Source organism: Diadema antillarum, unplaced genomic scaffold (genome assembly GCF_040938485.1).
Source record: "Diadema antillarum isolate AM-2024a unplaced genomic scaffold, OU_Dant_1.0 seq00000413_RagTag, whole genome shotgun sequence".
NCBI lineage: Eukaryota > Metazoa > Echinodermata > Echinoidea > Diadematoida > Diadematidae > Diadema > Diadema antillarum.
Genome location: NW_027271399.1, coordinates 1,117,923 through 1,190,011, shown reverse-complemented (window position 1 = coordinate 1,190,011; position 72,089 = coordinate 1,117,923). Strand labels below are relative to the sequence as shown.

At 37.2% G+C, this 72,089-nt stretch overlaps 2 protein-coding genes across 2 annotated transcripts in view; one reads left to right on the top strand and one right to left on the bottom strand.

Annotated features, from left to right (window-relative positions):
• LOC139732310 (CUB and zona pellucida-like domain-containing protein 1) overlaps positions 1–10,451 on the top strand; it is an 11,270-nt gene extending 819 nt beyond the window's left edge. The window contains exons 2-7 of the mRNA XM_071643179.1: positions 1,404–1,418; positions 3,686–3,906; positions 4,419–4,819; positions 6,689–6,785; positions 8,629–8,842; positions 10,261–10,451. Coding sequence (XP_071499280.1) covers positions 1,404–1,418; positions 3,686–3,906; positions 4,419–4,819; positions 6,689–6,785; positions 8,629–8,842; positions 10,261–10,451 — 1,139 coding nt within the window. The remainder of the gene's footprint in view (positions 1–1,403; positions 1,419–3,685; positions 3,907–4,418; positions 4,820–6,688; positions 6,786–8,628; positions 8,843–10,260) is intronic.
• Positions 10,452–32,370: 21,919 nt separating this feature from the next.
• LOC139732309 (ZP domain-containing protein-like) lies at positions 32,371–50,144 on the bottom strand. The gene is made up of 5 exons (XM_071643178.1): positions 49,825–50,144; positions 49,077–49,194; positions 47,005–47,215; positions 46,394–46,559; positions 32,371–32,536 (listed from the first exon to the last, which is right to left on the bottom strand). Exons 1-5 carry the CDS (start codon positions 50,142–50,144, stop codon positions 32,371–32,373), a joined length of 981 nt encoding a protein of 326 aa, XP_071499279.1.
• Positions 50,145–72,089: the final 21,945 nt, after the last annotated feature.

Here is a 72,089-nt window from a genome sequence, read left to right as displayed (position 1 = left end):
GCATTATGTGTGCTTATGTGTGCGATCACGGATTACTGCAGAACTACTGATTACGAAAACGTAACTTTTGTTTACACTCTCTTATTTCTTACTTCTGAAGGCTTTTTTTTTAGATTCCCCTTCTTGAACCTCTTACAGTTTTTTTATCACTTTGTCTGTTTTGTTGTCTGATGCTGTGAATCACTTATGTTATGGAGAAATTACGAAGAGCTTAAACCCATTCATTATTATAATTATTACCATTTTTACGATTACTGAAATATCTTTAGAACTGATATCTCTACGTCATCTGTTGTGCTTGTTAAAGTCTAGAAAGTTTATATCTCATCTGGCATTCTATGCAATTAGCACCGCTATTAGGGTACAAGTAGTGGAATAGTTTTGGTTGAGATTGGGCTTCAGGTTGCCAACCTTTTTCATACGCAATGAGAAACATCTTACGAAACACTAAAGAACGTACAATACCTATCTATTTTTATGTAAATTGGATTTAAAATGGCTGAGATCTCCAAGAACAAAGACGTTTTGACATTTCTTTTTTATGTTTTTTTTTATTTTCAGCCATTTCAAAACTGATTTTTCTACAAATAAACCGTGTACTCCTTTTATAACTGTCGATTATTTTAGGAGCGGTTTCTAATTATTTCACAGAAAGTTAGAATTTGAATCCCATCTCATCCAAAGCTATACCCTCCCTTTGAATGTTTCTGTTTTTAACCTTCTTTCTACCTTTTTTAACAACTTCCATCTATGTCTCTCTGACCTGCTTATGAATTATTTCGAAAGTACAAAAAAAAAAGGAATCAGAGCTTAAGAATTTAACCATCACTTTGCACAATATGTCGGGTTCGCGCTCAGCAATGGTATCGGCATTTTTGAATATCATTGCTATTTTTTAATCATCATTCTAAGCTCATTGCACATTTAACAATAGTTTCCGTTATTATTCCTTATCTTTTCTTATACCAGCTTTCCAAGATTTATTGAGTTCACGGGGCATTTGAGGCAGAATCATTGTCTGTTTTACTGCTTTTACTACTTCAAGGTTGACTGCCGCCCTCGTGTCCCTATATGTTTTTTACTTGAATTTGTGAAGTAGATATTAACGACGAATAGTCACAACGATCTTATTTGTAATAAAAAAAAAAACAGCTTACGGATGGTGGATTCTAATGTTGTGTATTGTGTCATTTCATCATCTGATTTCCATTCCATACATTTTGTGTGTGTGTTTTTTGTAGTAAAAGTAAGACTACAGTAACACCATTGCCAAGTTCATTGTGACTAATCCTGCAAAGCTCTATATCTATTTGCGTCTACGCTAACCCTTGTTTGTATGAATGCATGATGCATTTCTTGATTACCTCGTTCTCTCTCTCTCTCTCTCTCTTGTTTCAAAACAGGTGTGCAATCACAAGGTATGTTTAGAGCATTTATCAATTTTATCATTGATACTAAACTACGCTCTTTAAGTGTACTTTAATTATTCTACTTCATCTGAATCAATACAGTATGTCCTTGTAAGTAAGCAAGTATGTGTGTATGTGCGTATAAAGATAGATGTATATATAGATATATATGTGTGTGTGTGTGTGTGTGTGTGTGTGTGTGTAATATATTTGTTTTTGCAGTTAGTTCCTTTTTCCCATATTTCAGTCACAATTTTACAATTAAAAGTTTCAACATGAATACTTAATCCAATCAACACGAAAGAAATCCCGTATTACCCGTACTTTTACTTTAATTGCATTTGTGAAAACACAAACCATCTCTCTTTCATTTGCTTTCAGGAACAACTGAGGAACCTGGTAGGTTGATGATTTTTGTGGTATGTATCAAAATTTTAACAACCATGGAAGGAGATAACACAGCAATGAGAATAAACTGTTGAGTTTTCAATTATCACCTGTCACAGGAGTGGTGGCAAAGAGCAAAGTTTGAATGGAGGCATGGGAATGGTAAGTAAGCGCAATGATAGCAGATGCAGCTACTTAGTCATGGTTGTCAGATGGTGTTACGGCCATCATTGTTGGGGAAATACCACTCGTCAACACTAATAGTGGTGTGGAAAAAGTAGTAGAATGGTTGATCATGTTGTTAGAGGTGAGAGGGGCTTCAGCTCCAAGACTATTGGCATTAGTTGTGCAATCAGCATTAGTCTTAACAGCCGGTTGAATTTATTGCAACAAGATTGATAGCAGGAATGCCAGATGTTGTGGTAGCTTTAGTTTAGTAATGTGTAGAACGAGGAGGAGGCGTGATGGGAAATAGTGAGAAGAAAAGGGATGTAAGTTACGCCTCATCGGAACGACGGACTGGATAAACATGGCTATTGACCGATTCGGGTTCGTTGAGGGCAGCAGACATTTTACGGCACAGGGCGCAGCCATAGTGGGTGTATCAGCCGACCCCCCTGCTCTCCCCCACCCCGGGGCAACATGTTTATCGCGCACTTGTAACAAAGGTTCGCGCAGTAAGCAAGCATTCGCGCACTCAGTACGAGACGCCTATTGGCTTAAGCAGTTTTTCATTCTGCGCGCGTGCTAATGTAGGGAGAGGGATGGGGAGTGCGGAGGGGGGGGGGGGTCGGCTGATACACCCACTATGGCTGCGCCCATGCCAAAAATACACATAGCGCGTCACAGAATCGGTCAATAGGTTCACTGGCGAGACATTAATTCTTCTGGGGTCAGCTTTGATTGTAAGTTTCAAAGCGGGGCTTGGAGGAGAAGAATGAGACACCGTAGACTGTACCATCAATATCCTCTAATTGCATCATGCCATAATACTCTCAATCTCCTACTCTCCTACTAAAATATGGATACTTTATGCCATTAAAAAAAACAGTTAAAGGGATCGTACAGTTTTGGTTGAGACCTAATTTCAGGTTTCTAACATATTTTGGTCAGATAATGAGAAACCTCTTATGAAATATGAAAGAGCATGTAATTCTATGAGGAATTCAACGTTTATTTGATGAAAATTGGTTTTGAAATGGCTGAGATATCCAAAAAAGAGCGATTCTAATAAAGTGTGGGACCCACACTTTACTACGATCGCTTTGTTTTACTTTGTTTTTGGATGTTTCATTCATTCCAAACCCGATACTCATCGAATAAACTTTGAATTCCTCTTAAAATGGTATACTCTGTACTATATCACAAGTGTTTTCTTGGTATCTCGTAAAAAGTTAAAAGCCCAATTCTCATCTCCACCAATACTGTGCTATCCCTTTAATGCTATTTTAACATTGATCAACTTCACGGCGCGTTAATGTCACACTAATCATACAGGAAAATTGCGAACGTGTTTCTAATTATCAAAGCAATAACGTTACAGCTCTTTCATCTCGCACTAATCGCATAGGAGACAGTTATGATTCGCAAGTGTAAACACCGATGAAAACCGACGTTAAACGCCATACCTAACAATGCTATTTAGTTATAGTGAACGAAGAATGCTCTCGTTTTTTAACAATACACGGAATGTCATATCCATAAATATAACATGACATCATTTCCCCTTCTCCACTTCCAGGAACGTGACAACGTTGTAATGTTGAATGTATTATACTAGCTATAAAGAATACAAAATAAATTTCAGTTAACTGTCAAAAGTGTCAGTGCAGTTTGAAATGACATCCAATTAATGTATGTTTTCTGTTCGTTTTATCTCACCGCCACAGAGCTCGATACCACGGGCATCGTTCTTACGTGCACAGAGAGCCAAATGATTGTCGAGATTCCGAAGACCCTGCTTACTGGTGAAATGGCGGGTGACAATGTCCGCTTCGAGAACGCCGAAGCTTCAGATGAATCTTGCTGGGGCTACGATGACACTAATGATGAGAGCGAGGATATCATTGAACTCACAACCAACCTTACAGCCTGTGGCACTAATAGAACGGTACGTTACATGTCAGGCCCATGCTTCCCTCCAATTCACTACATCTTCATTGAGCAGTCCTGTAGGCTTTCACCGATTCAGACAAGAATCTTCAAATTTGTGTAGCTTTAACATCAGGACAGTTGTGTGTGTATGTTTGTCTGTTTGTTTATATGTGTTTGAATGTTTGTATGTGTATGAAACTGCACAGAAAAGAACAAACAAAACCGAACAAGGATGGGACATAATTATACACTATCTCCAAGTACGTCACAAGTGAGGGTAAAATCTCACCAGCAAACAGCCTATTATAATAACATCACTGTTTTGAGATGCTCCCAGCACCACAAAATACGTCGTGTATGTGATTTGTGACGCTGTTTCATTATTGCGTTCGCTATCAAACGCTGCCATTGCTCTTGATACATATGGCCAAACACTTTAATGATTATTGTTCGTTTGTTTTCCAATATCACCGATAGTAAAAAGACAGTCCTTTTAAAAAAAATGACAACATTGCTTTCTCATAACAGGAAAACGCTGAAGAAGAGATTTACACAAATCGCGTCATCAGTCGCTATGAGAGCGACGATGTTATCAGTCGCCAATATGCGATCGACATCCCGCTTTCTTGTTCCTACAACCGAAGCAAGCGTGTGAGTGGCGGTGTCAGTTATCAGCTCACAGACTACACCATCGACAAGACCTTGGAAGAGGAGGGAGCTTATACTTTCTCTTTCGACATCTACGAAGATGAGACCTACCAGACAGCTGTCTCAGACTATCCATACAGCATTGGTCTCAACGAAGCGCTCCATTTCGCCGCCTCCGTCCTATCTCTGGAGAGTACTCTCGCGCTCTCCATTCGATCCTGCCGAGCCACACCCACCTCAAACTACGACAACTCGATCTTCTATGATTTTATCCTGGATGGGTAAGACAACTTTCTTATTCCCATCAATTCACGTTAGAAAATTATGACCTCCATGGTCCGATACATGATGTCACGATATCATTTAATGTCTGATTAAATCAGCTTAAACAGTCTGGTCCTTTCACGTTATCTGTCCAATGTGTATATTATTATATATTTTTATTGACAACAAGTGGAGAGGGTTTTTATCATTATTTAGGACTTACCTCCTCTTCAGAAAACTCGAAATCATTGATTAAAAAGAAAATATCAAGATAATTTTTTTTTTTTGGTATTTTCAAAGAGTTTCTAGATAAAAAAAAATGTGTGCTTTGCAATTACAATGTTGTCGGAATGCGCAGGTTTCTCTCTCTCTCTCTCTCTCTCTCTCTCTCTCATTAAATTTCCTTACCACATTGGATTTCGGTTTTTTTTTCTAGATTTGAATGTTTGTGTGTGTGTGTGTATGTGTGTGTGTGTGTGTGTGTGTGTGTGTGTGTGTGTGTGTACTTGTGTGTCTTGTTGTGTGCTACTTTACTTTTCTTGGTCTTTCCAAGGAGGTTTAAGAGACGGAGTTGCAACTGGCTGTAGTTACATATATCCAAACAGTTCTCAGTTTTCTATTGATGTACAAAGGAGTTCCACGAGGTCGTGTGCATTTTGTGCCTTTGATGATTGGGGTTTGATGCCACCGTCTTGCTGAGCAGTGTGAAGATTTATTTTGGATGTTAACATAATGTTGGCTATAGTTTACGTGTTTATCTATTGTATAAAATGAAGTCTCACTTTATAATAAAGGCTATAAAAATCGAAGCTGTATCATGTGAAAGTGTTTAAAACTGTACCCTCCTGGAAATCCTGTGTTATCACTTTTCCACTTAATTCCGACAAATAAAAATGGTATGGAATAATTTTTAATTATATGTAATCCTGTTCATTAAAAGATAAGTCAGATTAGTGCCCGGGCATGCCCAGTTGGGTAATTTTCGTCTTTATTTCATCATTTTTGCCCAGTTTCTATAAGCGCATCCCCGTGTTTTACCATCATAAATGACCTATATTTTAAAAGTAGGGATGGCGAAAAGTAATTACCATCACGAAGATATATCTTCCCTAGAAAGTGGCCGGTTTCTGCAATGGAAATGAGTCAATTTTCTTCCTGTCTGCGTGGCAGATCCAGTTTGGCACACGCTTCAAATATTTTCTAGCGGTGGCATCGAACATGCATGGGTTCAAAGGAAATAAGATAGTTGTGACTCCATCCTCTTGAACCTCCTTGGTCTTTTGATTTGCTGTTGGCAACTCGATAGATGCAGTTCTAAGTTGGAAAGTATAGGATGTCTATGACAAAACAGTACTGCTTTCGGCTAAGAAGCACCTGATTGATTGGTATTATACCAATTATACACGACACAGAAATCGTCGTCACTCCAGTCTGTTTGAGAAAAAACGAGTTGCTTGAATCGACTATTTAATGAAGAATTGTACCTGCGAATGGTGAATGCTGTTCCGCATGCATCCATTTGTCTCCTGAATTTGATTTGGTTTTTTAAATATATTTGGTTTGATTTGATTTGATTTGGAATGCTGTTTGTCCCGAATATTGTTTCTGGTAAGATAAAGTAGGAAAGAGTAATCAAGACGATGCCACAATCAATCTCGAGAAAATAAACACTGCAATAACTATATTAGCCAGGAACTGATTGCTATTAACTAATCGTGTTTTGTCATTTTTTAGTTCTTATTTTCCAAACAAAATATACGTGAAAATTAAAACAATCCAATTATTATTGGTATGGTTTCTCCTCTTCAGCCAGCTGATATTGCATTTTAGATTAGGATAAGCTTAAGGTTCTCTATTTTATTCCATGGTGTTTTGTGTTGTTGCAGATTCTCGGAAGATGATCTCACCAGCATCACTCTACTGACGGATTCTCGGATCGGCGTTGAAATGAACACTTTGAGGTTCATCGAGCAGGGAGAGTTTGTAAGTTGTTTGGGTCGTTGTTGAAATCCATGTGTAAAGAACGTTACGGCCCCGTCACACTATACAGCGAATGCCCAACGAATGCCAAGCGAAAGCCCATCGAATTCGAAAATGTGAAGACAGTTTGCATGTCTCACGTTCTTTGAATTCAGTAGCTATTCTTAGGGATTCGCAGAGATACACTGGAGATTTTGGACACGGTTTAAAAACTAAAATCGGCTCCAGCGTATCTCTGCGAATCCCGACGAATAGCTAATGAATACAAAGAACGCCAAGCATGTTACGAACTATTCTAGTATTACCAATGGATGTTAACATAATCCAGATCTTCAAATTTTCAAATTTATTGGACATACGTTGGGCATTCGTTGGGCATTCGCTGTAGTGTGACGGGGCCTTTATGGTCATCACCGGCACTATGTATTATTCAGGGTGGCCCAGAAAGGAAGGAACACCTAAGGTCTTTAATCTCAGCAATATTATTGCAAATATGTCATTGATATTTACAATGCATTCATATTATTCACAGGATAACAAACAATGACAATTACACCTTCCGCCCCACATTTCACACATTGTGAACGCTACTGGCTCTATGGCAAGCCGAATTATCGCTGATTTCGGTGTCTCTGAGAGTGCAAAACGATCACATTTTGAAAATTGCAAGGGTTGACAAAAATGGTCCTAAAATCATAACACATTAACCAAAATCAAAGAACGTGGTGTTATTCTATTGAAAAAAAAAGCCTTTCCAACAGTGTGCAAAATAATGACATATTTGCAACAATATTGCTGAAATTAAAGATCTTGGGTGTTCCGTTCTTTCTGGGCCACACTGTATAGCATGAGTATGTGTATATCGATCCCTGAAAACAATCTTGAAGATGGATAATGAACTAAAGATTTATCATAATAATTCAAGATCTTTGTCGTTTGTGCCAATGCTGTGTGCCAAAGGTCAATAACATTTTGATAATATTATTGGTCCCAAGAGGGATTCAGAGCAAGAATAATGAGTAGAATCAAGAGGAAGTATATGATATCAGCTATACTTGTTTAACGGGGATAATTTGCATTGTTTTTGGGTGTTTTGTTTTGCTTTTGTAGTGTTTTTATGCGATCATGACTGACAGCATTTTTCCTGTCAAATTGGTAAAACAGTACTTAAGAAGTTTACATTTTGATTATAATTAGCATTGGACCGACTGAGATAAATTTGAATCGAAGGAATTTATATTCGACTTAAACATTCAAAAGACTACCTATATTAACGAAATAGGCACTACCAAGAAACTCGTGTGGCTGACTCGATTTGTCAGGAGAATGTGTTGTTTTGGAGTATTACGGGATCAAAAGTGCAATAAGTTTGATCAGAATTCCCGACCTTCATTCCTAAAGCGCCTTCCCTGATCATTAGTAGGTAGAACATGATCTGATTGTCGCGCATATATATATATATATATATATATATATATATATATACATATATGCAGTTGCCTATCTTGTGTGAAATACCGATCATCGTAAATCAATACATTTTTATTACTTGAAGAGAAAGGACATGATCATGATAAAATTCTCTCTCGTGAAACAGAGATCATTTCTTTCTCAAGATTAATTTATGTTATTATCGTTTATTTGATAGCAAACATGAAATAAAAAAACAAAGTATTTCTGACTAAGTTATCTATAATTTCCATTTATATATGACTATCCAAAATTCAAAATTATGACTTGTTGAGAAAATATATTTTATATGTATAGCTCTCATAGCACTATGCGAGAAAATATGAGTAATTGACAAGGGTCAAAACTATATCTCCAACTTCCTTCATCGTACCAGGTGTACATCCATTGCAATCTTCTGGTGTGCGACGCAGAAAACGGCAATTCTCTGTGTAGTGGTGATGCAGCTAGGACCCCAGGAATTGCTCGTAGGAGACGTGACGTCGGCAGCACGTCTAACACGAAGCGCTTTACGCGCGGACCTTTGCGCGTGGTGCGATCTGCCCAGAATCAGCAGAACAGCATCTCTCGCCTCGAGACCAGCGACAACGGTAAAAGTCATTACCGTTTTTGTGTTGTACTGTTTTCAGTCAAGGTATCTTATTCTCCCTGTAGACGAGGACTTTTCTTTGCCAAAGGATATGAATAAGGTACTGAAATCGATTTGGTTACGTCAACATGATAAACTAGAGAACCACTCTGAGAGCGCACACCTCCGCCAAGCAGCTACTTTTCACCAATGATCTTGTTCTTCATAGAGGAGAGTGATTTCCTCCTGTATATTATGCATGCTGAAAATCGCACGATTTACCAATATAGAAGTCTTTTTTTTTACATCGTCAACCCTAAGTTACGCGGCGCGCCTAGCCGTAGCAGAAATAACAGAGAATTCATACGCACGGATTTTGTAAATAATCAAAAGCAAATAAATTTTCTAATCAAGCAAATGTGCCGCGTGAATGGAAGGGGTGATTTGAAACTTAATTACAATTAATTTTCCAATTAAGTTCGTAATTAAGCAACGCGGTACGTGTGAGAAGGCCCTTGGAGTACGCAATAAATAGTGCGTGTATGAAAACCTCACAAATGCGCAGCTTGACCTCCCAAGTTCATTGACACCGCCTGCCAAAATATCGAAAATCCTTCATAAAATCCATTAAAATTTCCGGATCACTACCAAAATATTATCATCTATTTCTTGTGTCATTTTCAACCTTTCCTGCAAGTTTCATTTAAATCCGTTTTCATTTTTTTAGTTATTTTGCATACGGACAAACAAACAAATAAACCAACGGTAATGAAAACATAACCTCTTCCCTTGGCGCGGATGTAACAATAGTCTTAGATATCTTCCTTTAGGAGGAATTTGCATAATAAGATATCTCCGCCCATTATACATTGCGTGCTACAGATCACGGAGGTTCAAAGTTGAATGAAATATTAATCAAATTTTAACTTGTGCTCTCTTCTTAATTCGAACATATCGATCGCATTGATCACAAAACGAAAAGAACATCGAAAGAATGTGATATTGTATTGTCGTTCAAATGGCCTTTGGAACCAAAACTGAACACATGCCAAAACTGAACACATGCCAAGTTTTTGATATCACTTGGCAATTTACCTTTGAAGCCACTTCTTAATTTCGTAATGATAAGAAGACGATTGATTATTGTGATAAGAAAAATTATCCTTGTATGCTCAAATTTCAATATACAAGAATAAATGACGATGAAATATAACATACCTTATTGTTTTACGAATAGGGTGGCGTAATGATGTTTAACGTTAGCTTTGCTTGTCCCTCTATTTACAAGGATATTTACGTAATGCCACTTTTGATTTGGATCAAAATGTAACTCATTGCACACTCATTCGTGCAATGTAGGACATAATGGATTTGCCTGCATACGTTCTTTTCCTGACATTCTGCTCTTATACTTCCTTTCAATACCTTGCTTCAATAAAGGTGTAACTCAAGAGGAAGTGACGAGTGCATTCAACCCCTGGATGGTCGCTATGGCTGCCATGGCAACCGTTGTCATGGCGCTGGCTGCTATGATGGTTGTAGTGATGCGCAAGTTGAACAAGATCTCCTCTCCTCGACAGCGGCAGAGTCTGGAAGAGGCGGTTCACCTCCTGGATGACCATGAGAGCTAAAGACCAGAACCTGACGCTGAACCGGAACCCGATAATGACAGCTTCTTCAATACCCTCCACCTAAATCTGATGCTACTAAAAAAAAGGCCATAATATTCAAAATCATGACACTGACACAACATCCTCACACTAACCAACAAAATTCTGACGCCATTCCTCTGATTCTATACCAAGACCTGCTTAAAGAAAATACTCGCAGTAGATAGTTATGGTCCGTTCTCATGATGGTGAAGGCAATTGTTGTTGCTGCTGTCCTTTTCTTTCATGTTGTAATAAATAAGTCTCTTGATCCTATATTCAAATCATAATTACACCCATCTCCCCCCCTAAGTAACAGTAACATCGTACAGTGTGAATATGCAAGAACACGCATTAATTCCCAGACTTTGGTTTCATACCACGTCACTAAGGACCGACTATGTTACGTTTGATAGTACCAACTGCTCTGGATATGTCTTATTCAGATCAAATATTTTAACAATTCGCCAGAAACGAATATCCTTGTGAAACATTTAGAATGCAATTATTACGTTACATTATCACAAGTATCGCTAAGTTTTCGCTTTATGCAGATATGCAGTATCTTACATAAAGACAGTGATGTGAGCTCCATGCACATTATGGAAACTGCAATATATTATCTTCTGTTCCATAGATGCATTCATTTCTATTTCAACGTTTCAGCATGAAAATAGATGATGTCACCAAATGAGGCGGATCTGATTGATTCTTTTGCTGTATATTTATACTGTAAATCCTATGATGTACGCAGATTCGAAATGAAATAGTGTTGTGTGTATCTCGCGACTCTACATACCGTTTTTAACCACATTTATGCTCCAGCTTACAGAAACATACTTAGGAACTGATAACAAAATCGACATGATCTTGTAGTGATGTAAGTATGAGTAACATATTAAGCCTTAGAAGTGATAATGTTCTATTTGAATAAAGTCATCATCTTCTATTATTTATTTGAATTATATTTCTGTTTTACTGCAATCTGACACATTGTTGCATGTTTTTACATACAGTATAGTTATTCCGAATACAAACCAAGTCACACGTCTAATCATAATGTATAGCTTGTTGCATCACTGTAATATGGACTGACCCTAACCTTGCACGGGTAAAAAGGCAAATCACATCTGGAAAGTAGGAAAATAATTCAAGAAGCTTGTGCTTTCACAGAAAGGATATCATATAAAGTCTATTTCTCTCTTTTTCTCTCTTCTGTCTTTCTCCATCCTCTTTATTCTCATTCTTAATCATTACGCCTTACTGCTAGTGTTTGTTCTGGCTTTCTATAGTAAATACCATTTTTCTGTCGCGTGGTTGAAACAATTGTTATGGAGGAGAGAAGAAAAACTCAAACAATAAAGCAAGCGTACGCGTTGTGACAAGGAAAGGAAAAGAAGTGAGTTCTTAGTATTATGGTGTCATGTCCACTGATGCTACTGTACATGAAGGTTCCTCTGTATGAAAAATTGCGTCATATTTTTGTTGGATTGATTGAACTTAACAATTCCTATATAATAGACCATAATGTTGGTAAAGAATAACAAACAATCTCAAGGGCATTTTCATGTAACTTTATAGGAGGAGAAAGTTTACTGTCTAGAAAATTTGCAAAGAAAACTAATAGGCCGAGAGAGATCATCCCTATGCGATGTTTTCATTTAATATCTATATCTATATCTATATCTTTATATATGTATACATATAAATATATATATAGGTACATATGTATATATGTAAATATATATATATCTATATATCTATATATATATATATATATATATATATATATATATAGGTATATATATGTATATATATATATATATATATATATATATATATATATATATATAAGATAGGGATAGATAATAGATGCGTATATTGCATATGATACTTTGAAACAGGTTTTGATCAACATCTGCGTCTTTCGTTTACCTTTTTTTTTGGTTTTTTTTTTAGTTTTTTTTTTTTTTGGTAGAACAAACAACAAAATGTAACGAATCCAGAACAGGGGGAAAACGAGGCAGATGGCGAGATCGCGTTAAGGCATAATGATGCCTCCAAGAATGACCCAAATTGAGGGGACAGGCTGTGAGACTGTTGGATCGGAAGATAAATTTTAAGCAACGATTGCATTTATTTGGGGTTAAGGGGAGCATTTAAGGTTTTTTTCTTTGTCTCGTGTTGATACGAAAACAGTTCCGTGAGAGATTATATCGGGCCGCTGATAAATTTAGCAAACAGACAACAATCTAATCAGGCATTAACAAGAACACTTTAACCTCAAATGCCTATCATCCCGGATTCTTTGCCATAGGTGAACCTGGACGCTTTGTCCTAGCTTACTGCTCGTGAATGACTGATGATTGAATCATTCGCGTTTTAGGAGAATAGATAAGACCCTCTGCACGTCTCTCACAAGATTAAGCAGTGATTCAGCTCTTCTTATGATGTATTTGGTTATAAGTGCGGTTATCATGTCGTATTACAGATTTCCCTCTTTCGTTAGTGCTATTATACCAAGCCATATAACAGCAATGATTGTTCAGATTACGACTGTCGCCTTCATAGTAGTTCACTATACACGCGACAGTGGATATCTTGACAATCATAATCGTCATCAAACAAAGGGAGGTGAAATGTATATGTTTTGTCGAAAAATGAAATAAACTTTGAATTGAAAAAAAAAATTGAAATTGAAACGATGTCCACACTTCAATCTAGTTTGTTTGTGAGGAGATGTATAGTTGCAGTACATGCAAAACGATTACACTATCCCAAGCATGAATACATCATTAACTTATTATAAAACAATGACATGCATGAGTATAGCTACCATATAATTAACAAGAGGAATTTCTCAAAAAAGAATAAAAATTGATGCTTAAGACAAGAAAGATGTCGGTGAGAAAATCTAATCCCTCATAAATCGTTCCAACACTTCCCCTGTAATTTTGATTGCAGTCGTAATGAATAGTTCATGTCGCAATCACATTATTACACCTCTGTCAGTACTGCTATCATAGCAACTGGTATTGTGTGCAGCATGTGGTTATTGTTCTCCTTTAATTGCATTTGAGAAGAATCTTCCGTGCCCTGCCTATTATATCATTGTTTTTCCTTGGTTTGATCTTAATTCGTGGTTTTTATTCTGTTTTTTTACACTTCCTTCTGTTGGGTCCTACGTTTTACAAGCTTCCTTTTAAATAAGTAGGTTCCGTCGTATTTTCTTTTGATCGATCAAACTGAAACATCGACCGCCATATTCTATGTCAGTATTTTCTTCTGGCATATCCAAGCTGGACATTGTGTATCATTATACTTTGCTATACTTCATGTATTTTCCTTTCAGGAAAAAGAAAGAAAACAAAATAGAAATAGAAATAAATATTGAATTGAATTAAACATATCGTACGGTCGTAGAATTTAGAAGCCTCTTTTAATGGAAGATGATTGGATTAAGGCATTGTATGAAAACTTATATATCAGACTAAGAATAAAGCGACACATCTGATGATGATGGTTATCACCAACAAAATGACGATAAAATGACAAAAACGCCTTGGTTTACTGACTGAGTGATGGCATGATGACCTGCAATGAATAACCGACAAACCACTGGACCATTAATTATGACCTAAGGGTTTATAATAATAATAATAATAGCTGGTTTTTTATATAGCGCATTTCACACACTTTAGGGTTTCAATGCGCTTTTACAGACTATTATTACCCCGGTCACTGGATACATTATTTCCAACCAGCACTAACAGTGCTCATTCTCCACTCCCTGGGGAGGTGTCGTGGCTGAGTGGATAAGAGCGCTCGTCTGTGAACGACATGAGCGTGGTATGGTTCGTGGGTTCGAGCCCATGCCAAGCCCGACACGTTTGCCCTTCAGCAAGGCACTTTATCCACATTGCTGCTCTCCACCCAGGAGTATAAATGGGTACCCGGTAGGATGAGAAAGCTTATGTTGGTTGATCAGCATGTGCGCGCCTGTAAAATGGCTGCGACTGGTTTCACTTCATTGAATTCCATCATTCAATAGAGCCAGCGTGAGAGAGAAGCAAATAAACATAATGAGAAAAGCAAAACGATGCAAACATGACACCGAATAATTATATTATAAAAATCAGTCAAAATGCAGGCAGCTAACAATAAAATAATAAGAAATGGAATGTGCATAATGAATGAATTGAGTAGGTCCTACATGAATCCACTGATACCATTATTTTGATTCAAGTTAAATGCAGAAGCGGAAGCTATAAGTAAAGGCACACCTCATAAATTGCAAGCACAGTCATTCACTGTAAAACATAACAGCATCAGCAACAATATAAATAAAGAGTTTTCTAGACACATCCAAAAGTTGTAACTTTTGAATGTGTTTAACTAGAGAACTCTTAATCTACAATATGTATATTCATCAACCAATCCTTATGAACTTATTTCGCAATCAGCAACAATATATAGATAGTAACTTGATTTGTTTGACATTGAATTTGATCTAGCTTGAAGTTTTGTTTTTAATGTTTAACCCTTACTCCTTTAGATAAACAATTGTGACTGATAATGTGTGTTGTATAAGAAGTTAATGAGTAATAAAAGTCAACTAATGTATACTGGCATTAAATTGCTTCCCCCTCCTTCCAAACTTTCTTCCGACGCCGAAATACTCAAGTATTACCCTTTGATACCAAACATAACTTGGGTACACTTACACGTCTATGACTTTTGATCTACTTAATCAAACGTCAGTAAGGTTCGATGATTCTCCTGCAGGTAAAGGCGGACTCACACTGTGCGATTTTTAAGGCGATATGTGCCTCCTTGTCTTCATTCAAAGCAAATCTAAAGAAGCATATTTTATTACAGTATACTTCAAATACGAATTAAGCACGTCGAAATGACTCATGTTGGTCTCCCGATAGTAGCAACATCGTAAGTCATTCCCTCTTCCAGCAAACCAATTTTATTATTCTAAATTTCAGCCTATCTGCCTCTGTGCACTTTCGAGCACTTGCACGCACATTCACCACCATCACACATCAGAGTTTATTTTCCCCTGCTATCTTCACAGCATAATTTGTATTGTTACCAATTTACCTAACTACCTTTTCCTCGGGCCAGCCATCTTTTCAAGCAATGCTTACAATGGCGGCCCTCTGCATTATCGCTTCTTAAATATGATATTGTTATTGTAATCCCAGCTGCATAGACATGCATACTGTAATATCATTAATTTTCTTTTATATCGTTGTTTATGCAAGTCAAACGACTCTGTTTCAAATATACTTTGTATGTTTCCCATGTTCATGATTATGCAATTTATGTAGGCCTATATATATTGATTTGCAGAAAATAAAGTATCTACCAAACAAACACGACACTAAGCGATATCGCGTCCTGTTGCCCTCTGTCGCAGGTGCTGCGATGCATACTCGCACACTATGCGATGTGGTGGTGCGACATCGCAAAGTGTGAATCGCCTAAATAATTGCACAGTGTGAGTCGGCCTTAATAAGACACTGATTTGCTCAGATGGATCTCCGAGTAAGTAAAGATATCCGATGTTTACCGATCAGTGCATGTTACGATAGTATGAACGAGCAAAAGAACAATTGGAAAATGAATGATCTGGTAAAATTGTGTATTTTATGAGAATTTATAATGTGTGTATGTAGCTACGTGCCTGCTCCCGATTAATGCCAGCTTGCCCTTTCTTTCCATGTGTATGCATCCAGTTCTGCACGCATGTGTGCACGTGTCTACTGACAGTAATTTGAAAGTACAAAATTATTTATAGAATTCAGCTAACTTGTAACTTGTAAGTTGTTGAAAGTAGGCTCTTATTACAGTTATTCATTGGACTGTATGACTTGGTATTATGTCAAATCGGTCATGTAATGCCGCAACTTAACGCACAGATTCATTAATTATTTATGTCCTTATCCAAAATCACATGAGAACACTAACATAGTATAAAGTTTCCGTTAAAATCATATCCAAGCTTGCTCCAACTCACATCTTTTCTTTTTCGTTTCTTTCCTTTTTCTTTTACGGATGGGGGTATTCGAGAACGAGGACTTTGAATCGTGTGAATACACCCCAACGACAAACAAAGATAACGATGAATACTTATGAAACATTAATCGCTTTGCTGAGTTGAAGATATTGATATCTCATGCATGATGTCAATACAAACCGATACATTACGCATACACACTTCCTCATTAACTTCCTATAGAAACTTATTCATCCTACATTCCCACGTAATCGTTACAATAAATCATTGTGCTTATGACGGAGCGGACAGACGCCATATGAAGAGTTTGTTCGCAAAAACCGATAAGTCCATATTTGCCAAATAAAGATATATGCGATTTAAGGTCAAGAAAAATAAAGAGAATAATAAGAAAATCTTTGCTTCTTTTGACCATAAAATCAAAAAATATACCTTAATATCTAGTGACCAATATATCATTTAAAAGGTATTTTTTGTACTTTATGACAGAGACCGTACTTCAAAATCTTCAAAAATGGACTTATCGGTTTTTGCGAACAAACTCTTCATATATATCCATTTCCATTCTAACACATGGCTTGCTCTTACAAGATATTACGTTTGTTTTGACCGAGTAATGTTTTCCAATCCAATCAGATGGTGAATTTATTCCAATTATCATTCGATGTTTAACCTATGGGAAATGATTCTAAAGAAAGGCATACGATATTCTTTGTCCATGGTAGCCTCCTCATTGTTGCCGCTGCTCTCCCAGTGGTCCCTGCCGTTGTAAAAACCCTAGCTCACATGCCATGAGCACAAAGCTAGAAGTAACGAAGTGTTAGTTCGAAGAGTTCATTTCTGTCAAAGTCTATAGTGCAATCGAGAGTCACCTCTAAATTAGCGAGTAAACACATAATCTAAGAAATTGAGTACATTTCAATTACTCTGCAAACTCATTTATATTTCAATATTTGCCTCCAGTTTTCGGGTTTTTTTTTCAAAACATGTATAAAACATTCATTAGCCATCTCACTCAAGTATAGTTCAGTGATTGATTTGGATGTTTGGTAGAAAGTAGTAATAATAACAAAAAAGTGTTTCTGTTTGTATTTTGTAATTTGTATTCATTTTATTCTACTACTTTATCACACTAGTTCGATAGCACATCACCAACTGTATTTCAGCGCTACCACTGTGAGGTTTAGACGTTGAAATGGGAAGGTCACATCTGAAACAAAACTAACATTGTGACAACATACATAGAAGTACTGATCTTTGTAAAACTTAATTTGTTTTCCCTGTATGCTCATGTCTACTCATATCTACAACGATGAATTTACAGCAATCATGGGAAGAACTTGCGTACCACATAATTTCTTTACACCTTATCAAAAGGTGGTTCAACATCGCGGGAAAAGAAATGTTCTCACATGTAATGAGAAATACCGTGTCATTAAATTCAACGTTTCCTTCATCATGAAAAAAAAAAAAAAAAAACTTCATTACTTCGAACTTCTGAATCTGCTGGCATTGGCTTAGCTTTAATACGCCACGATATCAAAACAATCAAATATGTTTCTTCTTCATGTATTTTTGATGATATGATGCATAATGTCTTTAATATGTAGGCCTATCTATATTATAATCATCGAATGCTGAATGGAAACTATACCCTTTTGCATTCATGCTTCGAACGTGTTAAGTAAATTGAGCTATTTACATTGGTGAATTGTTGGTTTTTTTTTTAATTACTTTAAATTAATTTTGTCTTTATACCAAAGAGAGATCACGAAAATCGGGACATTTGCTTTTCACATTTGTTCATATTTACCATCATCTCTGAAAGGCAAATAAAACAAAAAATAGGAGGAGGAGGAGAGGAGCTAGAGCATAGACTGATTTCATTCTTTTTATTTCTTCTGATTTTCAATTCAATTCAATTCAACTCAACTTTTGTTGATTTGAAAACAGTTATAAAGCATTTTGCCGAATGTCACTTGTGATGGTTGCTGATCGAGGACGATTCATATTGATTTGTCTGGTAAGTCATTTGTTGTTGTTGTTGTTGTTGTTGTTGTTTTTCGTCACATAAACAAAGAAGAATGACTGTCTAGGTGGTTATCGCACTTAAGCATCTTCATTCAAAATCTGTAAATCAGGTGTCAAACATGAACACTTGTCCTTATAATGATTAAAACTACACAAGCGCGCGCACACACACACACACACACACACACATTCACTCAAAAACACATACATACACCTGTTAATGAATGCAAAAAATAAGCTTTACATACACATAATATTAATCATAATCATGATTATTCAATCATGTTTGTATGCACACTTTGATATAAATATATATAATACATATACATACATATATATATATATATATATATATATATATATATACAGTACATATTATAATATATATATACATATATATATATATATATATATATATATATATATATATATATACATACATAGGCAGGTGATAGGAGAGTAGATCGTATCACCGGACGCTTTTTTTTCGGGGCTATGAATTTCGTACAGTGGATGAAATTTCGGCTAAAAATAACACCACTTATTCAAAGACTCCTGGAAATTACGAATTCAGCCAACTTATGTCAATTTATTGTTCGCTCCAGTTTTTAGAAAATATGCTTCAGACATACTCATCTAAAAACGTTGTCTTTTTGCGCGGTGCAAAATCGCATTGCAATTCCGGACACGATTTTCGTAATGGAATAATCGAGGCCTTTCGCACCTTGTCCTTGCACCAGAATCACAATTATTTCCACGAATCACCGTACACATTCTTACCGAGCGGACGATAAAGAAAAAAATCGGCAAATGACGCTCAAATTTCGTATTTTACAGTAAAATGTCTATCTTGAACAATTCGAACAGTTCATGCAATAAAACCTTGTGAGAAATCGACAACTTCTATTTCACGTGCTTTGTCTATGGGAGCTGCATGCGCGGGTGACGAGTTGCGGACCCCTTCCTTAGCGCACAACTATTCCGCATCGTTCGCGTTTGAGGACGATAGCTGCAAATTTCCGATATTGATAAGTGAACTTGTGGTTCTATTGGAATCTTCAGCATTTTTCCAGTATGTGAGTGGGATTTCATAGAATTTCAGTCACGAAATGTGATTCAAACATGCATAGATATTAACTATGACGAGGTGCGGGTCACTCAACTATAACTTTGAGGTAAAATGTGAATATCTTCGTGTTTTTACATTTTTATGTCGCGTTTTTTGCGATTTCGGTCCACACAAAGTTCTGCGAGGCTAATCTACGAAGTCTCGCGCGTACAGAATGTCATTGATGTGCGTGTCCGGAATTACCATGCTGTCCGGTAATACCATACCTTACACATATTGGGAGTCCGTCATGTCTGTATTTATAGTATACACCTTGTTTTATTTTAATGTCTTACTTTTTGATAGAACTATGAAACTAGCATTCAAAAAGTATAAATATTATTCCCTCTTTATGCAGTACGTGAATGCAAAATGAATGTTAACACACCATCACTCTCAATCTTGAATAATTATGTCAGAGGGATTACACACGTCATTATGAGCTTGCATCAGTTTAGCGAGCAAAGCGCATTTATTCATTTGATAATGTTGACATTGACTGCAATTCACTCTGCTAGGGTTTTCGAATGTGAAAAGTTTTTTTTTTTTTGGTTCAATTGCGAAATGAGTGCTTACTTAATAATAGACATCACGTGTAAATTGAACCAAAAAAATGTGGATCCTCAAACTTATGTTGACAGCTTTCATTTCATACAGAAAAACAAAGTGCTATAGAAAAGTTAACATAATGCCATTCAGTTTAATTTTAGCTACAATACTCGCCAGAAGGAAAACGTATCCGGTCTCATTGTGATAAAGATGTTTAGTTGTTTGAGCAACATGATTTGTGTACTGACGTTCCAATGAGAGCTAAAAACAAACATGCTGGAAAACACGGATTTTTTTATAGTCACTATTAGGGCTGGCAGGCAAGCGTATGAGCGTATTACGACAATAATGTATAATTCTAGAGGCCACGTGTATTGCGTTATAATTGGTCAGCAAATGCTCAAGGAAAGATGTTGCAAACTTGTGCATTTAAAAACTTTTTTAAGACTTTATATCAAATATCTAGTGAACACACTGAGATGAATAGACTCATAATACTGAGAACTGGAAGGCATTTCTCTCACAACAAGTATCCTGTTTATGTGTTAAAGCATCTGAGTACTATACAACAAATATAAACATCAATGAAGAATAGTTTGTTACAATCTTTCTACATAGCACTACATAGCCAAACCGTTTAATTTCATGTTTGCGACACAATTAAACCTAAAGGGAAGCATAATTCCGCTTATAAATAGATTTTATTCATATTGAATTATAATGAGGGAGAAAAATTCGCCACTTAGGCACCATGATCAAAGCTTGTGCATATCAGAACTATCAGCACGATCTTGTGACATAATTACAAATAGACAATATTTAGCTTTGCGAAAGACAGTTCCTATCTCATTACCTCATGTGAGCCAAAGAGAAAGTCTCAATAAATTACATGTTTTGGATATCACTTACATTCTTATCTCTGGTGGCTGTTAGAGTTTAAGAGTAAAAGAAATGACTGGCAGATACATAAAAATCCTTCCACGCAACAAAGTAGATGGATAGATTTTGAATTGTATAACGGATATATTTTGAATTGTATAAGTCATAAAAAAAACATACGTGTCAGCGCCAGTGTGGACAAATATTTCAAAGACACGCCAATGGTCAGCTCTGACGTAACAGACAAAGTAATGTTGTCACTGGATGATCTCCTAGAGAGAAGCAAATTTTCATTGAGGGGAAGCAAAAACAAACTAGCAAACAAACAAATAAAAGCAAACAAAAAAAAACTATCCTGTGGCAGCAATGTTGCTAGGCTGTGTGCTGGCTTGTGCCATGCACCAGACCGAACGCATTGAAGGGGTTTATTTTCCCATCAACCCCACAGTTTCCTCTTCGTCTGTCTTCCCGCCGCCACGGCTGCTGATATTTCCAAGTTTCCTCAAAGTCACGACCAAGGCTGCGAGAAGGACGATGACAACGGAACCCATGGCCAACATGGCGAATCCCCACAGAGGTGATGCCGAGGGCTTAATATCACCTGTCGACACACATGAGAGAAATATTAGACGAAAACGGTAAAAATAACACAAATATGAATAATGGTTTGAGTGAATTGTAAACTTTCTTGTTATGGCGAAAGCATACTTACATACAGCAGAGATACTGAGGCATGCAGTATACAATTGTGTAATTTTGAGTAGGTGATATCCACTTTAGTTCAGGTTAACCTCGCTCTCAATTTTAATTAATGAATCACAGTATAATAATGAAACACCTGTAAGAGATGATTGACATTAACTGACATGAATACCGTACTAACTGCGTATTTCTATAAAATCATTCCCATGTCGATGAACGTTTAAGTAAACATCTTCAAAACTTTCTTGAAGATCGGCAAAACTTTCTTGAAGATACTATGCCGGTCGGAGACACATACCATGATATTCAGATTCGATGTGGGAGCTTTGGGTATCCCGTACAATGCGTATGGGGCCGCGAGTCACCCGCTGTACGGGCAGAGGTGGCGGAGCGTAATCCGCAGCACGCCTGCGTCTATCTGGCGTGTCTTGCTGACTGGAGTAGGCTGGATCTTCACACGCTTCCTTGCACCTTGAATCATTCTTGTTTATATCGCAGACGAACAGATCACAGTGGATGTATATCTGCGTATGAATCGATAAAAACGTAAGGGAAATATCTTTACATCCTGTTTTGAAGGTTTCATTTGGCAATGAACTGTAGATTAACACCTCACTTCTGCCACGGGATTTCATTCTTCACCATGTTGTACAAAGTGCCGTATCCGTATCAATGTTATGTAAGGGCTAATTAAATGTTTGATGCATCTAACAATCTGTATTCTCTCATGGTATGGTCTGTTTTGCAGGAAAATGCTCGGTGACGTTTAGTCCTAGTTTTTCGTGATATCGCATGTCAAATAGGCCTACCTTCACAACAAAATCTCACAAGAAAATGCAGCTTATGTTTAAACAGCAACTTTAACAGTTCACAAAGGTGAGAAAATGGAGCATTAACTTACTAATCAAAGGTGTGTTGAGGCATTAGCAGTGATTGATATTACACTTAACATACTCGATACATGAATTTATGATGGGACTGGACTGATTACTATCAAATGCTACATATTCATATTTCTTGTTTTGATATCAATGAAAACAAGATTATCTTAGATTGTGTCGAACAACGTCGGTACAATATTGAAGAATGCCTTGCATATATGATGCTCTCTCTCCCTCCCTCTCCCCCTCCCCCTCTCTCTCTCTCTCTCTCTCTCTCTCTCTCTTCAGTACTATGATTGAAGATAGGCAAAGGGGATGAGTCACCCACAACATTTCAATTTTCAGGTCTCTGTCAAACAGTCACTGTGGCTGTCCGTTTGCATTGCGCATTGAAACACATTCGTACGATTATATGAAACATAACTATGTATGGATGTATATATATATATATATATATATATATATATATATGATATCGTATCATATATATTATGTATAAATGGAAAGTGCTGTGGCACTTTGATGGCTGGGTCTTGACATCCCCTTGATGTTTGTTTGTTTGTTTGTTTGTTCGTTGTATTATTTGTTTGTCTATCTAAAAATGGAAGAGAAAACAAAACAAAACAAAACCCGACTCTGTCGTACTTCTTGATCAGCCTCGCCTGCCAGGAAGCGAAAGGCTCGGGTCTGGACTTTCAGAGCGTCAATAGGAGGGGACGTGTCTTGGCAAGTCACGGACGTTATTTCTCCTTCATCGTCTGATACCGCCCTGAGAGGATGAAAAGACGGAAGAGAAGCACGTATCAATCTGACAGTGTAAGCAGACAATAAATCATCTCCAAGACTACTCTGATGATGACTAATGACTTTTTTTCTTTTTGGCTGTCCTTAAGTCTCGTATAGTTATAACGAAAAGCCACCCCTTGGGAATATCGATTACATGTACATCAAACGGTAAAATCATACAAGCCGAAATTTTTGTCTGAAATTAGACACATTACTATTTGGGAAAAAAACAAATATGGAAGTATACAGTTTCTTTTATTTTCATGACGAAGGAATATCAATCGTAACGAATTATGCACATCAGAGAAAAGATGACGTCATCAATCCACAACATTCCCCTTTACATGTATACACAAGTATAATTTCTTGTAAAGTTTCTGATACCTAACTTTATAGCTTCAATAACTTTTCTTTCTTTAGTGTCACAATTGCTAGGAATTAAATATTTGCAATCATTTAAGATAATTGATAAGATTTATCGAGTATTTCTCCATCTTAACTAACAATAAACATTACAAATTTGTACTGACGGAATGGAAACTTAGAACGTAAAGACATAATCACCCCAAGCGATATGATGCAGATGTTTCATTAACATGCGAGCAGCTTTAAGATTCCACAAACTTCTTACTTCATCGTACTTATTATTGCTCATTATGGACCCTCATGCAAGGATGGAACGTGCAATTGTATGTCATTCTTAAAACTTTTATCTATCTTATTTGTTATGTTTTGTATTTTAGAGCAGTAGAACAAATTTCAACGTCTTCAATAAATACTTCACCATGTATTTCACACGTCTTCCCTATCACACAGACATTCCTATTTTTACGCACATACTGTTTATAATTTCCTGTCGAAGCTAAGTAGAATTATACTAAGAAATATTAACAAAATAATGTGAGACATGATCTTTTACTTTTGCGTAAAATTTAATGTGCACTCAATTGATTTAAAAAAAGAATCAAACACTGAAGCGTTAATCCCATCATAACAACCAAAAGTGAATGGAAGAAAGCCATTGCATTGTGAATTTTCAATGCTATGCTTTTGACTGAGCAACCAATATACATAATTATGTGCGTTATCATTCTGAAATTATGAAACTCCCGGTTTACCATTCCGTAATGAAATCAAAGGAATTATCCTGGACGTATGTTTCGCCGAGTGTTGCTCTGCACGACTTAATTGATAGATCCAAGTGACTGTACTCTGAAGACGCCTGGAAGTAGAGCTCCTCATTCAGGTGGACATCCATAGGAAACCCTCTGACAGGGTTGTCATATTGGTCATCATCGAAAAATTCGAGGTCCAGCTTGTATTCTCCTTTTTCTTGCAGATCGGTGTCGAGAATGTAGTCCTCTAATTTGTACCATGTTCCATTTACCCGGGCCGTGCGGTTGTAGGTGCATTTAATGGGAATGTCTACTTCGTACTGTCGACTAATTGGTCCTGAGAGATCGGCCCTATTTGTAATTTTGTTGGTGTACACATGTGTCTTATCATTCTCCTGTGAGGCAACATTGTAAAATCAAAATGAGTGTATGTTATGCACTTTTCTTTGAATTAATTGCATACGTACATTGTGAACATTCACGCAGGAGCAAAAGAAAGGAAAATGTCACATGGATTTATTAGGGAGTTTGGAGTTTGCAGTGAAAATTATAGGAAGAGTCTATCTACAATGCGTACGTTCTCTTACCATGCACATACATATGTCGACACACTATTTCACACAGTCCAAAACGTTATCCCCATCTTTCTCTCCCTCTCTCTCTCTCTCTCTCTCTCTCTATCTCCCTTCTTCTCACGTTATCTTTCTCTCTCTTTCACTCTCACGAACATTATGTCATAAACATACACGCACACGGGTAATGAACGCCACGGGACGGCGTTAACTCCGACACCATCATCAGTAAACTTCTTTATAATAATGTCATCAATAGAACTGTCAGATTTTGGTCTTGACAGTGTTCATGGGTGACGAAATGCCTCAGCAAGTTTGCATTTTTTTCCGAAATCAAGTTACTATAATTATCTACTTCTCGTAGGTTATTCCTTAAATGTCGGAATTCCCCAAAAGCTAAAGGTGTTTATGATGTAAAGGATCAGTACTGTTTGGTATGAATCAAGATGTTTCTCATCTACGAAGTCCACACGTAAATAACAACACATCATGCATATAGCCTACATAATTGGGTATTTTTGGGTATGTCACGCGAATTCACATGGGATGTTTCAAACACGTCTAAAAGAAGCTCTACCTCGATAATACTATTTTGCTCCAAGTGAAACAATAAACGAATGCAAATAATAATCAAAAAAGATACCAGAAAAGTACTTGGAAACGAGATCGGTAAACGCACCTCAAAGTCTGTTCCGCAGTCCGTGAGAGAAGTGTTGAAGACTGCGACATACTCGTCAGGGGTTTGCAGAGAGTTCTCCTTTCTGCCTCCACATTCTTGATCTGCGAACACGAGATCCTCGTAATCATCTTCAGCTACGAGCAGCTTGAGCGGAATCTCTACGAGGATGTAGTCCACAGCGCACAGCAGCCAGATACCTTCAGTGGCTGGATATGTCAGGAGGGATGGAGAGAAAGAGAAATTAAAGAAACGGGAAAGAAATCAAGAAGAAAGAAAAAAATGCAATTTGTGCTACTTACATTATAGAATGTCTCTGTATCTAGTTTTTTTCTATTCTTTTTTTACCATATCAATAAAGATCAAAACAAATTTGTGAGATCATGAGGACCTTACCAAAGAATGCCTCCTTGCGTCAAATGAAGCATTTGAATTTTGTATAGACGAGAGCTGGAAAGGATTTCGGACCGGACTTTGTTAATGAAAACACACGTTGTCAACCAATTTGACTCTCACAAACCCAAACAACATTCCACCTAATGGTATTATGACTCTCTGTGATGAAAGGTTAATCAATCATATCAAGTGTTACCGTAATTTGATTCCGTAAGTCATATTCCCCGGTGCTATCATCCTATGCAATTTCAGACGTGGAGACAATTATTTTCTTCTTTTTTTAACCCGCAAAGAAATACACCACATTATCACTTTTCATTAAGTAAACATCGAATTTGTTCGTAGTGATCTGTGGGGAATACAAGATAATTACCCATTCAGCATGTTCAGAAGAAATGCACAAGTATTATGTGCGTGTTTTTTTCAAACACTTTTGCTCGTGTGCTTCGTCCACTATTTCCATTATACAACTACTTTTGATGATAGGCAAAGGATGTAGACCCACCGACAGGACAGAAACACTAGACTTTTTTATGTTTTAGGAATATGGAAGGAATCTAGATAACTAAAATTTTGCGCACGCACCTGGAAAATACAAACAAGCAACAACAATCTGACTGCCAATATAATGAATGAATTAAGAGAAAAAACGGAGGAAAGTTGGATTGATGAAAAGAAATGCAACACGTTCAAGTCTTAATGGGACTCACGAAGCTGCGTCGGTTGAGGTGTAGCCGGCACATTCGTTTTACTCGGAGCATCTGTCGTCAGTGGAGGATCTGTCTGTTTGCTTGTCGTCACTGCAGGATCGTTCACTTCTTCTGTAGTGATCGGAGGATCAGTCACTATAGTTGTGGCTTGTGGAGGATCAGTCGTTTTAACTGTCGCTCCTGGAGAACCTGTTGTGACCTGAGGGTCTACAGCTGTGGTTAGCAAAGGATCGGTTGTTTTACTTGTCGTCACTGGAGGATCGGTCCCTGCAGCTGTCGTGACCTGAGGGTCTATCGCTACGGCTGTGGTTAGCAGAGGATCGGTCGTTTCACTTGTCGACACTGGAGGATCGGTCCCTGCAGCTGTCGTGACCTGAGGGTCTACGGCTGTGGTTAGCGGAGGATCGGTAGTTATACTTGTCGTTACTGGAGGATCAGTAGCTGTTGTGATCGGAACATCGGTTGTTTCAGCCGTAGTTTCTGGAGAATCGGTTACAACCGTCGTAACTGAAGAATCAGTGGTTATCTGCGTCGCTGCCGAGGCTATGCAAGCTGTAGGAGTGTTTAAGTTTGGTAAATGTGAGTACAAAGAGTTGTTCGTTTTAAGGATAACTCTGTTGGCCCCATAGAATGATAGTGCAGGATTTTATATGCGGTTGTGGTAAGATAATAATGATAATGATAATAGTGAGACTCTTATAAAGCGCTCATTTCTACTTAAAAAAGATACTCAAGGCGCCATAGAACACATTATTGTGTCACGTTACAACAGTATCACAGAAAACAATAAGACAATAAACCAACAAATAATAGGCCTATATACATACACATACTATACATACAGGTATACAATATTGTCAATTTAAATTGAAAATATAGGTTTTGAGATTCTTTTTGAAACCATCAATGGACGATGCTTCTCTACGTTCTTTAAGATGAGCAGTGTAAAATATGATGTCTATTTTGGCACATTCAGTACTTTGTATAATAAGTAAAAAGAAATGCCATTTATATCTTATCATCATTGTTAACTACACGTATATTGAGTATGATATAGCTGAGTTGAAAACTGTTGAGTAATTCAGATAAAAAGTTATCATTGTCCGTAACAGTAGTTGTCGTAAAGAGTAGGGCATTAACTATATTCTATATAATTATGACACAACAATGCCACTGTTGAAAGTATGAATACGTAGTTGTAACCGCAGACGGAACGAAAAAATCTATGCAAGTTTTTAATGAGAGTGGTTCACCAAACTCTGTTCGGGCGTGGTTGCTCTTACTCCTATCGGGTCATTCATCCAAAGTATGCCAGTGATGAATAAATACAAACAGACTGCCATATAGATACATCTGAACTGAACGCGATAGCCAATGGTTTATGAAGAATTAATCATAGTTGCATCGCGCGACAGAAAAAACCTGTCTAGCACATAATCATACAAGAAGATACATACAGGCATACCAAATATGTTCCTATTTACAATAATAAAAGACACATTAAATATGGATATAATCATTGCAAAATTACCGGAAAGAAGAAGAACCACTTTCCAATATTTCCCATCACGGACAGGCGGTGCCATCTTTGTTTGTTTGGGTTTCTTTTTTCCTTGGAGCCTAGCAGTCCTTGTTATTCCTTGCAGTCAATAAAAAGCAAATCGCTATCCAAGTTGAGTTCCTCACTGACGAGTGGCCAAAGAGAAGCTCTACTTCTCGTGGTGAGTGTAACGCTTGATTTATAGAACAATCAGAAGAGGGGTATCACTTGCCCCCCCCCCCCCAACTTGGTTCAATATGCGAGAACCTATCCAAGCTGTCGATTCTTTGCGCATGCGTGCAAAATATTTCAACCTGGTTGACGTGCCAAGGCGTCCATGATTAAGCAGTCTAAGTAAGTAATTCCACGAGATTCTTAAAGGATGAGTTATCGCTAACAGGTAAACATTATGTACTCTAGTATAATGTTATCTTTTATTACTTCAAGCTTTTTATTTTCTTAATAATCGATATGTCTCTTCTTGAATGTTTCCTTAAATGATACGATCATACCCACTTGAAAAGAATAGAATCTTGCTTTGTGTGTTATATTTTGTATTTGCTTTGTCTTTTTCATTGTCATTTTTTTCTTGTTCTACTTTTAAAGGAGAAAACGGTAACCAACAGGAGTTGTAGTGATGTAATTGAGCTGAATTTAGGTTCAAGATAGTTTTAGTTTATTCTTGTTTAGTTTGATATGCTTTTTTTTTTCTTGCCTGAAGAATCAGTTGCAACTGTCATTATGCCACGTCTTCTATGATAACAAAGATCAAAATAATGAAGTTTGGCTTGGCTTGGTGTGTGGTTTATTTCTGCATTTTCTTTCTCCAAATACAATAACAAATGAAAACAAAGTGATACAGAGTATGCGAAAAAAAAGGAGAGTTTAACGCAATTATCAATCAAATATCATAGCAACATCAGTCTGTAATGACATATGAATTGAAAAAAACATATTAAGGCATACTAGAACAAAGGAGAAATCAATACAGGGGACCGTCATCATATTAAAGCAGAGCTTGACGTGGGTGAGGCCCTATCCATATAATATATAAGTTATCTTTCTTGTGTTGGGATGACAGTCCAAACTGGTTAGCAAAAATGTCAACTTTTGGTAGCTTGTAGGACAACTTCAAAATTTCACTAACATGTGACTGCGGGACCATCACCAAGTAATTTTCTACCTCAGTATACTCTCATGCTATACGTCTATACCTAACCACTGCTCCATCATCCCAGTCACCGGTTTATACCAGTGAATTTGTGCAATAATCAGAATAATAATGATAATAATGATAATAATAATGACATGGATAATAATGATTATCATTTTTGTTGTTATCATTATAATCATTATCATTACTATAACTATTATAAGTAGTAGCAGGAATATTATTATTCTTAGTAGTAGTAGAAGTAGTAGCAGTAGTAGTATCATGGTAACATAATGATAGGATGGCAAGCTCAGTATGAGCGTGTCTACCAAGGGAAGCCTTTTCATTGTTACCACTGTGTTACCGCGAGGGCCCTATATCCTATCCATTACCATGGCATTACCAGGTGTCCTAACTAATACACATGGGTCAAGAGGGACATCTTGGGCAAACCATCTTGTCAAAGGATGAACACACACTGGGGGCAGGATTTGAACTTAAACCTCTTGTTTACACACCCAGAGCCTTATCCGCAACGGAGGGGTGCTTACCACAATCAGTTGATATCGCTATTACCCAATTATTCACGAACGCACGTTCATCCTGGTACCATGGTTTAAGGTGTCTGGTTAGACAACAGCAACAACAAAGAAAAGAGTGTGCTAATGAAGTATTGTTTGACTTTAACCATCGATACGTGCACCCGGTCCAGCTATTCTTAAACGTTGCAATTCTTCCGAGAATAATAATGAAAGATAACGTAACTCCGCGAGCACGGGAAAGATGGAAAACTTAAATCGGGAAGAGAGGAGGGGTTTTCCCTATTAAAGATCCTGTAGCGTTGGGAAATATGATGGCCTGACAAAATCAATCTCCATTCGCTGCCCACCAGGGTACATTCGAAAAGCACGAATAACGCCTGAAAGCCATAAGTCAGCGAAAAAAGAAATGTTCATCGAAATGTACTCTCATGGGAGAAGGTCAACTCCAATCAAGATTTTTCGACTCTGTGTGTACTTTACATGGAGAAACGTGATAAAACGGTGCACAATTCGTTACAGTGACTCTTGAATACATCCGGGACAGGCAAGCCTTCTAACTTATGTCATCTATCTACTAACCCTTTGCACCAATACAAAATTAGGTCAAATCGTAAGCTGGCTCTTTCAACTGGTTCAGCCTTTAGAGATGAATGTAATTCTCCAAGTACATTATATGGATTTTGGATCATTAATATCAACATGGTAATCAAAAGAAAACTAGCGATGGACGATATAAAAATGTGCTGATAATGAATATGATCTTCACCATTGTAAAAATGATGGCGACAATACATTATAATGGTGATTGAACAATTTAGTACACATACTCAAAATATGGTGCTCTCAGTCTTATCATCTAATAAGCGTTGTCAGGTGGCGTATACTCCTCTGTCAAGAGGCATGATTATAGTGACTTAAAGACCCGGGTATATGGCCATGGTCACAACTCAGAGCGGCGACCGACCAATTTGCACCCTGCCCGGTTGCGGCTGGAATTTTGGCACTGCCCAGCGATTTTTGGAGATGTCGAGCGGACTGTAAAACCACAGCGATGCCCGACCGATGCCCTGTCGATTTCCCGTCGGTCGGCGGTCGATTTTAGGTAAAAATTTGGGGAAATGATCTTCTCCGCGCAGAGTCCGAGCAGTCATGATGCCCGACAGGCAACTGGAAGATCTCCCACCGGCCACTGGCCGATTTGTCCGAAATCGCTCGGCGACCGGCCGGTAATCGACGGATCATCTGCCGGTATCCCACGGATCATCCGCCGGTATCCCGCAGGCTTAACGGTGGCGGTCCGCCGGTTTCTGCCGGAAATTTTTAACGAGCTACTATAGGTACACGTGGCTGGGACAACAACAACAACGGTTTTGCTTTCCATCTAACAGGGCAATGAGGTCTACGATGCTCCTAATTCTACCTCACCGACCGCGACAGCGAAGTTCACAAGCAGGGTCATTTTATGAAAACAGGAATACATGAAAATCTGTATGGAAAGTAACACATAACTTCCCTACCACCCTATCCTTCTCAAAATAGAGTTTAATTCGCAATCAAGATTTAGAAGTTAATGCCAAAAGCTTAACGTATATTAAACCCTTACAGTTACTGTTGTGTGTTGTATGATTAGAATTATTGTGTTGATATTTTGAATGTTATAGTTTTCAAAATATGCTTTAGTTATAGTATTGTAAAATGGTAAGAGATGATCACTGCAAAGCGCACAGGGAACATTTGTTTGTTATATTATGATCCATAAAGAAGCTTGGTTATTAATTAATAAAGATGAAACTCGAAGTAAAAGCTGTAAGAATTGAAATATAAACTTTCAACCTGAGCTATGTAAAACCAGCAATAAAACAGGTAGAGCTGAAAGGAGGAAAACCCAAGATGGAAAAAATAAACTGTGATCACTCGTATATTATGTTCCCAAACATCTTTGCTTGCTACTGTATTTCTTATTTTTACATTCATTTTCTATTCGTATTCATTTCCATGTTTTCATTCATCTTTTTTTTTTTGTTCATTCATTACTTTTTCATGCAATTAGCATAAACCGAAGACTTGGTCCCCAGTGCCCGGGCGGTTGCTGCTCGGACATGTCGGACACCTAGCGTATTTTGGGCAGCGAGTGAAAACTGGTCGGTCGCCCCTGCATTTTCAACTCCGCGTTAAAACTTCAGCGGCGACCGACCGCTGCGCCCGCCCCCCCCCCCCCCGAAAAAAAAAAAAGTCAGTGGTGCCCGGTCGGTCGCTGGTTGGTCACCGGTCGGTGCCCGACCGACATGGCTAAAAACTCGCCGACCGGCCGCCGAGCAGACTGATTTGGGAGGTCACGGAGGTTGTGACCATGGGGCGACATGGGCAGTCCGAATGAATCGATCTCCATTTGCTGCTCACTGGGGTACATTCGAATACCACGAAATATTGCCCGTCAGCGAATAGCTGCATTGACGCGTGACTCAAGTCGAGATTCTTCGACTGTGTGTGTATAGTTACATAGTTCAAAGTTTAAAGTTCAAATCCATTTCGATGTAAAACAGCTTTTAGCTGATCGTTTTTATCCTGTATAAATATGTTTCAATAAATAAATGAATAAATAATAGACAGAGAAAATTATATACAATGCATAGGCAGAACAAATTTCTAACAATTGAAGGGGTCGGTGCAATATAGTGCTAACCCACACTTTTGTCAAAATTGAGTTACATGCATTTTCATGATCCTTATCCTTCACTCTAACCTCCGTGAAAACATCATATTTGAATTCAACCAATAAGATTGTAAAAGATGCACGCATTCATGTTTTATTAATGTACAATGTATGGACTTTCCAAACATTCAGCAGCGATTATCCATTGTGTGGGTTAGCGCTATATTGCACCGACCCCTTCAATTGTATTTTTAACAATATGAATTGAAAAATACATATGATAATGAGTAACAAAATGAAGAAAACATAGGGCCTTATTGTATTCTTTTATATAAATTTTATGCAAAGTAAATAAGGATGGGAAAGAAAATGGAGAGTCCCACTAAAAGACGAAGCTTGTATGATATGGACCCTAAGAAGATCTTATGTCAGAAGATGAAGAGATCCGTGACAAGGCTGTTGGAAAAAAGAAGCAATCATAATGGGGATTGTAGAATAAATATCCGAACCGGATCGGCCTTCCTACTTCGGAGAAATCCCAGACTAGTAGATCTTGAAAGAGGTGATTAAACATCTTGTTCATGAATACGAACAGGCGATATACCCATAATACGGGAGAAGACTCACCAAACATGAGGGATTCAGCTAAGGTCGGAAAGATTGATAAAGAAAACCAATCTTGTCGACAATCTGCGGAAAGGTAGGCGATCAGTTCAAAAGTTACGAATGCTCGCAGTTTTCCTCTACAACTATAAAAGATCGCTTACGTGAATAGTGGGAAGCAAATATAGATGAATTTCACGAAAAAAGAATGTTCAATGTTTCTAAAGCCACATTCTGTTGACCAGTTTTGTTAATGGGATATGATAAGCAATTGGTATTCCCCATAGCTGCTGGAGGAGCTTGATTAACGGTCTTCCTGTGCCCTATAAAATTGAATACTTAATTTCTGTAGAAGCAAAGCATATTCTTTTTTTTACCTACTTACGTATCAATTAGAGCAGGATTTTTTTCAGATGTCATATTTTGAGAATGCTGCACATGGAATTACCAAACATGATACTTTTCGAATGGATAACTGCATAACTCATTGTATTTATTAACAACCTGACTTCATTCGTGGGATTGACTCATGTCTGAGTATTCCTGTTCACCACTCCCACGGTGAGTTCATAGCACTATCTAACTTAACACAGCGCCCCACCTGTCTGCCTTTACTCGCTGGTTATGGAAACGGTAATGATAATGCATGTAAATGAGTATATATAATAATCTTGAATTACCTTATTCGCAGCTGGTAATACACATTCATGGCAAATATCAGCGTAACCTGTATAGTAGCTCGTAAACTTTGTTTCAGTCATGTGGCAAAATGAAAACATGATATTTTTATATTTTTACTGTGTATTTGGGCAAAGACAGCATTTAAAAGAATAGATAAACATGGCAATTTGTCAATGGATTTTGTTTATTTTATAAGATGCCATTTTTTTATCATTGATGTGTTTGATGTAAGAAGATGTAAATTCATATCATTAACATCACTTGTGCGAACTGAAGATAGCATAGCAATGCCACGATAAAGACACTGTTCATTTTTAAGCGCTGATGGCGGGCAGACATGTTTTGTTACGTGCCGAGATGGATAGTTTCTCAAAAATAAAGAGAGAGAGAGGGAGAGGGAGGAGATCACTGATTTACAAAATAAAACTAATAAGAATCAATCAATCTTCAGCTAAGAATCAGAAGGGTGCTGTAACGTTCTAAAATTTTGAGCATTAATAAGAATGAAACGATTAATTTTCATGTAAAAAGTTTTGATCGAAAGTGTGTGCGTTTATAACATTATAATATAAGGATTTTTGCAATTAAACGGTAAAATAGTGATTTTAATTTTCAATATTCTACTAAGAATGAAGATAATACAAAACTAACACCACAATAAGTATACAAATATATAGGCCTACATTATATATATATATATATATATATATATATATATATATATATATATATATAATTATATATATACATAATGGGCATCGAGCTCTACAATGTGATACCTATAGCTCGGTCTATGCGAAAAAGCCTAGACTTTGGTTGTCAGCCACCGCAATGTATTTCTATCGCACCCCCTGCTGTAGGTGAGTTCAAGGAGCATTCCTCTCACTCTCTCACACACACCCTCTCCCTCTCCCTCATTTTCTCTCCCTCTCTGTCTGTCTGTCAGTCTGTCCCTGTCTGTTTGTCTGTCTCTTTCTCCCTCTCTATTCGGGGATTTTTAGCTAAAAACAGTAGTATACAGCACAGCTGTATGATAATTATGTACTAGATAGCTTTGATACATCTGTTTGCTAAAAGCTATAAAGATGTAATAAGAAATACTCGTATCTGATCAAGAGCGATCACACACATTTGGAACTGTTCTCAGATTTGTGGATGCAGTGGTGGCAAAACAATGATATAGCATGTCATCACATCACTCGCAAGGAGCTGGAATAGCTGAGGTTAGAGGGCGCTATTTCCTTCACTCGTCAGGAACGTATTACTTGACATAATACCTTGCCAATAGCTAGGAAAAAAAAAACATTCAAAATCTTCCTACGCATTTATTCACCATCACCTTTAAATTTCATGTCACCACTAATGGTAATGTTAAACACATTCTATGACTATATTATGAATGCCAACATTAAAGTATTGAGAAAGCAAAGTATATAGTCACATGAACAGAGAAGTGATTTGAAGTCTGTCTAATATAAAAAGAAATACAAAAACAATGACCGTGTGCCACGGTGTAAACCCCTATGTGCTATTTGTTTCTGGGATGATCACTTTTGGAAAACATTCAGCTTTTCAAAGATATAATTATGTACAACATCAAGGTTATGTTATACAAATATGTATGTTAGGTATGCAGGATGCAAATTTGCAGAGAAAATTCTGAGTTGTCCTATCATGTAAATGTCATAATAAAGTTATGATTATTATTCTTAACTCTGTAAATGACCAACATATCTTTCTTTGAAAGGCATTACTTTTGCACATATGTCCATAATGCATATCTGAGTTGGAATTCGTTTTAAAAATTTTCTGGAACACGGCTTTTCAACCACTACGCAGCGCAACCCAGATGAGGAATGCAGTCCAAAGTGAAGCCTAAATCATCGTACTGTGGTATTTTGGCGATCTTTTGATCGGTTTGTGCTGGTTTGTGCGTCTGAGGCACATTAATCTTAGGGTAATTGTTAGTTCATTGTGTTATGTTTATGTGTTCAAAACGTTCATTGTAACAAGAATCCCTCTCCTTTTCCTTCTCTATTCTTCCCTGCTCCTCTTTCCTCGTTCTTCGTTGTCCAGTATCTGTCTAAGTGCATTTCCTCAAGTTCTGTTATTTCTGTGTTTTGTGTTGTTATTGTTGTTGTTGTCGTTATGGGATTTTTTTTGTGGCCGATTGCATATCTTCTTTTCCGTTCAATTTTACTGGCATACCTGGCCCTATAGTGTCTGTGCCATAAATGTGATATGTTATATAGTTTATATGTTTGCATTCTAAAATCCTACTACGTATTGTCCATAGTATCAGCATCATATATCAATGAGTAAATGTACAATATAGAAGAATTCAAATGCATGGAATGTTTTATTGGTATAACAAATTGGTGCTGTTGTGGTCTTGTTCAAGTGTTCCACGTTTTACAAGCTTGGCTTCTTTAGTGGAACACTGTTTTCCATCGTTGTTATTATTTACTAATTTTTTTTTTTGCCATGGCAAACTGCATTGTTTCTTTTTTATGACGTCACTCGTGCATATGCTTTATATTGTATTTGAACAAAAAAAATTCTCTATCAGACGAATGTAAGACAAAATGAAAAAAATTGTACCACTTTGGACACTGGCGTAGCCAGGGGGGGGGGGGCGATGGGGGCGGTCGCCCCCCCCCCCCCCCCCCCTAAGATTTGGACCGGGGATTTGGGAGGCGGAAAAAAAAATGCGTGTATACTGTATGCATGCACATACATTTCACTCAAAGTGTGCACCAGATCGTTGAATTTCAATTCAAAATATGCAAAATCTCTCGTGCTTGGGAGGGGGTATCCCCCCTCCCAAACCCTCCCCCTCTGTGCCTCTTTCCCTAGCTAAGTACACTTTTTAGATTTACAAAAAATTCTGAATAATTCTGAGTGCACAAGACGTATCACTTATATTCCGAAAACTGAAGGTTCCCTCATGTATAAGGGGAATTTCCCCTTTTAATCGACCCTTTCCTCCCTCAGCCCCCCCCCCCCATCAAGTTTTTTTTTTTTTTTTTTTGGTGATTTCCCAAATGTTGATTCCATCAAATATGCGTATACGAGATATCTCAATTTCAACCTTAAAAAGATAAAAGCTCCATGGGAAGGGAAGGGTGGAGATAACACTCGCCCATGCCTTCTCCCTGCTCGCCCCCTGCCATGCAAAGAAGTAGACTGTGGCTATACCCAGATCGCTTTATTTCAATTCTAAAAACGAAAAAGCTCCGCGAGCGGGAGGGGAAATCCCCCTTCCCCTAAGCTCTACCTCACTAGACTTTATACATACGCACAGATGGTGCACATTCGGAATAAGAGCTAAATTCCGTGATTTTAACACTTCGATGAAAAAGTATCGCACCAAAAATTTGCACCAGATCGCGGAATTTCAGGTCTGAAAACGCAAAATCACCTTCGTGTGGGAGGGGATATGCCCCTATCTACACCCTCGTGTGCACGCTTTTTCTGTTTGATTGCTGAACAGACAGCGTTCATGATATTCAGTGTAAGAATTAATACAAGAAGACTAGTGTATTCATATTATACCATTTCATAGGCAAATTGTTCAATAATAATCTACACTAAAATATACTGCAACCTTAAACAAGTGGGACTGTTTCAACTCGTTAAAACACGCAAAAACATGCATCAAATTGCACCATTTGCAACATCAAAACGCAAAAAGTTCTCACCGTGGGAGGGGGACACCCCCTCCCACACCCTCCCCTACCCCCTCGCTCGCTCCGCTCGCTCGGGTTCAGTCGCGTTCATGATATTCAATGAAAAGAATTGATACAAGAAGTGTATTTGAATTATACCATTTTAGAGGCAAATTGTAGCATTAAAGAGTTCTCCACTGTACATTAAACAGTTCTGCTAATTTATCCAATCAGTTGTTAAATCCGTTTGTACTAATAACATGGTATAGTTCATTACATCGGCAATGATTTCTTTGCCATGCCTTTTTTAACCAATCATTATCATACTGTAATAGTGCTGTAATTTGTCACATGACTTTACAAATTTAATGTAAGTGTTTTTCTTTTTCTTTTTTCACATATTCATGGATCAGGCAGGCGTGAGCTCTACGAATGATTACTATGATAAGATTCAAAGATATATTTCTTATTTCTGGTTTTCCATGTGTAGCATTTGCTATTTGAAGAAATACACCCGTATGCGCCTAATGTTTTTTTTTTTTTTATATCTCACTTCTTTTAATATGAATTCTGGTTCTCTGGAAGGTGCTGGAACCCTCGTTTACAACATCCAAATATCCTGGAATGTTTGAAATGATTTCATTTGTAACGTTATTTTGTAATATTTTGGTGTTTCTACACAATCTCCATTTTCACTTGTGCAACGTATCCCTTGACTTGTTTGCATATCTGTTTTTATTGCTCGTCCCCCCCCCCACCCCCATGAATATGAAAAGGAGAGTGTAATCAAATTGTTGTGTGCGATCTTTCCAGTACTTTATGTCTCGTAAACTATTCATTTATTTAGAAAATACTTGTATAATGTTCGCCGTCAATTATACCAGCAGACATATAATTTATGTCAAACATAATCATAAGTGCAATAACAACCCAATCTATGGTTGAACTATGCCATTTGGTGAATTGGGTTTCTTTAAACCTTGCAAGCTATCTGAAAACCACTTCATTTAAGCTTTCATGCTCAATGTGTATTTTCTTTTAATTTTCTTTTCAAGTTGATGAGTCCACCGTCGAGATCATGCAAATGAGCTTTAAAAATGAAGCCTTCTGCACGCTTGTTTGTTTGTTTGTTTTTCAGTTTGTAATCATATGAATCTCTCCACTTTGTTGAGATTATGGAACGATATCTATTTTATATATTGGGTTTTACCTTTAACCATTCCTATTTCTATCCTACATCACATCAGGCATGCAATCATTCTTGTTTGTTTGGAAAATGGGCAGCTCTAAACAAAACCTGATTTATCGTATCTAGGATCATACACGTTAAAGTCGTAAAAGTTGAAACACGGGGAATGGGAACTCCGCCCTCACATAGTTTTGGTAACAGTCCTTGGCGCTGAGCCTATGAGCTGGTGGCGAGCTGGTGCGAGCTGGTGCGAGCTGTATGGGGCGCCAAGTGTCGCATGGCCTAATTCTTTCTGAAATCAGTTATTTCGTAACGAAATGTTATCATTAATGAAATGAAATGAAATCACAACGAAATGGAAATCCCGACGACGAAACGACCATTTCGTTTACATAATGTGAAAAGATTATTTCGTTACGAAATGATTGAAATGATCGAACGATCGAAAGAGGCCATGCGACACTTGGCGCCCATACAGCTCGCACCAGGTCGCACAGTTGGCATTGGGCTTTTAGAGGGATAGACAGCAAGAAAGAAGAGGAGAGTTATCACGATTTCAGCTATTTTGACTAAGATAACATGATAATTCAACTACCATGTTTTCTGTCAATTTTCACCACCAATAGTTGTATAATTATTGTACAAATATTGTATATTGTATCGTATCGTATATAATATGTGTATACAATTGATTAGGGTACAAACTTAGAGAAAAAGTAAATCGCTCGAAAATTGTGCGCCAAAATAATTTGTTGGTAATGACAACATGAAGTTGGTTTCTGTTTTATATATGTTGATAAGGTAGTCCACGTGTTGGCAAGATAAAAAGATAAGTAACAAAACTGCAACAAAGTTCATGCTGTATTCACCAACGGTTTATTTCTTCACACGGTTTATTTCTTCACGGTTTATTTCTTCAGTGTGAAGAAATGAACCGTTGGTGAATACAGCATGAACTTTGTTGCAGTTTTGTTACTTATACATACATATATATATATATATATATATATATATAGAGAGAGAGAGAGAGAGAGAGAGAGAGAGAGAGAGAGAGTACAATATATAGTAGGATGGGAGGCGTTGCTTAATTAGTGACTTAGCTGGACAGTCTGTTTCGGCCGAAGCTTCGTCAGCAACCAAATCAGTTTCTTGTTATTTAAGTACAGTGTATTACAAGACATACGGCTCTGGTGCACCCAAGCAAGCAAACAAAAGATACAAAAGATACATGCACGTGGCTACTTTAATAACAGCACAATAAAGTTGATAATGACACTGGTACTGGGCTTTAACGTAAGGCGGGGGTAATATGGCTTAAATTGTTACATGTGGATGCGGGGGGGGGGGGGGGGGGGGGGATAACCAAGCTCTGCGAGGGAAAACTTTTTTCTTATGTTTACATGTTGAAATGAGTTCTGTTCTTGAGTTCAGACTTGAGTTCTTTTGTTTGCTTATGCAGAGCCGTATGTCTTACACTGTACTTTAACAAGTTTAATTTGGTTGCTGACGAGGCTTCGGCCGAAACAGACTGTCCAGCCAAGTCACTAATAAAGCAACGCCTTCCATCCTACTATATTATATTGTACTACATGGGCTCCTATATTATTAGTTGAGCACTGTCAGCCATATTGCAGTTCACACTCTACTTACGTGTATATATATATATATATATGTAGATATATATATATATATATATATATATATATATATATATATGATATTAAAGATAACATTCAAGCACCGACCCAAGGTTCTCTTGGCTCGCTTACCTATGTGCTATTATGAAGAGAGATTGTCATTTTTTATTAAATTCATGGTATAAGATTTAAGCTTAGAAATGAAATTGAACTTCAGAAATATTAGCGTAATTCACTTTCTTCATACATCGTCACTAAAAAAAAATACATGACATAATAGGTAGAACACAAAAATCATCGTCAGCAGCGATTTTAGCAAGCAAAGCAATTTTATTGCATTCAAGGCAGATCTCAAGTCTTCTCCACAGCTGCATGATTACGCGCTTATAAGTTTTTGGTTTTTTCTTCTTTTTTTTAATCCGAGTATGTTGTAAAATCCAGTAGTTTCTTTATGCCAATCGTTACAAGTTTTACGTTCGGTTTCACACCTTAGCATTGATAAGAAATATTTTTGATAAAATGAAAATTAAAAGTTCTTTTGAGATAACTCTTCAGCTATGTTCCCATATTGCAGTATGAATGGTAAGCGCAATACTGTAAAATATCTGTGAAAACATGATGAAATAACGAAAGCCATAATTATACACTATAGTTTCAGGCTCACTGCACACTAATGGGAGATCATATTGAGGTGGCTAACCTCATTGGCAGAAACAGAAACAAAGACAAAAAGAATTACGCTGTCAATGTGTGACAGGATCTGAGTAATCTAATAATTAATAATTGTAGAGAAATGCTTTTGATTAAGAACTATTGTTTCTACATAGTGACTCCGTTCCGTCTTCTTCCACTACTTTATTCAGATCTACGATCCAATGCTCACAAGTTCAACATCTTTTGATTATATTAATAATCATAATATCATACTGTATCACCACAAATAACAAAAAAGTTTACAATGCACTCTCAGCTTGTTCATGTCAATGGCGGCTTAATAACTTGCATTTGCAGACAACAATCTGTGTAACAAGCAAAGGAACTACAAGTCTATCACATAGTGATCCATGAGGCAGTCTGAATATACGTGATAATAATGCATGGTCTCACTTCAGGGGTTTTTTTTTTCCCTGTCTATAATATGCCGAGTCTGACAGCACGAGTAGCACGTACTTGACGTATATAGACTTTTGCTAAACAGACTCAAAGTAAATAATGCATGGTTATCAACATCCACACAATTGACAGAATTAAGTTTGGGTGACAATATCGATACTGGCGGATGATGAAGTCATGGTTTAAACGCTATTTAAACGTTATACTATTGGAAGAATAAAGTGGAGCGATAATATATTTTTGTAGAGACAAAGCAAAAAAAAAAACCCAACAGCGTAAAAATCAAAAGTAACTGTATATGATTGAGGAGACAAAAAACGCAAAGGATTATTGTAAGTATAATTCGACGAGCAAACAAGATTTGTCACATTACTAATTTTACACCCCCCCCCCCACCATTCAGTTACTTTTTGCAGATTGATGGGTTTCCAGTGTTCACATTGTACTTCTTTGATGGCCATGAGTTGTTGTTTTGTTTGTTTGTTTGTTTGTTTTTGTTGTTATTGTTTCCTGATTCAAGGCCTGTCCTTTCTTGCTCTTTAGGCCTATCAAGGGATGCACATATTCAATCAATAGTGGATAGGGTCTACACAAGTCTACATTGATAGATTTTAGTTTAACCAAAGAAAAAATACAACACGTCATAATTATTCTCCCATTCAATCCTGAATGTCAAACATATCTTCATGAAATTGAGTTACAAAAGTGTACAAAGCCACATCATTGCAGATAATGAATTTTAACGGAACGAAACATGATCTCAAAGTGTGTCGAAATACATCTGTTTCTGAGTATCTGCATACATTCCAAATATGTGTAATGGCGTACATGAAAACAAACCAAAGTAGAAAAGCAACTTGTTAGACATCCGCCAAGCAGCTACAATCATCCCGCCAATATTGTGATTTGCACCCTATTTTATAGTCCTGTACACTCGATTATTATTAGAATTGAACACCTATACATAGGCTATACTGGGTACATACTTTCAGAATTTATAGTGTTTGGGATGAAGAATAAGAATGTTTTCAAAATTGATCACAGCTCACATTGAATGAGGATGACGACAGAGAAAATTTACAAAAGAATGCATTATTGGGTGCTCAAAGAAGCAAAGCAAATGGAGAAAGCATGCAGGAATTCAAAACAGGTGGACATGTTGAGCAAGTGGTATTGTCTTGGAATTGGTTCGTGGCATTTGCTCCTGCGAGAATTGCTCCCATAAGATATCTATATTCTACCCACAAACATAATCCTATAACTCTAATCCTAATCCTTACATCAAACTAAATCTGAAATCCTATCACCACCCTAACCCTAACCCTAAGCCCTTGGAAAAAAAATAAGACCCGAGTAATAATTATTGTCTCTGAAGCAGCGATGCGGAATCGAAAGTACGAAAAGGGTGATTAAAAAGGATGTATATAGGATAAACATGAATTTCACTGATCACCATTTTGAATTGTAAGCTTACGTGTTATTTCCAATCTAGTGATTGTGTAATCATTACTGTTCTACACTAGCATTTCAAGCGACTTGTAGTATACTCAATAGGCGTTTTCACATTAGCCCGATGTTTCGAAATAGCGCGCTATTCTTCTGACTTGGTACATTAAAAAATATCTCGAGCTTGGATTTTTATCGGGCTGATGTGAAAACGCCTTATGTCAACTTAGCTCTATTCTGCGCGCTCGGAAGTGCAAAAGTAAAAACTGCTGTAATAATGATTTGAAGTGCAAAATACTCACAGATCATGGTTTAACAGGAAAAGAGTTCTATTTTAGCTAGATTATGTCAAAATCGTGTACTCTTTCTAACAAATAGTGAAAAATAACTCAATTATAACGGGTGCCCAAGAAATAAAGAAGGGAAAATCATTCAAATACGAAATCGTATCAAAATAATGCTAGAGCATTCAAGACACATCTTCACTTCCATGCATTAGAATAGGAGCTAAACTATATGTAATTGGTGTATAGTAATGTTATCACCATTTCACCGTCTTCCCTCCCCCTCCCCCACCCCATTCTTTCCAGGTTCTGAGAAGACGCCTCCTCTGGGGTTGGACCGTGGAAAGAACTGTCGCGCGCATGTGCATAATAACTTTTTTCTCTCTCTCCCTCCCTCCCTCTCTCTCTCTCTCTCTCTCTCTCTCTCTCTCTCTTAGGCCTAATAGCATCGTCATTTCAGCGTTCACGTCGTTCGCTATTGTACAGTATTTCCCCCCCCCCCAAAAAAAAAAAATACAATCAGATTTTTGCATTGAAAACTTCATATATGATTGACTGTCTAAATGCTACTTAAGAGTCTTCAAATAAAACATCTGAGCTATATATTGCAGAAAACCTCATTCAATTTGTCACAGAGTTGTCGCAGAGAAATGTGGATCTTTGGAAAGCATATCATGGGTCTGATTCTTCCAAAATTAGCCCTCATGGATGCCCTTGGTTGTTGGTAGTGCATAATGTCGTGTGTACACGATGGACAGAACTTGGAGGGAAGGGATTCCTGACATGCTCTACGAAATTCCTCATTTCTCTTTGAAAACTGTAGCAAATCGGATGGGGTTTACAGCAAGATGTGGATAAGAAGTTATAGTTTCATACCCTGAAATTCTATTTGGATTGATTCACTATTTCTAAAGTTAACATTGCGGAGGGTCCCATTGTATTTTTTTGGGGGGACATACGGTACACTGCAGGTACATGTACTGCATGCGCTGCCAATGTCTAGGGTTCAGTATACACACCAGTACGTGACGTAACACGAGTTCTTCTTTTATGCAATCTGGAGTAAGTTAGTCATGATTCTGTTTCCAGTGATCATTGAGTTTAGACTTTAAGGTGTTAACTGATGTTTGCCTCGACAGTATCAGCTCAAAGGCTATTCTAAGAATTTACGGCTCTCTGAAAGAGTTTAACCTCTTACTGGTGCGACACCTTCTTATATTATACAACTTAACTTATGACATATACAGCTTGATCATTGATCATGTCGATAACAAAGAATATAGGTGGATCGAAATCTTCCATATCGTGAAAATGTGCGAAGACCTCAATCATATTCGCATGTTCACGTCTAGGGATGGAATCCGCAAAGACTCGGGTCTCTCAGAATTTGACAATGATCTATTTTCAGATGCCAACTTTGTTGCTCTCCTCTGAACCAATTCAAGCTCATTTGCATCACTCTTTGTAAGTACATTCCAAACACAAGAACAATATTTCAAGAGCGGTCTGATCGGGGCCTTAGCAAACACTTCCTAAGTCAGGTGAGTCAAAAATAGTCCTTTTGATCAGACCAAGTAGTTTGGAGCAAACCAAGTACATTATTTACTTTGATGGCGACTTTTTTGTTCTTAGAGAGTAAATTAAGTTTATGAGAAAAACATATATCAATATCCTTTTTTTTTTTCTTTTCTTTTTTTTTGCTAATTGATAATTGATAACCTCAAGAAACAGTGTGTGGCACAGAAAGCGAATTTGAGCGAATGCTATATCAAATGTGACCCTGCACCTCAAAACAAACAAAAAGTCGACAGACATGAATTTTTAGTTAAGACAATATTCTGAAAGAGCAGACTTTAAGCTTTGAAATCATGTATAACTCAAATCAAATGGACTCTCCTAACCTATCTAAATATTGGAAAGAAAGCACAAACTCAGGAAAAGCGTGAACTGAGAAAAGAGGCTCTGAAGTACAGTGTGTATTCAGGCGCTTGATCTTTACCAACCGTGCTGGCTGTGCGATGAATGGGACAAAAAACAGGAAGTAAGCCACCAGAGTAACAACAATGGAGATATTATCAGATTAAACTGAAATTAAGCACATCTCATTAACACATTCTGTCCATAATTAAATGCCAACTTTCAGAGCAGTAGCACTATCCTTTCTAAAGTTATTAGAGTTGAAAGTGAAGAGTGTGTACAAGGTTTTTCAGAAATGAAAAAGGGATTCTAAAGACACACCTAATCACACTATTCTGCCAAAAATGTTTGAGATAAACTGCTAAAAAAACACACTTTCCTGCCCGTTTTATGATACCAAATTTCAGCATAATGTAAAAGAAGACCCGCTCTTTCAGAAAATATGGAAAAGTCAAGTTCGGCTAGGTTGACCATTTCACTTATTTTCAGTCCTCACGCAAAATCAGTGCGTGCGACTTTATGTTCGTTTTGAGGTGCACGGTCACAAATATATCATTAATTTCAAAACGCTTGAGCGTGCTGTTAAATGCTTATTCAGCCATGTAATTTCGTAGGCGTTGTAACGAAGCACACTTCCCGTGCTTTTCTTTCGTAATAAGTAAGATTATCAGAAAGGACTTCGTTATTACAAGAAGTTGTCTAAAAGCATGTCCGTTGTCAGGGAACTAAGCACCTTAAATTTTTATAATGACAATGATATTGGGACGTAAATTTTAGCTCGTTTGAACGAAGTTTCGTTACAAGTATGTTCGTTGTAACGGGATCGCGTTGCATAATAGTCCCGTGTGTAGTAAGTCGTAAACTACAAAGCGTTATTAAAACCTTCTCTGTAGATGAATTGCAGAGAGAAGAAATAGTTTGAGGGTTGCGCAGCACTACCCCCTCCCCCACCACATACACACGTCTAAAAGTAACCAAAACACAACGCAAAAAAAAACCACCAAATTATATATTGATGTGATATATGCTGTTTGCTCTGGGGTGACCGCAGGCGTCAGGGTTTACTTTCCAATGAGACCCACGCCTTCCTCTTCGTCTGTTTTTCCGCTGCCAGGGTTTCCGCTAAGTTTTCTTAACGTCAGGACCAAGGCTGCGAGTAGGACGATGATAACGGCACCCATAGCCAACACGGCGGCGCCCCACAGCGGCGACGTCCATGGCTGAACGTCACCTGTGTAACGATCATCCCAGAAAAAAAAAAACAGTCATAGACATAGCAAAAACACATTTTCATGGTTTTCGTGAGCTGCAATAATTTCTGTTTTCGATGAACATTAACTTGCTTTGTATGGTACTCTTGGTCTCGCTTGTATTCATGGCACTTCATATCATCAAGTGAAGTTCATATAAACCATAGTGTCATTTCAAATGTCGATGTCAATAGACCATAGTCGATATTCAACAATGAAATAATTACGTAAAATAACAGAAATTTGTCAACTTTATTCCACTGATGGATTCGCATGACTAACGGTACATTTAAAGAGTTAAGTGTGTGTTTTTGTTGTTGTTTTGTTTTGTTTTGTTTTGTTTTGTTTTTGTTTTTGTTTTTGTTTTTTGTTGTTTTTTTGGAGGGGGGAGTAAAACTTTGATATGAGCAGATCGTTGACACATACCATGATAATCAGATTCGATCCAGGAGCTTTGGGTATCCCGTGCAATGCGTATGGGACCGCTAGTCACCCGCTGTATGGGCAGAGGTGGGGGTGCATATTCCGTCTCACGCCTGCGTCTGTTCGAAGTCTTGTAGGCAGAATTATATGCTTCCTTGCATTTAGAATCTTCATCGTCTCTATCACAGACGTACACATCACAGTGGATGAATATCTGTGTGTGGATTTTAAAAAGAAGCGAAATTTGTCACAATTTTGCTGCTAAAAAAAGTTGAAGGTTTTGTCATTGAACTGGAGAAGGACATCTCATTTTTTTTTCTCAACAGTTTCCATGGTACCATAATAGTGAATGAATTTTCATCATGTTTGAAAGGGTGATGTCTCGATGTTGTGTAAAACTAGGTAGATAGATAGATAGATAGATAGATAGACAGACATATAGATAGATAGATAAATAGATAGATAGATACATACATACATACATACATACATACATACAGACAGACATACATACATACACACATAGATACTGGATAGTGGTATATTCCGGTCAAACAAAATTAGTAAATAGCAGCCCAAGGCTTAATTGCGCGCAATTTTTATGTATGAACGCGATACAATAGTTCTACATTCAACATTATTCACATACGGGCCTTAGCTACAAAGATTGATGATGCAATTCTATTTTGAAATACCATTTTAAATCAAAGGTTTATTGCACATAGAGAGTTGCAACTGAAAATTAAATTGAGTAATTGGGGTGCACAGAAAATGTATAATAAAACCTGTGACAAAATCAATAAAAACGTAAATGGGTGTTGACTGCACATTGTACATATGTATATTGTGTAATGTTATTATACAAGAGAGATTATGGGCAGGTTGCACAATTTTTCATTATCGAGTTGAATCTGCAGTATAAGTTCCCCAAAGTTACGCGTCATTCACAAAATCACTTTGATAAGTAAGAGAAACAGAATTCAAGGCATGAAAATAAGATACCCAAAATTTGTATTTAAAAAAATCGTTGGTTTCCGTGATGCGCTATGCGAGCCCTGCTTCACACAATTACCAAATCTATATTATTTATATATTATTTCAAGAGGCAACTGCAGCACTGTACAACTGCGGCGAAATTTAAGTTTGCACGTCACTATAGTCTGACGCCCACGAGTCATACAACAGACGCGTCATTCAGTCCACAAGTCATAAAGCTCACGAGCTCGACACACTAGGCAAAGAAGGCCCACGAGTCCTACAATCATTGTATTACTGGGCTTAATGTACGCAGTGTCGATCTCGTGGGCCATTTATGCCTAGTGTCGCACTCTTGGGGATTGTTTGCATGGTGAGGGACCCATGGACTTTATTTTTTATCATTATTTACTTTATTCATTTTATTTGTTATTTTGTTTTGTTTTGTCTTGTTTTTGTTTTTGTTTTTGCTTTTGTTTTTGTTTTTGTATTTTTTGTATTTTTTGAGGGGGCCTATCAAGTCTCGAACTCGTGGACTACTTTTTTTTCACATGCACAGTCATAACTGAGGAAGGGAAATATCGCGAGATTGATATGACGCAAAGACAACGCTTTATAAGAAAATTCCCACAAATTATCAACATGGCCATCTCCTTGATTTGAATCCTGTAAAAAGAATACTTCGCCTCATGGTTGACAACCGGGTTCATGAAAATTAACTTTTTAGTATCTTTATTCTATAGTTCGTTGATGTTTTCGGGATATGCAGTACAAATTGATTCTATGTGTCCAAAAAGTCACTTAGTTTGAGTCCACTATGTAACTACTGCTTTCTGTATGTTGCATGTTATGATGAACGCTGTGTAACTTCAGACTGAATCCGTTGAGTTGACTATTTGCTTACTTTTAATATTCGTAATATCTACCTATGATTTCTTGTTGTTGTTGTTGTTTTTTTTTGCAGCTGGGTCATTGAGTACTATTCGTGATTGCTCGTAATGTTTCATGTCTGAATCCTTCGTAAAAAGAGAAAGTGGAAATCAATATGAATCGCAACGCAACTTGAAGTTCCACAAGAAAATGACTAGATACTGACTTACTACTTGATCAGCATTGCCTGCCAGGAAACGGAATGCTCGGGTCTTGACTCTGACAGTGGTAATGGATTCAGTGTATGGGCACACTACTTCAGTTTCTTCCTCACCATCTGCCACGGCCCTGAGAAAGTGCAATGACAGAAGAGAATTACATTATGAGTATGACAATGACAACAAGCAACCGATACTCCCCTTGGACTATCAAACATGTTTTTAATTACTACACAAAAAAAAACATATGTGCAAAGGTGTGCAAGATTATTTTTAGCCATTCGCTTGTCAGGGAAACTATTTCTGAACGCTTTGATCCCTTGAAGTAACAGCTTGCTTCCTATTCACCTACATCAGTTCTTACTTTGGACGAAAATACAAATAATGGAAGAAACAAATAACGTTAGACAAGGGCGTGAGAGTATCTTCATTACTTGAATTCCACTTTTTCCCCCAGTAACGCATATTTTCCATAAATCCATCCAAGGTATATTCTGGTTTAAGACGAATTCAATGCACATTCATGTTAACATGATTCATATCTACGTTTCAGTTTTTCTTTAAAACACATACATTGCTAACTCCGTGAAATACAAAACTTCGGACGCATTTATCAAGTAGAAAACACACCATCGAAGTCACTGATAATTCTATTGGAAATTGAGTAAACATTTAACCGATATCTAATCACAGATAGAATAAAACAAGAAGAACAACAAGTTAGATATGCTTTGGAGATCATTGCATTCTCCCTGCTTACCAGTCTTTAATGAAGTCGTAATGATGTGATCCCTCCACGTCGTAGTTTACACCGAGTGTTGCTCTGCACGACTGAATCGACAGATCCAAGTGAATGTCCTCTATTACCACCGCGAAGTAGAGAAAGTCATTCAGACGGACGACCACTGGAAGCACAACGAAAGGGTTGGTGTACTCGGGACCAGGGTAAAACTTCAGGATTGGCATCAGTACTCCCGTGTCTTCCAGGTTGCGGTCGATAATGTAATCCTTGGATAGTTTGTACCAAGTCGCAGTTAAAGTGGTGTTGCGGGGGTACTTGCATGTAAGGTTGAAGGACATTTTCTTCTCACGAGTTATCGGTCCGTAAGGAATATGTCTGATTCGTATTTTGACGATGTATATAATGTACTTGGCAGTCACCTGTGGGACAAGATCGTCAAATCAAGAAGCTCGTGTTATGTTTTTCATATATCCATGAGTCGTCCATAATAAAATCATACGGAAGAAAAGTTCCGCGGACAGACTGAGATGTAGAAAATGTCGAGTTTCCAATTTACAGGGTAGAAAGGAAAGAAAGAGCAATAATACACAGTACCTTCTACACACACACGCACATGGTTTCATACAATCAATTTCGACCCCCCCCCCTTCTCTCTCTCCCTCTCTCTCTCTCTCTCTCTCTCTCTCTACCTCTCTCTCATTCACTTGAGGAAAGACGACCATAAGGCCATAACACATCTTTCCGGGCAAGCTACGCGGGGTCGTTGCGATAAGGGATTTTCCAGCACGCAGGAGAATTTTCTGTGGGCGGAAAAGAGTGTTTGCGAGTTTCGCTCTTGTGTCTTAACTGGTAGACGCGTGCTTTTATTTGCGTGTATTTCGTGTGACCTGTGTAAGAGCTTTGAAACCGATCCGTTTTCTGTTACGAGCGACTTACGAGTACTGCGAAGTACCTGCCTTGGAGTTTCCTGCGACGTGCCGCTAGTAAGGGTCTCTTACTGGCGTTTTGCGTGTAACTCTGCGGACATACCCATGCGACTCACCCGGAACAAGTTTTGAGCATACCCAAGGCCTTGTCATACCTAAAGGCCGTGTCACACCTTTCCTGGCAAGCCTTGCGTGCGACTGGCAAAGAACAATTTTCACTACCCGAAGGTCCCCGGAATGAGCCGCACATGACAGTACCTAGCACGTATCTCACCCCTAGTCACCCGGAGGTGAGCCCGCAAATCTTTTTAATTAGGCCCTGTCACACGCTTTGCTAAGTCTCCCCGATTTACCATGCAAATGTTTTGTTTGAGGTAGAAAGGTGAGAGGCACATCAAAAGGAACGCAAAATGCATTATATGTTTTAAGGTCGGAAAGACGATCATCTGGGGGGGGGGGGGACTTCTCACCCCTCTGAGACAGGACAACAAGTCTTTCGGAAAAGGAAGATTTTCAGTCAGTTTACTATCATGGCTGTTGTAAGATTGTTGTAAATACTGAGAAAATGCAGAGATCTTTACAAAATGTATGAAAGCATGCACAATTAATTTATTAGTTGTAGGTTTTTTCCAGCAAAAAGGGCAGCCTTGATCAGATTCGTTTTCATGTGGCAATGAAGTATATTTGATGTGAATAGGCATCGGCTGAGATAAACTGTTGGATATTCATAGGTTAAACGTAATGAGTGCACTTTGAAGTGAAGATGAGACCATGGGTAGAAACTATCAAATCAACACCCATTACGCCAAGGTTCGAATAGCATTAGGAAATCTAAATGAGCCATCTTACTGTAACTGTGACTGTGACTGTGATGCATTGTTTGATTTGATGGATGACAGGATCTGTTTGAGAGTTTGAAAATGTATTGCTGACATTGATATTCTTTATGCAGTCAAAATAGTGCTTCATCACTTCAGGATCTTCAAATGCAATGGATGAGTTCAATGAAGAATAATTGTGTGCCTTTACTTGAGAAAACATTCATCCGGTTGTTAATCATTATAAAGAACATCTGAAAAAAAATCAGATAGAAACAAAACATAGAGAAGGTTAAATTTGTGAAGTAACATCGGGCATGAATGAAGGTGATTTTGTGTAAAGTGAGAAATTTTTGGGTAAATCTGCGTGATATTGAGGACCAAAATGAAGAAAGCGGCGTCAGAGGTCTAGCAACAAGTAGCCAACACATTGAGAAGGAGACTAAGTCTTGGCCTTCGATCCCTTGACATATTGATGGGAACTGATAGGTAATGTGAAGTGAAGTGTACAGGTAGTAGAAGCAGAACTGGCCGAGTGGTGGACGCTCCAAGATGATGTAATAAATGTATAGCCCGATATCCGTAACGTCAATGGATCCCTGACGTTCGATGTTTTTTTTTTTTTTTTGTTTGATAGATACTTTATTTTCTGCAAATCAATATACATAAACTGAATAATCGTGAACATGGGAAATATACAAAGTATATTTGAAACAGAGTCGTTTGACTTGCATAAACAACGATATAAAAGGAAATTAATGATATTACAGTATGCATGTCTATGCAGCTGGGATTACAATAACAATATCATATTTAGGAAATGATAATGCAGAGGGCCGCCATTGTAAGCATTGCTTGAAAAGATGGCAGGCCCGAGGAAAAGGTAGGTAGGTAAATTGGTAAACAATACAAATTCTGCTGCGAAGATAGCAGGGGAAAATAAACTCTGATGTGTGATGGTGGTGAATGTGCGTGCGAGTGCTTGAGAGTGCACAGGGGCAGATAGGCTGGGATTTGGAATGATAAAATTGGTTTGCTGGAAGAGGGAATGACTTACGATGTTGCTACTATCGGGAGACCAACATAAGTCATATAAATTATTCGTGCTTAATTTGTATTTTAAGTATACTGTGATAAAATATGCTTCTTTAAGTTTGCTTTGAATGAAAACAAGGAGGCACACTGTTTCAACTCCTCAGGAAGAGTGTTCCATGTATCCGGACCGTGATGTCTAATCGACTTTTGAGCAAGTAGAAGCTTTGGATTACTTAAATGAAAATCATGGGAACGACGGGTAGGGTATGAGTGAATATGATCATTAATTACCAGGGCATTATGGAAAAATGGTAATAAATTTCGAATGTGTTTATACATACATTGTGTAAATATAGCAGTTAAGTATGAATGTATATCATGGACCTTTAGAGTTTTTAGGCGATAAAATATGGGATCAGTGTGAGCCAAAAAAATTTGAATGTGTGCATATACGAAGAGCCTTTTTCTGAAGAAGAAAAATTGTGTTCAATTTGGTTTTGCTACAGTTGCCCCATACAATATTACAGTACATTACATACGGTAGAAATAAGGTGTTGTATAACATCATTAAAATTTGATCATTAATTAAGTATTTTATTCTCCTTAACACACCAGTTGCTTTAGATATTGCTGTTATAATATTCTGGACATGAGTATTCCAAGTTAGATTGTTATCTAGGGTCACTCCTAGGAACTTGGTTGAATGTTTCTCAGAAATGTTTATATCATCAATAGAAATACTTTGAGGAAGGGTGGGTTGGGATTGAAGCGTATGAAAATGTATAAAACATGTTTTATCAATATTCAATGAAAGCTTATTACTTCTAAACCATTTCGAAATATTACTTAATTCCATGTTAAATGTATCAACCAATGTTACAATATCCTTGTGGGAATAAAAAACATTGGTGTCGTCTGCAAATAAAATGAAGTTTAAACGAGGAGAGGAATTAATGATATCATTAATATAAATCAAAAAAAGTAGGGGCCCGAGGATAGATCCCTGAGGGACACCACATGATACGTTCAAATGGAACGAATGACTGGATTTAAATGCAACATATTGTTTTCGATGATGTACGTCTCATGCGCCACCTATTTGTTCTTCGTGCGTTTTGTCCTGTGGGCAAGCAGTTCATATTCGTTTTTCATTCGTTTGAGCACGTTTCACTGTCCTGTACACAATCACCCAAGGTTCGTTGTTTATTCGCTTGGTTCGGCCCCTATACCGTGCACGTACGCTCCTCTAAAACGGAAACTTTGCTCTTTGTCCACCGGATTGACGATTTGAAAAACGGATGAGGAAAATATCGCCCGTTGTTTGTACGGTTGGCCTATCCGACAAAGTGTGACAGGGGCTTAAGTTGTTCTTACGAATTAAACAGCGTTCGTACGAAATTCGTAAGAAGGCCGTATAAGAATCTGTACCCCATCTACGAATCTCTAAGGACTCCAGAATTCTTACGAACCTTTGTGACAGTAGCTTTACTCATGTGGGACTTTCCACCATGCCAAAAGTCAGCTTCAAAACAAACTGATAATGCTGATGGCGTATGACTATTTTCTTCTCTAAACTTTGAAGTTGTACAGTTTATGCACCTCAAGGAATTAACTGAAGGATTACAACCCATTTGGGGGCGTCAGCGTATAGTCATAGGCGAGGTTCAAAAGATGGAACATCGCCCAGGTCTAGTCTTTCTTTTTGTATTAATGTAACGACTAGAATGCTTGCCAAAGATGGAAAAACTAAATGTTCTTTATAATGTAAACATTTCAGCATTGGTAGACATTTGCCATAAGCAAAGCTATGTAAAAGATATTGTCAATCCGGAAAAATGTCTTGACTGGTACAAAACCCAAGAAGACCACAGTTCGAAAAAGAAATATGAAGTTTATTATTTTGACAAAATAATATGTTATTCATTTTTTGTTTGATTTTGTTTGTTTGTTTGTTTGTTTTTTGCTTGTTTTTTTAAACAATTTAAATGAAATCAAGTTGAGTTGTTGTTGTTGTTGTTGCTGTGGTGGTGGTGGCGGTTGAACCATAGGACATGTAGACTCTTGCTGATGTCCTTGTGGAATAGTTTTCTTGAATTCAAAATACGATTCTTTTTTTTTACTCCCAGATGTGTATTAGCATATATCATGCAAGGTACGGATTATTCGAATAGATAAAGAGGTTCTCCGTGCATAAAACAATTTTCACTTTAAGCTAAAAAACGTTTGTGCAACAAAAAAACAGTGATCTCCCTCTGACCCCTGTTTTACCTTTACGGATTAGATGATTAAATTTACAATAGCAAAGGATCATCTCAATAAGAGAAAAAAACAAAGAATTTTGATTTTATGAAACTTACCAAAATGTAAACATCGCAGTCCCTGAATCTATACCGAATCACAATTATTATGACTCTAACACGTATTTCGATGGTTTCATTCCTCTGAGATGTCCCATTTGTGCTGTCACATTCTGTTCCGTTTAAGCCTTCGAAAGTGAGGTCTTTGTAACTGTCTTCATAGTTGAAATGGCTGAAAGGAATCTCAAACCTCATGTGATCTGGTGCACAAAGCAGCCAGGCATCTTCTGACTCGGAGGCTGGATGTGTTGGGAGAGATGGAAGGAATTGCAGGTGGGAGAACAAGAAGAGTGAAATCAGACAAATGACATGTACTTTTTGCCCCTTATATTTTAGTCTTTCTCAGATTACGCCACATTCACTTCGTTTGTGCAAGAACAACTTCACTGAAGCACAATGAACATCTGCTTATTGCTGACTTGTTTAGAAAGAGCTGGAAAAGTACAGATATTTACAAACAAAACTATGAAAATGTATATCAGTATCATTTGCAGGACATTGTTAAACCTTGTTCTACATTTGTGACCGTGCATCACAAAACGAACAAAAAGTCGCACCCCTTGATTTTTTAAAAAAAAGTAAAACGGGTCAAGTTTATATTACTAATAAGTTTTTTTCATATTTTCTGAAGGAACTACCTTCCTTCCATATTATTCTTAAGTTTGGGATCATAAAATGAATGTGAAAGTGCATTTTCAGCAATTTTTCGACGACCCTTTTTTTTTGTAGAGTAGGTAGATCAGGTATCTCTTAGAGGTCCCTTTTCATTTCTTGATAACCAATTGCACACTCTTCACTTTCAAGTCTAATAACATTTGAAGGGATAAAGCTACTGCTTTAAAAGTTGGTATTATTCATGAACAGAATTTGTTGATAGAGCATGCTTAATTTCAACTTAATTTGATAATCCCTTCGTTATTATTGTTCCAGTGTTTTACCCCCTGCTTGGTAAAGATTAAACGCTTGAATAAACAGTTAGACCCTGTGCGTCAGAGCCTCTTTTCTCGGTACACACTTTTCCAGAGTGTGTGCTTTCTTTCTAATATTATTTAGATAGGTTAGGAGGGTCAATTTCGATTGAGCTATACAATATGATTTTAAATCTTAGAGTCTTCTCTTTCAGAATCTGCCCTTAATTAAAAAAAAAAATCCATGTCTGGCGACTTTGTGTGTGTTATGTGGTGCAGGGTCACATTTATCTTGGTATAATTTGTCGACTATTACATTTACATTGACACAAACTCAACTACCCCGAGTTTACATCAGTATGCTTACAATGTTTCCCTACCTTCCGGGAAAAAAAAAAAGAAAAATCAAGTAAGTAAGTGAAATGAATGAATGAGTTAACAAAGTGTCGTGTTCCACTAAGAATATAAAATACAGTACAATGTATTTAGCACTGAGGAGTGAACTATGGGAAAACTGATAAACTCTTTTCACAAAAATACGTGATCGCTGAAACTTCTGAATTTAAAACTAAAAATCTAACTTTGAAGCAAAAAAAAAATCATGTGAAGTATGTAGTTCAAAATTTTCAAAACGTTCAAAATGTACTTTCCTTAAGAGAGAATGAATATAATCAATAACGATTTTCCATCCCGTAGAAAACCTGACCTATCACGGGCTTATCTGACGAACATTTTGGTAGGCTATTAAAATAGTATTGGTTATACTTATGTTACCGTTCAGGTACTTTTTATCATACACTGGACCTATCACGACTGAGAGGTTCAACCACGTAGGTACGTCAGCGTCGAGTTCCATGTATTTATGATTTGCCCGGTTCGATTCGATTCCCGAAGCAATAGAGCAGTGCGAGCATATCACTCCTTCAAAATCATACTCCTACACAGCGTAAGAATTATAATGGGGGGGGGGGGGGGAGAACTACTTTATGAAGAGAAACGCAACGATTTGAAGACTCACGTGTTATTGGATCTGTTGCAGGAGGAGGGTCATTTGTTGCAGCGGTGGTTAGTGGAAATAGAGTCGCAATCGTCGAGACTGAAGAATCAATGATTAATATTAGATATTACTGATATTTTCTGCATTGCAGCAAAGGTTGAAACTGAACCTAAGATTCACTCACGCAAGGTAGTATCAAACGAGGATAAAACAGAAACGAATCTTATGACATGCATGAGACGTGGGAGATAGGATCATGCAACAATTGAATAATTCTCGTTTCCCACTTTAACAATTTCTTTAAGAGTTTCATTCATGGATGGCTAAAATAAGTGCAGCTACTTTATCACCAGACAGGAAACAAACAAATAGTTTTGCTCATTTAATATATTATTATGGTAAACGTGATCTCTACAATTTATATCAATTTCAATATGTTAATTAACAGGAGCGGGATCTGACAATTGCCTTACATCTTCACTAAAAAGCCATCTCGAAAATCAAATTCAACCATTACGACCATATGAATGATATATATAAATATTATATACATAATAACATGCATTTCTCTGGAGGCCCGTTCTGGCCACTAAATTCCTTGAATCTGAATTTTTGGTGGACCAAAAAAAAAGGAATGTAGTGGCCCAATAAAAATGAAGAAAAGTATGAAAGATGAAACAACTGAATTGAATATATAAATTCACCAAGATGATTTTGTTTACACTTATTAAGAAGACAGGTAAATGATAATCGACAATTAATAAAAAATTGGCAGGTATGTTGAAGGGCTTCAATGCCACATTGTGTAGCTATCAACATTCATTTTAGGCTATCATAGAATTGAAACATAAACCTAATTATCTGTGGACCTATATTACAGAAACACCACCTTTTTTATATCATGCAAAATGACTTTCCGTTTGTAATTTTATTTTTAAATGTCTAATAATTATTTTAAAAAAACAATAAAAATGATTCTCCAGAACACCGTGTACTACCAAATGACGATGTTAAACAATATGTTGGGATCTACTATCCACTTTATTGTATATAAATCAGAGGAAATAATGAGACGAAATAAACAAAGTTCGGCTGTAAAGATTATCATGCAAATCTGGCAGCAGCAGCAGCAGCAGCAGCAGCAGCACAACAGCTATACAGCTGAAATGCGTGCAGTCAGACAGTTATAGTAGTGAAACATTGAGCCGGGAGGTATCTATGAAAAAAAAATATATATATATATATATGATCACTCGCATTTTTTTTTTTATGTGACTTGGTCTGTCCCTCAAAATTATAGTTATCTTTTGTGGAAAAATTATAAATTGTGGCTTGACATACATTTCTGGTAGCCTCTGATCATCGGATTTCTGTTAATATCAAGCCTTACAGAAAAAAAAAAGAACGCATTAATGTGTTTCTTCAAAGCACTCTCTGCAAGTCCAACTCTTCATCATATTCATTTAAGTGTATCTGAGAGCATCGTCAGGGAGACCAACAGATAGAGAAAAATCTCTAAACTAATGACAGGAGACAAGGTAGCTCTCTATACACCCACTTCAACAAACGGATTTTGCAGGCATGTGTCACACAAAGCATATACCAGACAAACCAACAAATTATAAAAACAAAAAAACAAATAGTAAACTATTACAATTACCAGAAAGAATGAGGACCACTTTCCAATATTTCCCACACCAAACAGGCCGCGCCATCTCGAGTTAATTTCTTCTTTTCTTTGTATGAACGAAAAAACTGAGAGAAAGGCAAATAAAAATCCAAGGTGGGTTTCCAACATGGAGAGGTTCTGCTGCAAGTGGAGAAGTAACGCGCAATTTAAAGAATTTTTTGTTTGTTTTCTTGTTTGGTTGCTTGGTTGGGAAAGTCACTTGTCCACTTTGCGCAGCCAAGAACCCATCAGAGCGTAGAATGTCTGCGCAGGCGTTCAATCTGATTGACGTGCTCCTTTGTCTTGGCTGCTCAAAGTGAATAATGACCTATATATTCGTTGCATCTACTTTTATATGGATTTATTGTATCATTAAATGTTAGTATTTTGGGCTCAATTTTGTTTTGTTTTAAGGCATACGCAATACGTGACTTTTTTCCCTATATCAAGCTCTTAGTGTAGATTTAGTGTCTGTGTGCTCAGTGTTAACGGTCGAAATTCGGTTCGTGATTTTGAATATCATTTTTCGTAGATTAGCGTGTGATATTTTTTATATTTTATGTTATATTTCTTATGGTATATTTTATGCTGACCTACACCCATTCGTTTCGAGGATCCGTCCAACCGTGAGTCAGCATCTTGTGAGGGTAATCTCGAGATCACCGGGCATCACTATCATTCGCAAACGCACGTGCCTCCTGCTCGTTTACATGGAACTCTTGATATATTGAACAATTTATCAGGACAAGAGTGATACTTGCCACAAACTTTGCTCAAAGACAAGAACCTATCAGAGCAATCTAATATTCGCGCATGCGTGGAAGGTAGTTCAACCTGGCTGACGTGCCTAGAAATCTGGGATTACGTTTGATATAGCTTAAAGCAAATACACCTTGGATTATTATAGCTCACATGAATTATCTAATATTTGTCATGAATATTTTACCATTTTGAGCTTTTTCTGGAAACCATGCATTGTGAGTTTGGCTTTGTTTTGGTTTGGTTTCTTGTCGCACATCCCTTTTCAAGTATCGTCCTAAATCCATTCAAATTATGAAAAATAAAAGATAGCCCGAGGAAGCAAGCGAGGAAGTTCATACGATGCAAATCAATAAAAAAAATGCCAGTTCTGTAAAGACAACTATCCCTAAATGTTTGTTATGTGGGAAAACATCGACATATATATCCATGCATAAACAAGGAAGGATATACAAGGTTATCATAATTGGCAAACCTTAACTAGCATGGAGTCCCATACATTTACAGTACATTAATCAATGTATCGTTATTAAACGTTTAAACTGTTTATTGATATGGGAAATGCGGCAACTTGCGGGATCATAATCTCTTGTACGTGTATAATATGCAAGCAAATAATGTGATAGCGCAAGGCTGCGTGATTTCCAAATGTGCATGTTTTGGCGTTCGGTTCATGAGAAATGCCCAAAACTTGAAAAGAGAATAATTCTAGTGCATTCTAGTATGGGATGGGTACAAGATTACTTCGATAGCTAGTTTTTATCAAGATTTGCGTTTATATGTAAACTATAGGCATTATGTTTTAGTTGAGCTTCTCCAGACATCGGGTCTGTATAGGCCTACTGTCTATTTGAATTGTGGGGTAGAATACTTTTTCGTTATTATTTATGGAGTCAAGAAGTTAATTGTCGAGGAGGGTTTTTGTGGATATTCGTTCTTAACTAAAAATATGTTGGAAAAATGGGGTACAGTTGATTTGCTGTATACTTGTAAGTCAGTATGTCTGCTTTTGAATTATGGACGTTTGGAAGTTTTACGGATTTTTAAGTCACGGAAAAGAGGCACTATTTGCGATAAACGTGGCAAATATGTAGGATCAGAAATGATGCAAATGATATGTTTTTGTTATTGTTGTTGTTTTGATAAAGCGCGATGGGTTCGGTTTTGAAGTACATTGTACCACAGCTTGCCCAGACAATATTCATTATGATTACAGAATCTTTCTGAAACCAGATCTTTCAATTGGAAAAGGATAATTATTGATATTTCTTAATAACGGCCTTGATAACAGGCTTTGTGTTTGTTCCATGTTAAATGAGAATCGATTCTTACAGCTACCAGGTAATAATTTATTAGAATTCATTGAATAATGTGTATATATTAAGATTTGGTTCATCTGAGTAAGCTTTATTAAGATGAACGGAATTTATCAAATTTACATTTTTTTAAAATAAATCAAAGGTAAGCCATCAGGTATATTCAGATAGTTTGCACTTCAAACGAGGATTCATGACAATGATGGATGTATAGCCGGTGTAAAGTATATACTTGGATAGAAAACTTTATGACATTATAACTCCTTGCGTAAATATTGTATAGCAAAGGCCCAATATAGCACGTTGTGTATTTCGAAGTAACACACATTTATGTCGAGTTTATGACACTCATGAGACAGAAAAGTCACGTCTTTTTGACAGGTTAACAAATAATCAAATTAAATTTTGTTAACCAGAACAGAGCTGACCTCGCTCTTTGAAAAACAAATTCACTATATGGGTTAATATTTCCTATAAAGTATAGATAGTATTGACTGTTTTCGATATGTTCATATGTACATATGACAATACAACGTGTTCCTTTTCAGCAAAAAGCCTTGATTATTTTGGCACACATTGTCACTTATAAATTCACTAAAATGTCCACTTCTACTCCAAAATGGGTTAGTTAGAAGCTATATTTTCAATGTGTCTTTTCTTGTGAAAATTTTCTATTGCATTTTGTATCAAAGTTTGGCAAGAATTGTAGATTCACTTGGAAGTAATGTTATTGGCCTCCTAGTTGCTAACTGATTTGGATTTTTTCTTTTTTGGGGAGGGGGTGAATGGGAATGGCCTTCACAAGTTTGAGAATTTCTGGAAATGTACCTCTTGAAGGTAATACACTTAAACATCTCTAAATTATTATTTTTTTTCTTATTGCATGCTTCAGCTCACAACTGGTTCGGTGAATAGAGATTAATATGTAAGTCTTCAGTTCCATGGTTAAATTTCTAGTTATTGACATTTAATATGTCAATACATTTTAGTGTAATGATTATTCAAAATCAACACCATGATGATGTGCCAACAGTATTCATGTAAATGACGGTGATAATTACAGTTTTATGAAAGTGAATAAAGAGTATGATAATGATGATAGAAATATGCACGTCACTCTTGAATTGCCAATTTGACATCTTATACACCACTTTCAGAATTTATTTCATAGCTGTTAAACATCTTGTCCAATGATGCGAGGTGGAGAAGATCCTTCACACAGTCACAGATGTGGATGCAACGATAAGGAAAGCACAATAAAATTCTCAGCTCACTAGCTTGAAGACGATCAGTAAGCCTACTCAACCATGTTTTACAGTTTTGTATTATTCCATGTCCTGCCCTCTCTAGATGGGACCTGTTAATGAGGAGAGTTGATTCAGATTCTATTTTGTATGACTTCTGGCAATATGTACTTGTCAATAGTTTTGTCTTACAAATGAGAACAATATAGGAAACTTGCTACATAGGCCCAATGCTATTCATAACTTACATTGATAATTTTCATAGGACATGTGACAAACTCATTTATGTCATTTGCAGATGACCCTAATCCTTTTTTTTTAATTCTTAGTACGTGATAACTATTAAAAAAAATGGCACACGGTGGATTTACGCAATTAAATCATCACTATTAAAATAGTACATATTAAACAAAATGTATGTTTTCTTGTGACTCCTTAGATAGCTCTCTAGGCAACACGCATTTGACAGTACTCCTTTAAAAGAATATTTTCTAACAAAAATTTAGGAGTTGTGTTGATTATAAGCTTTTTTGGAAGTGTCACATTAACAGCATTTGTATGATAATTTCTTGTAATCTAGGCGTTTTGAATAAGTTGAATTACTGTCTTCCTTTATGTGCACTAAGTTTTAAGTTTGATATCAAGTATATGAATTAAGGAATCTTAACTTGGAACAATACCTCTTATAGATATTACTAGACAAACTTCCTTTATTGCAAAAGAAGACACAAAAGAAGACCTCCCTCCCGAACACATACTAATACAAGTGTACTTTGTTGTTGTTTTTTTCGATTACAAAATTTTAAAAATTAATGGCGTGAAAGCATAGGCGTATCTTCTAGGGCACTGTATGCTCAATCATGACATTAAGCACCTCCCCAATTATTTCACGTTTTATTTTATCGAAATAATCACATGCATAATTATCCAGCGCGACGATCCAATGAATTTCATCTTCTCTTATTGGGAACAGTCCATCCAAAATACGTTTGCTCATATTAGAGCCAAACTTTCGAGTAATCTAGAGAACAGTTTCAAAGAATCTTTTAAACTTAATATCGCATTTAGATATGAAGTAACACAATATTTGCTTTCAGGAACAGCACTGGGGTTTTCTTGTGTAACACAAAGTAGTGTAACATTCGTGCTTCCACCTTTCCTGACGATGGAGTGCTGTGTTCTATTACTCCCTGATCTCTCTATATTCTTCTCTTCCCCTTCTCCTCTCACTCTTAAAACATCCGAGTCAGAACTGACCCGGAACTGGGTCCGTTGAGGTCATACACCGTTCCGGGTCAGAAATGACAAGGAATGGGGTCACATATGACCCATTCAGAGTCATGAATTGGGTCAGGGTGACCCCATTCGGGGTCTTCATAACCAAATTCTAAGTCATTTTTAACCCGGAACGGTGTATGACCCCAACGGACCCTGTTCCGGGTCAGTTCTGACTCGGATGTTATAAGAGTATAATTATGTTCTCTCTTTTTTTGCACCTCATTGTTTTGTTATGCCATTGTGCTGTCTTCCTTGTACGACGTCGCGCTTTTGGTGTATGTATGTATCTGCGTGTTGTTATTTCCTTTTACATGACTGGGCAAGTGCGTGTGTATGTGTGAGAAAAAGTGTAACCTTTATCATTATGATTATGAAACAAGCACACGATCACACAGTGTGGTTTATGTGGAAATGTCCCAAATTCACATTCGTGTGTTTGTTCAATAAGGAAAATCATACCAAATTTAAGCAATATTGGCATTATCTTTCAGAAGACATGGTAAGCAAACTTATACACACTTACATCCTGTTTTCAAATCAATATATCGTTGATTCCTAAAGTCACGGAATTATCTCAGGATTGATTGCCGCACTTAAAGAAATAAGTCACGTGTTCTATAATATTGACGTTAGTATCAACGTTGCGATATGCAATGTTATCATTTCAATTTGATTACCTATCATCAGGGGTTTTTCACGACTGTATAGTGGTATTTTGTAATCCTACTATGTAATTTTCTTTATCACTATTCAAACACAATGCGCTGTAAAGTACAGTCATTCATGTCGAAGTCTAAGTTTGTTATAGGCAGATAAGACCCAGTCGAGGGAATTTTGAAGTCGTTAAACATCTGTAACCATACATGCGTGCTGATGTTACACGTATTAAAGCAGATAGCATGCACGCGTTGCACGAAGTCTGTTGGTGAAAATTATAATGTAGATTTCAAGTGAATGGGACACTTCCGCGAGAGAAAATGGTTTCGGGTGTTTGCTTCATCGTTGCCTTTCTAGTGGCCCTACCATCAGGTAAGGTAGTGCACTAATTCTAGTCCTAGTTTAAATAGCGCGAAAATAATAATTACTACTAAACACAAGATGTCATTCAAAATGTTCCCTCGAGTGTGACAATTTTGGTTTTGCGCTCTTATCTCAACATGACATAACTATTGTGAGAGTGCGCAAGCGAAAATTAATGTCTGTCTGTAACTAAAAACGGAAAAAGGAAAACAATCAGATTTACAAAATATGCGTATATACAAGTCGCGTATATCTTTCGAGAATTAACAATGGTATTACACATTTTACTCAACTATTGTCCTACGTGCTAAAATGATTTGTTCTTAGAAGAGAACAGCTATTCAAAATGCAGTAATACGCCTTGCTCATGGTTTCATTTTGGCGCAACAGCAAGAATCATAAATAGTCCATGGGCCAAGACCCGAAAAATGGGTTGTTGGTACCATCTGAGGTGGCACAACCTTTTTGGTGTCAGTTTGTTTGTCGGGCATAGATATGCTTATCAAGCTATGATAGCATTTCCAAATGAGTAGCTTAGTCATAATAAATGAATTTTTAACCAATTTGGTCTCGTATTTATATCCCTATATTTCTGAATCGAAACTAAACCGCTATACAAAGAAGAGCACTGCCTTCTGTATGTCCACAGGTGTTCTGTTGTAAACGCGGTGCGCTTAGTCTTTATTCAAGGCAGCGAAGGGAATATCCAAAGGGTTATGATGTCCACAGCTGTCACGCGGTGCGCTTAGTTCTTTATCTAGACCAATGTACCGTTATCATATCTAAAGTTCCTCATAAAAGGGATTATCCATACTGTTTTTATACTACCCTATCAACAAATACATCAGTTTTAAACAAAAATCACTCTGTTCATTTACAATATCATTCATTATAATGTATCGTAGTGTACCGTTACATTGTTTTTGCATTATCTTATATTGTTGGAGGGAAATAAAGCGACATTGGCGTGGTATCAGCGTTTTCACCGTAGCGTTTTCACCGGAAAATGATAAATGATTGAAAAATACGGTAAAATTCACTAGGAATTGCTTTTGTTGTTGTTGTTGTTTTTAGATAAAAGGATATACACTGTATCATACGCTTTGGATATTCCCTTCGCCGTCTAGAATAAAGACTAAGCGCTGTGGACATCATAACCTTTGGATATTCCCTTCGCTGCCTTGAATAAAGACTAAGCGCACCGCGTTTACAACAGAACACCTGTGAACATACCATAGAGCTGCATTTTACAGCTCTATGGAACATACAGAAGACAGTGCTCTTCTTTGTATGGCGGTTAGTTTCGATTCAGAAGTATAGGGATATAACAACGAGACCAAATTGGTTAAAAATTCATTTACTATGACTAAGCTACTCATTTGGAAATGCTATCATAGCTTGATAAGCATATCTATGCCCGACAAACAAAATGACACCAAAAAGGTTTTGCCACCTCAGATGGTACCAATATCTGGCCTGGCCCATGGACTAAAAGCCACTTGCAACATCTGCAAACTTCAAAGGTCGTTTGTGGGGGTGGAAACACGCAACCATCGTTTGTACCTTTTGTTTAAATATTCATTGGCTATTGTGCCAAAGACTTACCTCCCCCCCCCCTCCCCATTACCTGTCCCTTGGATTACATTTATTGTACATGTAATCAGGTAAACAGGTTATTTCAACAAATGATTTTTTTTAGGTCATTTTATTGCCGTTAGCTTTAAGTGTTTGTTTGAAATGTTCACTATTGTAAATATCGGTAATGGTATATTTGTTCCGGGATTCTATCGCTCGTTAAGGACGAGTTTCTATGTTCTGGGTAAAATATCACGTGATGCACACTGAAAGGAGTTTTCTTGAAATGGTTGAGATGACGCATATCAATGCCACCATTCATAAATTCCAGCGTTTGACAAAAGATTTTTGCCAACAAACTTCAAAATTTCGAGAAAAGGATGGCCTTTTTCTGGTCATTCTAAAGCCATAATATGATTACCAATTGTTATATTGGTGAAGTGGTCCCCCTACCCACCCACACAAGATAACTGGCGAATGGTGCCGACCCCTTGTGTGACCCCTCAGGTGACTATAGCAACATTCAGCAAAACGGTTTCAACCAGGCACATTGTGCCATATGCTAGAAGAAGAAGATCGCTGATAATGGATAAGACATACACTTCCTTTGTGTTCCTTCGCGAAATTTTCGGTCGATTTTTTTTTCCGTCAAAGATTGCCCGATGAAATGAAATACAGTGTGTTCCTAAAAAAGGTAACACAAGTTCAAGGGTCAGGCACTTGGAAAATGAAAAGTCTGAAATCATTATGGTTAGTTGAGATAAGAGAGCAACTCTCTGGCTTTCATTTGACACCAAGCGTGTAATCCTACTACCATCGGTCACTGAATTAGATGCTTCTGAAGGTAATAGGTACAATATCCATTTTTTTCCAAGTTTTAAAAAATCAGAACCCGGAATAACGCTTTAAGAAATAATCAAATCGTAGTTTCTTTTCTGTTTGAAATCTTAAAAATGTGTGATATCAGGGCATCCCCCGTTTCTTGACAATCAAGCAATGTCAGTCTTTCCGAAGAATGCGGGGTTATGCATACCTGACATTGCAACAGGGCAATTTCCCCGTTACATGACAAGCAATTTCAATCATTCAGAAGAGTGGAAGATTATGCATGTAAATGAACATTGAAGCAGGGCAATTACCCTGAAAATGTAGCAATCAATTTCAGTCATCTCTTATTTTCGTTCATTGAGAAGAGTGGATGGAAGGATGCGGTTACTGGAGATAGCAGTTAGGCACTGGTTATGTCAAATTACATTCACTCACTAATAGCTAGCAGAGCGGAAAGCAGAAGGAAAGCATTTCATTGAAACTTGCTATGAAAAAAAATAATGCCAAAAAAAGTTTTGTACCCGACAAACCAAAAACTTGGAAAAAGTAGGTTTTGTACCTTTCTCCATCGATGGACCCTACCTCAGTGACCCGTAACAATGTTGACGCAAATAAGGTGTCAAATGAAAGCTGACGAGTTACTTTGTACTTTAATAAACAAATCACAAGAATAAGAAAAGTATTCTTTATATGGCTGACCTTTGAACTCGTGTTACCTTTTTTTAGGAACACATTGTGTTTGTCTTTTCTTAACCATGTAGGTCCAGTACTAGGATCCGTCATGGTGGATGCCCATGACAAAGGTAACTAAAACGGATATTGCTTTTCTGTTTTAATTTGATGTACAGTACAATACGATAACTAACTATGCACACTTTATAAAGTCACTTTAAGAGTATTTGAGCTACTTTATTGAGTCACTTTCTTTGCCTTTCCTTCTTTCTTTCCTTTCTTTCCATTATCCTGTTGTACTTTATTACTTTAAATGGTATACCCTTCTGTCAAGTCATGTAATGTCGTTGTGTTTCTCCTGTCTTGTTCTGTCCTGTCTTTGTAAGCAAATATGTTCACAAGAATTCTTTGAGTGGCTCACAATTTACAAGCATGCTTTTCAGCGGACATCTCAATTTTTTTTTTCTCCAAACATAACTTTGTATTATGCCGGTATGCATGTATTTTTTTTTTATTTGTTAATTATTGTCTATCATGTAAAGTCGAATACATGCTTATGTTATATCTTCTGATTCATTTTGTGATATGTTTTGTTTTAAAAATAAAGGATAAAATAAATGAAATGAAATGAAATGAAATGAAATTAAATGAAAAACAATCTATAAAAGACGAATTGAATTGAACGTTCTTTTCCCCACGCCCTCCTTTTAACACTACGCATCCCTGCAGTTTCTGTTTAAAATGTCAATAATAATAATAATAATAATAATAATAATAATAATAATAATGAAAACAATAATGGCAATAATAATGATTATGATGGACTCCCAGAAAATAATGTTCACGTGTCGGTATATGACATTGAAGATGTTTCCATCGCTAATAAATAATATAATTTCATTAAGTCAAACAGGTTTTCCAAACCAGAGACATCTTTTCGCTCTTTACTTCAATGAAATTACATGATAAACCGAAATCGATTTCGACTGAAGTCGATTTACTTTCACATGCAAAATGAGGTTTTATGCAGAGTCGTTCAACAAATTACTGTTTATTTTGTTGACCTACGTTATAATTCTACCACACCAAAGTGACATACATAATCAGATTTCCATGAACTGCCTCTAATGTTGCATGTATATAGGGGCTGATGTCTGCTTTCCAGAGTCATGTCACGAATTGACCTGCACAGCACGACCCCCTGCACCTCCACCGGCCCTTGAAGACATATGCACGCCAACAAAGAACACTACGGAGCCCCGTGAGTACATAGTCCGTTGCATATTTTAAAACTGTACCGTTTTGGTGGCTGGTGACAATGTATAACACATTGAATTGATCTATCTCTTTTGTATAAAAAATTGATGGCCAAATGCGCAAACAAACCTTATAAACTTTGATTAGGTAACCTTAACGAATTATAACGAAAAATGTAAGAAAAGAGAATCGAATGATGTATTATGTGCCTCCTGTTTGTGGCTTCTCCATCTTATAACTATCGTAATTCATATGAGTATTATTCTGTATCAAATGTTTTCATGACTAATAGTTTTTTATGTTTCCCTGCAGCGGAGCCCACAACGAAGTCTACAACTGAGCCTACAATAGAGCCTAAAACAGGGCATACACATGAGCCTAAAACAGGGCCTACAACGCGGCCTACAACAGAGCCTACAACGGAGCCTACAACGGTCTCATAAGATCTCAGATTGTTAACGTTGAATAGATTATTAGCTTGTTTGGTAGTAGCTTCTTTCTTCGCATCATCGTTGACTCATTTGCATATTTATATCAATTGTAAGAGAAGGATACTGCAAAAGAAAACTTCACAATTTTACTACTTTCGTATTTCCATCCTATTTCCACTGTCGTACTCGTACTCTTTCTTATCAGACTAACTTATAACTTGACTGGATTTTTTCTTGGTAGCCATCGTACAACTTTTCTTTTCATCTTGCCTTGGCGCCACAGATCCACCTACCCTTACACCCGAGGAGACGATCCTCCTTCACTGTGGTGCAGACAACATTACCGTCGAGATTCCCACAGACCTGTTCAGCAGGAGTGTGCAAGGAAGAGACCTTCGATTCGAGGACCAGGAAACAGAGGAGTGCTACGGAGTGAGAGCTTTGAATCGCGCGGGAGATGACGTCATACGGTTGAGCACGCCTCTTACCGGATGTGGAACGTACAAGAATGTACGTGAAAGTCTCAATTTATTTTACTCTGTAATTCTTTTTTAGTGTGTTTACATCCAACAAAATGGTAAAACGTAATACAAACAATTGACAAAGTATTTTGAATATGTTTTCCTTTTTTTTAATTTGAAGTATTAAAAATGCATTTCACAATTCATATTGTTTCTACAATTATAGTCAGAAATACGTTTACTATATTAAAGGTTATAGTTTCACGATTGAAAGTGATCTTCCGAAATAAAAGCATATAATTGACAAGAGCGATGCATTCGACGTCTTTCTTCTTTGATAAATAGTTTTTCTATCATGTTGTATTTTTTTCTAGATTCCTTTTATTTCTATGTTTGGCAGTTTGGGGGAGGGAGGTCACGAGCTTCTCTAAAGCAAGGACAGTCGCTTGTAATATTGACAGCAGGAGATTCTTTATAGGAATTTACTTGTATATGCTTATTTACACGTCAAAATAGTTGCCCACCCCCATCCCCCCCCCCAAAAAAAAAAAAAATAGACAAAAGACAAAAACAAGAACGTTCTATTACTTTTCTTTTCTCATTGCCTGTGTGAATTTGTCACTATGGAACAACGTAACGAAAAGCAAGGATAAGTTAGTCAGCTGGCGTGGGACAATATGTCTTCAAAGATGTACAATTCGCTTATAGCAGTAACGTGCTTCTAACATATTGATTGACTTATATCATTTGTCGACATGATATTACCGTAAAACCCAATATGACAAAATTTATAACAGTGAATTTCTTTTCTTTCTTTCTTTCTTTTCAAGTACAACTAGCAGTCTTCTTCCTGCATTAATCCTTGTCACAGTTTTTCTCTGTATATTTCGTTGCTGCGGCGAGTTAAATGTGACTCAACAGATGTATTTCAAATTCGTATCCGAAAAAAATATTCAAATCATGAATAGTTGTTGCCATCATGCAGTTCGCGGATAGTAGACGTACAATGTGATTTTATGACCATTTTTCTAGGAGAGCGATTTCAATGAGGTCTACACCAACAAGGTAGAGAATGCACCGACTGACAGCGTTATCTCTCGACTAGAACTTGTGGACATCCCGATCACATGCACGTACAACAGATCAGGCCGAGTAAGTGAGGGCTGGTATCAGCTCACCGACTTCATGATTAACGAAGAACTCAGCGAGAGTGGTTCGTACATCTTCGATCTCGTTCTTTACAGCGATGCCGACTATCAATATCCGGTGACGTCATTTCCTATGTTGGTCGAACTGAACCAGATGTTATATTTTACTACATCGATCCGCTCGTCTGCGGGCGGTTTACTTGACGTGTCGATCAAGGGATGTAAGGCGACTACGAGCTCAAATTATTATGACACCGTGTATTACGACATCATCAAAGACTGGTAAGAGATCAAAATAGATGCAAAAAATATGATGCAGCAGTTGACTGCGTTATGGTTCACAAAGGAATGACCGAAGTGTGCGAACGACGATAGGAACGGATATAGCTCAGAATTACAAGTTTATGCGCAAGTCGGATTTTAAAATAAAATGATTGATTCACGGTCGGTTGTTTTTTGTGGCTTTGTGTGTGTGTGTGTGTGTGTGTGTGTGTGTGTGTGTGCGTGTGTGTGTGTGTTTGTGTGTGTTTTGTTTGTTTGTTTGTTTGTTTTTTACTGTGAGCAGCGAGTGTTTTTCCCTCGTCTCTATGTGTCTCTGCAGTGTCTTAAACAGCATGCGTTTGCCGTTCAAAGTAAAAATCGTTATAGTATGTGTTTTATTCGTAGCATGTATTATGCATACTATGGCAATTCTAATGTGAATGATGGTTATCAATAGTACATGTACAGAATTTTCATTATTTTTCTGTCAATCTTCTTATTTCGTTAGTCTTATTACGTTATAGCTGTGCGTTGACCTTTGCTTTTTTTGTCCGACAAAATCAAATATTTGTTGCTATCATCAATTTAACTATCCATAATAATTATTATAAATATTTTTTCCCTCTGGTCGCGATCTACCCTAACCATTCAAGCCATCACCAAAACTGCTTATCTACGAGTTGTCTTTATCACTCCTGGCCTTTCTATTATGTTTTTTTTTTTTTTTTTTTTTTTTTTTTTTGCTTATTCTGCTATGTATGTAACGTTTTATCCACACGTTGTTTCTTTGGTCCTTTTAAAAGGGTTAATATGGACGATTCGGAAACTGATATTGACTGCGACATCGACAAGCTGGACACAATTCGAGTTCAAACGCATGCCTTTCGATTCGTCGAGTCCGGGATCGACCACGACATGGTAGTAAATTATCATGCTTTACTCTTTCCACATTGTTGCCAGCATACTCATGTCAGTTTCCATGACTTCTCGTCAATAAGAGGAAGAGCTACATCAATGATGTACTACATGTAGATTAAACGTGTTCAAATCACACCCTTAACGTGCTTAAGGGAAACTCACTCGTGAGAGTCTTGGGGTCAGACGCGAAGTTGACACGTTGAGACGCCAGGAAGCGCCATCCGTTCTGCGATTTTCTATATATTTCATGCATCGAAATTGTAACAGATAAACGTCCATATGTTGAATATGATATTGGAATGTTTGTTTATACTCTTCAGACTGTATTTTAAACATTTTAATTGCTTTCAACATAAACAAATAACTTTGAGAATTAAACTCAGAACATTTGAATGATATTCAAGT

Excerpts from the sequence above, each read along its gene's own strand:
- LOC139732309 (XM_071643178.1), bottom strand. The coding sequence starts at position 50,144 with ATGTCCTTCAACCTTACATGCAAGTACCCCCGCAACACCACTTTAACT. Across the intron at positions 49,195-49,824 it reads TACGACTTCATTAAAGACTG|GGCCGTGGCAGATGGTGAGG; the intron begins GTAAGCAGGGAG and ends GCACTTTCTCAG. Across the intron at positions 46,560-47,004 it reads GATCGAATCTGATTATCATG|GTGACGTTCAGCCATGGACG; the intron begins GTATGTGTCAAC and ends ATCGTTACACAG.